Genomic DNA, 72,089 nt, shown 5'->3' with positions numbered 1-72,089 from the left:
GGAATTGAGTCCCACATTGGGCTCCCTGCATGGAGCATGCTTCTCTCTCTGCCTGTGTCTCTGCCTCTCTCTGTGTGTGTGTCTCTCATGAATAAAGAAATAAAAATCTTTAAAAAACAGATTTAATAAAATTATTGATGAATTTATGCTTAAATAATCATTTTTACTGTTTTCTTTTTGTTTTCTTGTGTCCCCATTTTTCCTCTTCTTTATTTAAGATTAAATTATTTTTATTATTCCACTTTCCCCCTCTGTTGGCTAACCCATTTTAATCTTCCTATTTCCTGGTTTATACTAAAGGTTGGTCAGTGTATTTCCTTGATACCTTCTTTGTTTCCCAGGAAAATTGTTGATTGTAGAATATCTTAACTGCTTTTCCAGACTCCCAAATTACATATTATAGATACCATGTGTATGCTTATGTATGACCCTTTAGGTATGTTTATGTGCTTAAATACATATTTTGTTGTTCTCTACAATGTGAATATATCCAATGTTACTGTTCTATAGAATCATTTATTCATTTAAACTCACTGACGTATTTACTATTTCAACTAGTTTGTATTATCTCCTGCACCAGCAATGATCTGAGATCATTTTGTTTCTGACAGAAGCATACTGCTCAATGTATTTGTAATGTCGTCCTGTTGGTGACAATGAGTTTTTTTTTTCTTTTGTCTTCAAACTTCCTTATTCAGACCTTCTTTTAATTTCAAATGTTGACAGATAATTTCAGTAACTATATGATTCTTGGCTGTTAGGTTCCCCAAGACCACCCTGTCACCTGAAGATGCTCTAGAAGGAGTCATGACCTCAGCATATGGTCTACTCCTCACTGAGATTTACCCCCATGGCCTGTGAGGATATGTACCTCCATCATAAGGGCAAAAGACAAGACCAGAGTGTAGAGGAATCCACGTGCAGGCTTCCTTGGCTCTTTCTCTTCTTTGCATTCACAGAGTGCACTCTTCCCTAGCAACAAAATTGCAGCAACATGTGTGTGATTTTGTGTGCAGTGAAGATTGTAAGAGACTTGACACTCAACGTTTTGATTGGGCTGGTTCCATTGACACCTGCTGTCTAGCACATGCCAAATTCTAGACTCCCAGGAGAGCAGTTGTTCCACATAAGCCATAATGTTTTCATAAAAAGACTAGGCATGATAAACACCTTTCCAGTTAACTGATTACTGAGACGTCCTGAAAACCACATTTCAAGATGCCACCCAAGGGCAACGTTAGAAGGAGGCTTTTCTAAACATAGCACTTGCAAGTTTGGTATGTTTTCCTGCACAGTTGGTAATTACTTTTTTAAGTAATCTGCAAATATGAGTCCTATGCCTTCTGCTTACTATTGTTATTGTTTATAAGTCAGCAGGTGGTATATTATTGATGCATTTTTTTAACAATAAATTTTCTATTTAAGATTTGTCTCCAAGATTGGTCACAATGTGCTTAGATTTGGTTTCTTCTACATTTATCTTGTTTTGGTGCCTTTTTAATTTAATGTTATATGATTTTTTTAAGGGAGAACGTGCACACAGGTGCGAGGGGAGGGAGAGTGTTGCAGAGGAAGAGAGAGAGTGAAGCAGAAGCAGACTCCATGTCGAGTGTGGCCACACCCAGGGCTCCATGTCACAACCCTGAGATCGTGACTTGAGCTGAAATCAAGAATGGGAGGCCCAATCTACTGACTCACCAAGTTGCCCCCTGCTTTGGTGCTTTTTAAATGCAGTGCTTTAAATCTGTTGCTAGATATCTTCCATCATTTTTACAAAAAATTCAGGCATATCTCTCCACACATATTTTTGCTCATTTTTTATTTCTCTTTTGCCTCTAAGATTCCACTTATTTATGTTTGACATTTATGCCATATTTCATATATGGTAGCAAGCCCCAAATGGAAGCACACGGTTGCCAACAGCTCAGAAACTCACTGAAAATCCCTCACATCACTGCTGATCTCTCAAAGGTAACCACTGTCCTGACTTACGCGTTGGTTTAGTTGAATAGTTTGTTTTTCATTATCTGTTTAAAGTACTCAAATTTTTTTAACAACCACATTAACCTCCTTCAGTTTAAACCAGTATGTCAAAATAGTGATATTCACAGTAAAAATGATACTGATTTTGTCACTTATTTTTAGATGGAGAAACAGAGGCTCAATTTCTCTTCCCATATCCTGCCCCTTTTTGTTCACCTCCTTCTGGGATGAAGTCCATACCTATGAGATAAATAAAACAGATAGCATTTGTCAGAAATGGTGCTTAACTGTTTAACTTAGTTAAGCATTGGCATGAACTACTTGAAATCTGATATCCAGGCACAGCTGATTCTAATAACCTTCTGTTAAAATCTTTTGACAGCTCCTCATGGGTCTTAGGCCAAACTTCTTATATCTTTACTCACAAGACTCATCTATGCTGCCTCAATAGTCCAGCCTCTGCTTCCATACTGAGTGTGGACTGTCTCTGTTCCCATATCCTGCAACCACATCCCCAGCTTATTAAAATAATAATTAATTATGGTCTTAGATTTTTCGTTGTAGATACGTGAATAGTTTGAATATTAATTTTTGCTATTGTTCATCTGCCAAAATATATTATTCAAAGTTTACAATTGAATTTCAGTTTTATCCCATTGCAAACTACCTTTAATTTCTATTATACTGAGAAATGAAATATATCTGAGCACTATTCATTCTCCTCTATCTATATTGATAGCTATAGTGGTAAAAGTGATGTTTGTATCATATTAAATACTTGATAAAGAACATTTTTATTGTTAAAATAACTATTTCATGGAGTACCCATGTGGCTCATTTGGTTAAGTGTGTCTTGGGCTCAGGTCATGAGCTAGGTGATCCTAGGATCGAGCCACTTTTGCATGGGACTCCCTGCTCAACGGGGAGCTTGCTTCTCACTCTTCCTCTGTCCCTCTCCCTGCTCATACTGTCTCTCTCTCTCTCAAATAAATAAATAAAATATTTTTAAAAAATACAATATTTCATTGTTAATAAGACATATTTATGATAAAAAAGCAAATTCTATTTAATCAATTCATCAAATAAATAGCCAAGAGTAGTTTTTAAAAGATTTTAAAATTTAAATAATTTAAATGCTTTTTAATTTAGCCAATAACTTCTAAATCTATTCTTCTCTGTCATTTTCTATGATCTATCAATATCAAAATAACATAGTGGAGAAGCGCATGGAATCAATTTACAAATTATCTAGCCTACAGGACTTTGATGCTTCCATGGCTTTTTTTAACCCCAGAGTCATATGAATGGAATTACATTGCAGATCAACAGAAGCCATTCTTTGATGATATTTCAGGCAAAAGTCTTCTTCCATTCATTTTTCCTACTTAACCACACAACCTATGAGATCTTCTTGATTCCAGAACAAATAAGATGTAGAACTTAGGTTTGAATGGAAGAGCCAACCAACAACTTACAATAATCTATTGTCATTTTGCAGGAATAAGGGGAGGGATCTATGATAGCTGAAAAGTTAGAATGATACAGTCTGAGTTTCGAAATATACCTTTTTCTTTTTTTTTAAAGATTTTATTTATTTATTATTGAGAGACAGAGAGAGCGAGAGAGTGAGAGAGGCAGAGACACAGGCAGAGGGAGAAGCAGGCTCCATGTAGGGAGCCCGACATGGGACTCGATCCCAGGTCTCCAGGATCACACCCTGGGCTGAAAGCAGGCGCTAAACCACTGAGCCACCCAGGCTGCCCCTGTTTTTCTTTTCTTGGTACATTTGTACCAAATTATAATAATCACACAGAGAAAACCAAACATATTCTAATGAAACTACAGATTCCGTTGATTATAGGCTAATCATGCAGATATTTAGGGTCATGTTGAGAATAAATATGCTTAAAATCACATTAGCATCCACTAGCTAGCTTAATTCAGAATTTTACAAAAAATGTAAATACTTCATAATTCCAATTCCCATTATCAACTACATTAGTTGAAATTCCATTCTGTGGAAGAAATACCTTTCTATTTGCATCCCAGAAAGAATAATTCTACATGTAGTCAAGAAATGAATATCCTTCACAAGAAGTATAAATAGCAGACCTCCTACTGGTGAATGGTTATTTTTAATTTGTTATGATGCCTCACTATTAAATTAAAAAATGATGAGACTATGATTCATACTGAAAATGTATGGGAAAAAGCACCAGAGTTTTTGCCAAAATACAGCAGTCACTGTAGTCAGGAAGTACAATAATGGAAGATTTTCGTTGATGAAACAAGCTGGCAGCTCATTATGAGGAGACTCATGAACCTATTGGCATGGGAAAGCTAAAGGGAATTAGAGGTATAATGAGTCATTCCAAATTAAATTAGAATTATGTGTTTAAAACAGAGTCTTATTTTGCACAAATTAATAAACATAAATTTATGTAGATAATTTTAAAGAGTTTGTAAAAAGATATATTAACCTTAAAATGTGACATCAGATTTTCACTTGAGTGCTGTTTAGTAGAGAGAAGACTGTAGAACAAAACCAACCAAGCAAACAAATGACTTCACTTCCTGGGAGTCAGTCTTTCATTTCAATGAAAGAAATATTAAACACTGTGTGACAGTTACTTCAGTAAGCATAAGGATAGTACAAAAAGGACAAAAGGCTTAAATTCTTGTATTTTTACTGTAGTGTGTTGGGGTTGTTTGTGGGTCTTCATGAGCTAAGTATCCAGAGATCTATAATAGTACAACACCAGAGCTATGCGCTTGGTAAGGGAGAAGGTACACAGGATCTAGAGTATATGAGATGGTACCAAGAATTTCTTTAAGGCTCCTTGTTTACCTCCAAACTCTTTCTTTGGTTGTAGCTATTTTTAAGACATATTTTACCAAGATATGTGATCAATTTTATTTAATATATCTCCTCTAATATCTCCTATATTTGCCTCATCTACAAGACCGTTTTATTAATATTTTGTTTTTTTACTAAAGAGAGAGAAAGCACACAAGTGTGTGAGCAGAGGGGAAGGGTAGGAGAGGGAGAGAAAATCTCAAGTAGATTCTCTACTGAGGGTGGAGCCCTACCTGGAGCTGAATCCCCCACCCCTGAGATCATGACCTGAGCCAAAACTGCATCGGATGCTTAACCAACTGAGCCACCCAGGTGCCCCCTCCAAAACTATTTTTTGATGGAAGTGTGTTTGGCAAACCTTCTGAGGCCTTGTATGCCTGAGTGTATCATTACTATATATCATTAACTAACATGTATGATTAATATTTGAAGACCAATTTGCCTGGATATAAAATTCTAGGTCCTGAGCTTCCTATTCTCAAAATGTTGAAAATTCTATGCCAGTCTGTTTATCTACCTCTGAACTTTTCTTTTTTTTTTTTTTTATTTATTTATTCATGACAGTCACAGAGAGAGAGAGAGGCAGAGACACAGGCAGAGGGAGAAGCAGGCTCCATGCACCGGGAGCCCGACGTGGGATTCGATCCCGGGTCTCCAGGATCGCGCCCTGGGCCAAAGGCAGGCGCCAAACCGCTGCACCACCCAGGGATCCCTCTCTGAACTTTTCAACTGTACTTGTACCTTAAACTTCAATGACCATTTGGCATCGTTAGGGGAGATATCCCAAGAGAACAGGTCACTGTTCTGGGGTCACAGAAACAAAAATTGGGTCACAAATACAATTTTATTCTATTGTCATTTGCATCCACTCTTATCATTGAAAAATATTAATCTTATTTCCTTGTATGTGATCTTCTTTTTTCCCTCTGTAAATAATTAGATTATGTTCTTTTCCTTAACTTGAAATTTTCATCTTTTTAAATTAGGGAGATTTCTCTTTCTTGTTTCAGTAACTGTTTCTCATTATTTATATTTACTTCTTTTTCTGAAATTATATTGTTCTAAGTTTTAGTACTTTTAATTTATTTATTTCTAACCTTTTCTTTTATATTGCCTATGATTTTGTCCCTTCTTCCAATTGGGAAATGTCCTTAATTTAAACTTCTATTTTCGAAAAGAGTTTTTAGTTAGCTATATCTATTCTTCTTTTTTCTAAATGATCCTATGTTTTTAAATTTTTTTCACTTATATATTTTTTTTTTACACCTAATATCTCTGCCTGGTTAAAGATTAGCAGTATAAAGCAAGAATAAGATAACAAAGAGTACCATTTTACAACATGCTTAAAACTCTCGGATTTCCATTTACATAAACTGTCAGAATTTAAAAATGGCTGTCATTTTCACAGTCATCTTTTTTTTTTTTTAAGATTTTGTTTATTTATTCATGAGAGTCATAGAGAGAGATAGAGAGGCAGAGACGTAGGCAGAGGGAGAAGCAGGCTGCATGCAGGAAACCCAATGGGACTCAATCCAGAATTCCAGGATCACACCCTGAGCCAAAGGCAGATAGTCAACTGCTGAGCCACCCAGGTGTCCCTTTCACAGTTATCTTTAATAGCGACTCTACTAAAAAAAAAAAAAAAAAAAAAAAAAAAAATAGCGACTCTACTTTGATAATCCCTACACATGATGAGAACTCATGCTGTCTCACAAGCTGGATGCCTCAGTGAACAAATAGCATCCATTCCATTACTGGGCTTAATTAATAGTATTTTTTTCTGGATGTTTGTAGAAGAGAATGTTCTTCAAGGAAAATATAAATTTAGTTTATGTATATAGTTCTAATTCTGCATAGGTAATTTATTTATTTATTTTTTTACAAAAACAACATACCATCAACTCTATGATATTCTCTTTTTGTTTTTCCAGAACTTTAACCAAACCTTTGGAAATACTATGGTATTGTACAAATGATTCTGAAACATCATGGCAATTACAGCCTCTTTAAGTTAGATAATATCTCATTCAAGTAAAATATAATTCAGCATACTTCCTAAGCCCTGAGAACATGAGGGGATTTTTAAAATGCTGCTCTGAAATGTCATCTAACAGCAATCAAGACATAGATCATATTACTCAACCATTAGAAACGACAAATACCCACCATTTGCTTCGACGTGGTGGATGGAACTAGAGGGTATTATGCTGAATGAAATTAGTCAATCGGAGAAGGACAAACATTATATGGTCTCATTCATTTGGGGAATATAAAAAATAGTGAAAGGGAATAAAGGGGAAAGGAGAAAAATGAGTGGGAAATGTCAGAGAGGGAGACAGAACATGAGAGACTCCTAACTCTGGGAAACGAACAAGGGGTGGTAGAAAGGGAGGTGGGTGGGGAGGTGAGGTGACTGGGTGACGGGCACTGAGGGGGGCACTTGATGGGATGAGCACTGGGTGTTATTCTATATGTTGGCAAATTGAACACCAATAAAAATAAATTCATTAAAAAAATAAAATAAAATGAAATTAAAACCATCCATCAACCTAAAAAAAAAAAAAAAAGACATAGATCATGCAAATAGTCATCACGTTCAATTGAAGCCTGTGATCTCCGCCTGGTGAAGGATTATGCATCTTCATATTCACACCTTAGGGACTGAGAATTCATGGGGTTGAATTGGATTAAAACAGGATGTCACCCAAAAGATAGTATCTTGTAGTGGGGAAGGAGACATAGTTATGTGCCACAAAGTGTATAAATATTAGCGTGCAAAGCTGTGGAATAAAATGGAGGGGACAAATAACAGGAGGAAGCATTTCAGGAGGTCACATGCAAGTGGGATATTTTCATCTGGGTCTAAAAAATGAATAAGGAAATGGGAGTGTGTGGGAAGACTACTCTAGTGTTAAGATGTGGTATCTATATATACTGTATATATGGTAACTATTTCATATTATATTATACACACATTGCATATATAGTCTCATATCACAGAATAAGAATAGAATGGACACTAAGCTCCATTTCAACAAGCAGTTATATACCAAGAAGTTTAGTTTGTTAGCACTATTTCAAGTAGGTAAAAATGAACAAACGTTTGGAGATATTGTGTAGCTGATAATTATTTTTTCTTTATCCCACATAGAAATAACAAAGGCAATGACTAAGTAGAAAATGTGAAATGAATAATTGATAGTAATTATTCAAAGTATTAAAGCAAGAAGATATAATACTGAAGGGGTTTCGGAAACACCGAAGTAATCAATTATGAGCAACAAACTACCTGAATTACACTTTTTGTGTATTTTGCTCATATAGACAGGAGGATGAATATTATTAGCTGAGCCAGATAGAAGATTAGAAAGCAGATTAAAACTGAAATGACACATTAACCAACGTTAAAACAGTAAAGAGGTAGCTAAACATTAACAAAAAAAGAAGAGAACCAGACACTATTGATACCACCAATTAGGTTTTATGTCTTCATTTTCTTAACGCCCTCTCCTTCCCTTCCTTTTATTTTTTTTCTTTCCTTCCCTTCTTCCCTTTGTCTTTGCTGATGGCAATTTTGCGAAAGAGACTTGGTGAGACTTCTGTATTCAGTCTCCACATTTTTTTTTCCCAAATGATTCAAGCTTGTAGTTAGCAAGTCAGATGGAGAGATCAATTATTCACATCTAATTTGTCAAGTGGCATGCTTTTGCTTTGCCTCTCTTTATGCGTACCATTTTTCACCTACTGAATTTGTGTTCTCAGAATGAAGCTGTTTATGAAATTAAAAGTCGGCTTCGAACACTATACTTCAGATAAACTCATATAAAAATAAGTCTAAGACTCTTTCCTAAAGCTTCTAACCAAAAAATGCTTATGCCCACCCAATTTAGCGGCATGATTATTGTCAAATAGGTGTTGTGCTGCAGGTCGAAAATTTCGGCCATGAAGACCTCACTGTCAACATCAAATAGCTGAGAGGTTTTTAGGAACATTGTGAGTAAAGTAACCAATCACCCAATTAAACAACCAAAAAATAAAATTTTTATTCCAATAAAATCCTTATCCAATGTATTAGTATTCTGGGGAAGCCCAAAGAGACATACCTAGATGTATTTGTGGTAAGTAGAAAGCTGCATTGCAATTAGGGCTGGAAGAGGAGGGAACATGTTTTATTGTTCCCATAAACACCTGTAAAACCAATTGCTGTGGGGTGACATTACTCCCTTCAGGAGGCTCGTTGAATTAGTGTTGATCTCAGGGAAAGAGGTTAAGACAGAGACGGATTGAGCCCATTTCTTGGAAGAAGCACGAATGTCAGGACCAGATAATAAAGCAGGACACATACTTGGAGACAGAGCTGTCCCACCACAGCGCCGGCCTCCTCCTGGGGTCCTGAGAGCACTGGGAGCCCCAGGAGGCACAAACACGCTGCTCAAACCATCTGAAATGCCATCAGCAATGCTGGGCACAGTGCACCTGTCTTAAGTGGTGCTGCCTCTATGGGTTTTATAAGAAGGAAATGAAGGCAGGAGATTCAAATAAAACCCCAAAGGGGGATCCCTGGGTGGCGCAGTGGTTTGGCGCCTGCCTTTGGCCCAGGGCGCGATCCTGGAGACCCAGGATCGAATCCCACGTCGGGCTTCCAGTGCATGGAGCCTGCTTCTCCCTCTGCCTCTCTCTCTCTCTCTCTCTCTCTCTCTCTCTCTCTCTGTGACTATCATAAATAAATAAAAATTAAAAAAACAAAAACAAAAACAAAGGAAGACACTGAAAGACAATGAAAACTTGAGCATGTATGAGTGAGCCTGGGAAGAATTGACCCTCTAGATGTAAAGTGTCACACCGAAGGGCTGGGGGGGGTCCCTCATTTGAATGCAGAGGCCTTATGAGGTTGAATCTATTCTGAGTAGTGAATTGTCTGATTGCTATTTGTGGCACAAAAGCTGTTGAAAATGTAAAAATGGGAGCCATTGCAACATTTAGTAAAGACAAGAGTGCAAATCACCTTGCAGACGCTGGAGCACCTGAGTGCTCTTCACTGACTGGTGAGGTTTCAGGGTGTGGTGACCACAAGGGTGAACCAGGAATTCTAGTGGGAAACCCAGCACTGTGCCATGTTATCTGCATCAATGGATGTCTTTCCTGCACATTAAGAAATTAGAAATACAGGGATCTCTGTGTGGCTCAGCGGTTTAGTGCCTGCCTTCGGCCTAGGGAGTGATCCTGGAGCCCTGGGATCGAGTCCCACATCGGGCTCCCTGCATGGAGCCTGCTTCTCCTTCTGCCTGTGTCTCTGCCTCTCTCTCTCTTTCTCTCTCTGTGTTTCTCGTGAATAAATAAATAAAATCTTTAGAAAAAGAGAAAACAATTAGAAATAGAGCCAGATTTTTTTAAAAGTGTACCTTAAAATGTATATTTCTCCTCTTATGGAAAACATGTGTATGAAGTCCTATCAATCAGTGACAGTAGGAGACTATGATTTTTTTTTTAATGCATTCTGCTTTGTCTCACTAACTGGGATGACACAGCAAGTCCATTTCTGAAGATAGACACTCTAAAAGCCTCTAGTATCCATATCAGGATATTTATTGCAGCACTAATTTTACCACCTCTTTCCTACAGAGAGAAGAAAGAAACACTATAATGGTGAATACATATCACTATACATTTGTTCAAACTCAGAACATACAATACTAAAAGGGAACCCTAATGTAAACCATGGATTGGAGTGATAAAGACGTTCCAATATAGGTTCATCAACATAACAAATGTACAAAAATTTTGATGGGCAATGATAACGGGGGTGGCTATGTGTGTGTGTGGCCGGGGTATATGGGAAATCTCTGTACCTTCCTCTCAATTTTGCTATAAACCTGAGACTGCTCTGGAAAGAGAAGGGAGAGGAGAGGAGAGGAGAGGAGAGGAGAGGAGAGGAGAGGAGAGGAGAGGAGAGGAGAGGAGAGGAGAGGAGAGGAGAAGAGAAGAGAAGAGAAGAGAAGAGAAGAGAAGAGAAAGAAGAGAAGGAAAAGAAAGAAGAAAGAAAGAAGAAAAGAAAGAAAGAGAAAGAAAGAAAGAAAGAAAGAAAGAAAGAAAGAAAGAAAGAAAGAAGAAAGAAAGAAAGAAAGAAAGAAAGAAAGAAAGAAAGAAAGAAAGAAAGAAAGAAAATGAGTAAAAGGGGAAAACACCCTGCAGCCTTAATATCCATAAGTCGGGGAAAGGCTTGGTTGAGGGTCTGTAATTTGATTCCAAAGGAAAAGAGGAAATCACAGAGGCATATTAACTCTGTGGCTGCACTTTATGAAGAAAAAGAAAGAAAAGCCATTTGTTTTCTATGTGTATTTTGTGAGCTCGGGGGAAGATGTGAAACAGATGGTCTCGGCTAACTTGGGTTGACAGGCAGAGGGATCTGCTGCACTGAATTTAAAACTTCATAGTTAATTCCAAGATTTTATTTTCTTTAAAGAACTGTTTGTCTCGTTCTTGTCAATTTGTAGGATTCGGCATTGGTTAGCGGTATTTTGTCCATCAGGATTCTTAATTTTAAGCAACGCAGGGTGACTTGGGCTGGATTAGGTGAAAAAGGAGTTTCTGTAAAATACTGGGATGTTGAGTGCGTTGGAGAGGGCTGAAGGCCCGCTCTTGAAAAAAGTAGTATTTCTCTACATCATGATTTTAAAGAATTTCTACCCACAGGGAAGCATAGCTCCCAGGAGGATCAGGGACCCAGCTGTTTTGTTTAATTTTCAAGTGTCTGGTCACAAATTTTACCTCCTGAGACTTTTAATAGGTTGTGCTTTTTAGGGTAGATGAGTTTTTCTTCCTCACAATGACCTTGCTTTCTGGAGGATCGTACCCATTCTGTAAACTTTTGAATTAGTTCTCCGGCCCAGCCCAAACCTGCTGAAGTTCAATTGAAATCCCATTGAGGAGAATTAATATCTTTATCTTCTTAAATTTTCTACTTTATGATATGCCGAATCAGATATGCCAAATATCTGTCCGTTGACTGAGAGGATTTTCACATTCACAAGGTATTGCGAAAACTTTCTCCACCATTACACACTTGCATATTTGGTTCAGTCAGTTCCTGGGTACTTTAAAGTTGTTGTTGCTGATATGAACTGTAAATCTTTTCCATTTCATTTTCTGAAAGGTTTTTCCATGGTGTAGGGGAATTTCCCAAACTAACAGATTTTGCATTTTCCAATGTTACTGACAAGGAAATAACAGTGTTACTGACGATGGTACAATTATACCGTTATATCTCCCCTCCAGATGGTGATCCCGTTGTCTTTCTTCTTTTCCTTATTATTTTGACCATCTCTTAAATGATATAGCGAACAAGACCATCCATAATGGGTGCCGGTATCTTGTTTTTTTATCTTAATGAAACTGTTTCTAAGGGTTGTCTCTGCTGAAAATGATGTTTACTGTAGCTTTGTATTAGCTAGTTTGTACATATCATGGACATTTTCTTAAATTCTTATTTTTGGGGGAGCCTGGGTGGCTCAGTGGTTGAGCACCACCTTCAGCCCAGGGTGTGATCCTGGAGACCCTGGATCAAGTCCCACGTCAGGCTCCATGCATGGATCCTACTTCTCCTTCTGCCTCTCTCTCTCTGTGAATAAATAAAGTCTTGAATAAATAAAGTCTTTTTTAAAAATTCTTATTTTTCTAAAAGTTTTATAAAAAGTGAATATGAAAGTATAGGCAGAATCTTTCTTAATTCATTACACTGACTCCAAAATAAATCATGAAAATTCAGGCAGTGTCTTATGTAATGTATTTCACTTATCATACTGTTTTACTTCTTTGGTTAAATGATTTTGTGAATTATAATAATAAATTTTCTGATGTTAAAATAGTCTTACGTTTGGCGGATAAGCAAGCCTTGGTCAATATATAGATAATAATGGGATGTATGCATAATGCATAATGTATCATGTACATAAATATATATATTTAAAATACACACTTGAAGTTGGCTAACCATGGTTTTGTTTGAGTTTTGTCCCTAATTTATAAATAAAATTAACCTGCTAATGTATCCTCCTATCTTTATCTAGTTTGTTATCAAAGTCATACTAATCTCAAGAAATATATTACCGGAATTTCCATATTCTCAGATTTTAGCAGAATTTTTGTTCTCCACGATTTTTAAATTCTATCTTTACATGTATCTGATTGTTTTGCAAGTCAGGCCAAGAATGTCACACTCAGTAAGGAAGCTTCGTTCCTTATTTAATAGAAAAGATGTAATTTTTACTTAGGATAGGGAATGAGAATCTCTTCAATAAAAGCAACATATGTTGTGGGAAAGAACAGATCTTGTGTTCTTAAATGTGATAGGAATTCTAGCTTGCCCACTTCAATGCTGCACGTCGGGAAGTGGCCAACCAGACCAATTAGAAAAACACATTTCGGCATCTGAGGAGGCTGAAGAGGCATCTCCGGGTGTAGCTGTGTCTGCTCCACCACAGGCAACATTTGACTTCCTAACTTCGACGTCACCTCGCAAAGTGTGACCCACTTTGTGGACACGTGTGAATATCAGCACAAGTTTCTGTGATGAGGGTCTTAGCCGATTGCGACGACATAATGTGTGAGTAAAGGGTCCGACCCGTGTTCAGCAGGGGAGAGGAGAGTTAGGTGGTTTATCTGCTGACATCCAATCATCTGGTGCCTGAAAAGAAACATCTGGGAATGCATTTCAAGAAATGAAGCTAAAAAATCCTGTGCTTGCTCCTGGTCACAAGTCTCCTCCTCCCCATGTCAACACCTTGGAATCATTTGTATTCTAATTCTTTTGTCTCCTGGTAACTAAAGGGAGCTAAGATAATCAGTGCAGCTTTAGTACTTCTCCAGCCTGAAGAAGAAAAAGTTATCAAACAACAAAACTCAATTTAAATTGAGGTTAGTTAACCATGTCTGTGCTATGCTGAGTATAATGCATCTCTCTCTCCCGCCCCCTCCATCTCTGTCTCTGTGTCCCCCTCTCTCTCTCTCTGTCTCTGTCCCTCTTTCTCTCTGAGAAATATTTAATCTAGTGTTCAGACAGTTCTTTGGATCCAAGTTTCTGGGCTAAGATCAATGGTAGAAAAAAACTGATAAAAAATGAACAGCTGAAAGTTTTCAGCATCAGTGATTTTACTGAACAAAAAAAAAGAATCTCAAAGGTAATGATTCTCAAACTTTTATAATGGTTCCAAACTATGTCTGATAATTTTCTGGCAAACTAAGATAATCTCAAAGGACTCCATGGGTTTAGAAAATGTCAAAGTAATGAGAATTTAAATGAGATGGCCCAGTTATTTGCAATTAAATTATACAACAGTTATAATTTTAAGACTATAAGCTCCAAAATGCTATCAAGTAGCTTTATGAATTATAGAAGATGAAAGTGGATAAAATACTACACAGGAGCCAAAACTGATTATTTCTTATCTTACTCTCTTTGTTAGACGCAGACAGCATATGCTCGTTATAATATTTAATGAGTAATGCTGAGCTGTCATAATCCCAGCTTCTATCTTTTCATAAAGCTGTTTATCTCATTCAAAATCTAAACTCCAGTTGTTCTACTGTGGGACTCAGGGCGAAAGAATCGGTCTTGTGTGTATTAATTGAAGCTTATGGTTGAGATTTAGCCTGTAGATTAAGTTTATCACACAGACACTATAAGAACAAGAGATTTTTCGCTTCCGTAGCAAACGTTAGCACATTCGGGAGGCTAACGGGATTTAAGAGGCGATGATATGATGATATTTTAGAATTTCTTTTTACTTTAACGTACGTGATTGAAGATTCAAAGATCTCCTTTCTGTTATATGGAAAATCTAAATGTACCATAAGCAGGGCATGGGAAAGAGGACGGACTTTATATTCAAAGAGTCCTAGTTTCCTTCTTCCGATTCTCTTTCTCTATCATATTTACTCGTTTTATCTAGAATTTATCAAGTATTTGTTGAACAGGCCCTGTGTGCCAGGTTCGGTATAAGTGGCACCTGAGGATCTGCGAACCATCACATAGCTGCTCGGAGTCTCAGTCTCTTCCTTTTAGCTTTTTCTTTTTTTTTTTTTTTTTTTTAAATTTATTTACGATAGTCACAGAGAGAGAGAGAGAGAGAGAGAGGCAGAGACACAGGCAGAGAGAGAAGCAGGCTCCATGCACCGGCAGCCCAATGTGGGATTCGATCCCGCGTCTCCAGGATCGCGTCCTGGGCCAAAGGCAGGCGCCAAACCACTGCACCACCCTTAGCTAAGTGCACTAAGGAATCCCCTTAGCTTTTTCTTAATTGGGATGATATCATAGTCTAGTCAGGCTACTATAGCAAATCCTATAGACTATATCCTATAGGCTATGACTTATAAGTGCAGCCACTCTCAGGATTCTGGAGGCTGGAAGTCCAAGATCAGGTGCCAGAGGAGGGCCAATTTCCTGGATCGTGACCCCAGGCTCTCACAGGAGGAAAGGATGAGGGGGCTCTTCTTGAGAGCAGCCCTGGCTCCCAATGGCTGATTTTTTTCACCTGGTATTCATTTCATTTCATTTCTTTTTTTTTTTTTTTTTAAGAATTTGTTTATTTATTTGAGAAACAGAGAGAGACACAGAGGGAGAGAGTGAGCACACATGAGCAGGACGGTAGGACAGAGGGAGAGAGAGAAGCAGACTCCCCACCTACCAGGGAGCCCGATGTGGGGCTCAGTTGCAGGACCTGGAGGTCATGACCTGAGCTACAGGCAGACGCTTCGCTGACTGAGCCACCCAGGTGCTCCTGCTATTCACTTCTTAAAGTATAAACTATCACTTCACTAAAACTGTTCTATTTTTTCATGACAACTTCCTTTGTGTTAAATCTACTTGTTGCTTCCTGGCCTAATAGCTTTCTAGGGCATCTGATGCACATCCATGCACTGGGTCCTTGAGCAAACAGTCATTCAGTGTGTGCTTGTTGTGGACTCTGAAACCACATCCTGGGACACACAATGGTGTGTGTGTGTGTGTGTGTGTGTGTGTGTGTGTGTTGGGTGTTACACTAGCCTGTGCAGACTTCAGAGTCTGGAGCTTCTGAAAACCTTGGGAAAACTTCTACTGTCTCTTGAGTCAAGAGAAACAGGATAAAAAATGAACAGCTGAAAGTTTCCATTTGGGGGCATTTTTTTTTAAAACAAACTTTTGTTTTTGATAAATAGTATAGATACAAAGAAGTGGAAAGATTGTTAGCACAGAGCTAGATGAAATTCCCCAGTGAATATACCAGTGTAGCCACAACCCAGAAAAGAAGGGGTATTACCACTGACTCAGAATTCCCTTGTTCAGCCTCTTGTTGCCACCACTTCTCCTACGAAGGTAACCGTTGTTATGACCTCTAACACTTGGGGGTCATTTGCGTGTTTTTAAGTTTATGTCAATAGGGCCACAGAATGTCTCATTTTTTATAATTCCAGGCAAAGGGGAGAGAAGAGTAGTGCATGTTTTCTCAGGTAACTGACATATTTTCATCTAATTTTTACACCTTTTTGTCTTAAGTCCTCTATTATGAGTTGCCTTTATGGATAATCAATGTATCTTTCATTGGAATTCCACAGGGGATTTATTCTTTCCATTTCATTTGACCTTTTCTAGATAATGCTTTCTTTTCTGCTATGTAGAAGAGCAATAAAACCTCGGGATCATGAGATAACATCCTTCCCCTTTTCTAAAGCGATGGGCTTGAGGATGGGTTCAAGAATAGCATTTTCCATACTGTTTCATTCTTTTTTTCTAATGGAACAGAGTTAGTCTTAATCAGTAACCATTTTTCTTACTTTTCTCATGTTAATCTCATTTAGATAAACTTAAGTATGCGTTTTAATAATAAATGCAGATATATTTTATTGGCAGTCCATAATGAGTTACATATTTGTCTATCAGGGCAAACTGCAAAGGCAGGGATACTGACTTCAATTTTCTTGAATAATTAAGGACTTGATTTATAACCTCGTACTCTGAGATCTCTAATTAATAGGATATATAATTTTTCAAATTTGCTTTAATCTATCAAAACGATTTATGTAGTATCTCAGAAGGATTTCCATGGTATGTGGTGAAATTTAAACTTATTTTTTAAAGTTTTTTTTTTTTTTAAATAGATACAAGCGGAGGAGTTCTCTGACTGCAATTGGGGCTTTAGTAAACCAGAGCTCACCTGGTTTACATCACTTGTCATTTCACTCTGGGCATTGAATTCTGTCCTGACCCCCACAGAGTAGTTCGTGAACAACTCTTCTGGGTTACTGAAATGCAATGGCATTTTGGAAAGGAGCCTGCACATTTTCAGAACTTTTTTGGAAATACGTTTGTGTTGGTGATCCAGACCACCCACCAAAGCCATGGGGGCTGTCAGGGGACACCTACCTCCAGGGCAAGTCATCCATTTGCTGGTCAGCAACCAGTTGTAACCATCCTTCAGATGGGAATTCTAAGATGACGCTAAAGGGCACTGGACCAGTATGGTCAGCACTGGTAACAGTCCTGGACCAGGTCCACACAGAGGCTGTGAAAACAGAAGATTTAAAGAAGAGATGAGGGAAACGAGGTTGCCGTAGAAAGAGACAAAGAAAGAAAGCAATTGTGTGTAAAATAGAGTTCTTTTCCAGCTCCAGAAAGATTGATGGTCACTCTTGACCAAATCAAGAGCACAGGGGTTTAATTAGTGATTTTTCATCGTGCTATTTAAACCTCAAAAATTTCCTAGAGATTCTCAGATATGTAGCAATGTGTAAATTGATGGCTTGCATATCATGTAACTGGTTACAAACCTGACTTGGGTATGTAACCAATGGGGCCTGAAATGTCCTGTTGGAAACTTATGCCTGATGTCTCCTGAAACCAAGATTTCTTGCACATAACTGCTGTTTCATGATCCACAAAGTGTGTCTCGTGTGACTCAAAACCTACTAAGTCTCTCCTAGCAGGTGCTCGGCCCAGATGTGTGCCTGCCATTCCTTTGCTTTACCACATCCTTCACCTTTATTAAAGTCTCTCAAGGATGTGTTCTGTGGAGTCTGAGTCCTTCTAATTATCTGAACCCATGTAAGCATGAGATGCCACCTTGGATCACAAGAGCATCCCTCTTATCATGACCCATTTCATCACTTGTCCTTGTCACCTGTTTCCAAACACCAAATTCACCTTTACATAATTTGAACAGGCTTCTATTGTTGCAACCAAATGCTTTCCTGGGGCAAAAACAATAAAAATGTGCTTTTGAGCAAGGCTACATAATATGTGTCACCCCGGAGAGATGCAGAGATTGCACAGATGAAAACTTGGATATATACTCTCTGGATTATTTTAACTTGTGTGGAAGGCTCCTGGAAGGAGAGCTCTGGAAACAAACTCAGTGCCACCCCCGCACGTCCCCCAAGGTAAAAAGAGTCATAAGTCAGAACTGAGGAGTGGGCTACAGTATCGTTGACTATGAAACTGGAGTTGGAAATGGCAGCTGAAGTCCACTGGAGCCAAGATCCTTTCCCTTCTTTTCGATAAGACTCTGGCCTTGCTGACAGGAAGCATGACATGAGAAAATCAGGAGGTGTGTAAACTATCCCATTAAATGGAGGAGCGCTCTCATGCGTGTAAGATCTTCTGGAATGGTAACACATGCTTGGAGTGAGAAAAGTGAGAGCTGAGCTCTTCCCCCAGCTGGATAGGGAGAGCAAGACAATAAGAAAAATGCGGTACTGAAGGACATATTTGTGTGCTTGCATGCCTTTCGTTGTTTGGAAATGCCTACCTTATTTGCCAGCTTCCTTGCCTTGAAAGGTTGGTGAGTCCCCAAGGGAGCACGCATTTGGTTTTGTTTCAAGGTGAGATGTCCAGGGCCTGGATGGCGATGTCTGATGCCAGGCTCTGGCAGCCCAGGATAGGCCACGGTGGTCCTAACCAGGTCTCCACCGCCATCCCTACCCTCTCTCGGGGACCTGGGCACCCTGACCCCTGACCCTGCCCATCTCGAGCAGCATACCATGCTCCCTCTCCAGAGCTTTGGATAACAACGCAAGCCTTATCTGTTGAGTTTTGTGAATGCCTTCCAAATACAGCTGGGTGCTCTGTGACTTTCCTGTTAACAATTAGCCAGTCTTTATAAACCAATTCATCATAATTCATTCCTGGAAAAACCATCCAAACTACCATTAGAGTCTAGTGCCTCCTCCCAGGGAACAGGTGGATTTTCCTATCTGCAATTTTAGATAATGCTCCCAGGGCTTACGATCAATCCGATCTAGAATTGTTACAATGAACCAACTACTCAGGGGAGTCAGAAGGGGAAAAACGGTGCCAAGAACAAACAGGATTCCACTTAGCTAACTCCTTCATGAGCTCCTGGGTTACCCCTGTTCCATAAACTTCAGCATTCAGGGAGATCTAGGCTTTCTGCTCCAAAAAATATTAGAATAAATTGAAAAGGAAACACAGAGACTCACATGAGACATTTATGCCAAGGAAGGGAGGCGACAGAAACGGAGACAGTGTGTTCAGTAACAGGCCTCCATTGCTTCTGGATCAAAGGCAGCTGCCATTCACCTTGTTGCTCTTGCCTTCCTCAATGAGTGCTGTTGAACAACAAAATTCAACTGAGTAAATGTTAAAGATCTTATCGGCTTTCCTCAATGATTCATGAGTCGAGCAGCACTCCATCTAGCACATAAAAAGGAGCTCCAAGTTGCTGCACAAAATAAAAGACTTTCACAGCTGAGGGAAGTAGGGACAAGGAAATTACAAAAAAAAAAAAAAAAAAAAAAAAGTGACCTGTGGCCAGGTGACTTTCCTTCAGGAATGGCTGGGATCCACCAGGCCGATGACCACCCAAGTGGCCACCAGGTGACTCCTGGCTGATGGGTTAAAGATTCCATTTCTGGGAGAGGTTGACTCCATAAATTAAATCTTGGTTTAGTGACCTGGGACTTAGCATAAGTGACTCAATTTTGCTCCTGTTGTCTTGATTTTAATAATGTTTTCAGATCCTGTCTTTGAGTTTTCAGTAATTTGTTTCCGAAACAGTAGGTATAGTTTCTTTTTAAAATCGTCCTTTTTAAAAAAAAAAAAAAAAAAAAATCGTCCTTTTTTTTTTTTTTTTTTTTTTTTTTTTACTGTGGTTGTACCCTGGTACTTGAATTCATAGCTGATATTTTTAACCAAATTAGAAACTTATGACAGTTGTTTCTTCAAAATCGCTTGATTTATTTTTACTTTCCTCGTCTGCTGAGCACCAAGTTTGCTATGTTCATACCTTTCTTCTTTGACCTACAGCCTGCGTGTTTTCTATTGCAGGGGCTTCCAGCTGACCAATCTCTCCCTGTAGATCTGCTCTGTAGATCATCATGTGAATTTCGATATCCGATATTGTATATTTCAGTAGAGTTTTTCTGTTTTCTTCTTTTCCCCCGGTTTTTACTTTACTTTCTAATCCTCCTCATATATTCATTCATTACATCTGTATTTTCCTATAGGCTCTTAAACATATTTTATAGTTAATTTATGCTAAGTCCAGAAAGATTTTCTGGGTTTTCTATTAAACCTGGGTCACTTTTTATCTAAGTTCATCTAAATGATTCAGAGCTATCTTAATTGTATATGGAGCACTGTGGATGATACATTGTAGAGACTGTAAAATCTATGCTCTTTCCTGAAACATGTTGTTTTTTATTAGCAGGTACTGAAATGACTCTTGGATCACCACAAAGCTGTAGAGGCTTTTGGTCTAGCTTTTCTGGACAGTGTTTAGACATATCCTTAAGCTCTTTGAGACTTCTCCCATTGATAGATGTGGCCCATGACCTCTCCTTGGAGTCTGGATAGGACTTTGACTTGCTTATATTGGGGAAGGATGTGACAGATTGATTCTGATTGACTTCTGAGGCAAGGTCAGAGAAAGAGATTGAGTGTCTCACTTGTTTTCTGGGAGACTCACCTAAGGACACGTGGGTCTGGTAGGTCAGCTTCCATCTCGTTCATTAGATCACTTGACATCTTCAGCCATTACGTGGGCAATCCAACAACCCTGAGTTCCTCTCTTCTTTTATGAAGCCCAGGACACATGGAAGGGCCACGAGTAAGTGCTCCACCCCCAAATTCCAGCTTAAGTCCAGGAAAGCTAGCAGCAACTACTAGATGTGAAGAGAGATAACCTCAAGTAATTCCAGCTCCTAGCCCCCAAGTCACCTTCACTGCCAATCTTCTCAGCTAAAAGAGTCGCACCTCCTATCCCCTTTCTTATTTTGTCCATGGGTGTTTTGTTTGTTTGTGAGTTTTTTTCTTTGTTCACTTACATCTCCAGCATAGTTCTTAATTCTGGAATACGATCCTTACTACTGGGACACGGGTATCGTGGGATTTCAAAGAAAACCCAAAACATTTATCCAATGTCCCTAACTTGGTGACATTTCAACTAGAATACTTTTTTAACATTTGGATGATCTGGACACCTTGATCAGCTTTTTCTCTGTCCAGGTACTGCCTTGCTCTGACATCCTTAGCTTCTCCCTTCCTACACAGATATTCAGGACTGCCGACCCCATGATTTGAGGCACCTCCCTTTATGGCCTTTTATTTTCTTGGTTTTTCTTATGCTGAAATATTGATTTTGAACTACATTTAACATGAATACTTATGAGTTTTGTTTTTTTTATTTTAAATAAAGACATAGAAACACACACACACATATAGATAGGGATATTAGAACAACAGCACCAGTGAAATTGAAATAATATCACTAGTAACAGTTGAAGGCCTTCCTTCCTCTTTCCTTCCTACGTTTCTTCCTTCCTTCTTTTCTTTCTTTCTCTTTATCTTTTTCTTCTCCTGCTCACTTAGTTATTTACTTATTTATGTAAGCAGTTGAGCTGTCTTTGTGATATATCTTACTGTAAAAGTACAGTTAACTCATGGCTTTTTAAAATCTCTTGAAGAAAATCCTTCTCAACATGGTTAAGCCAACAACTCAATACATAGATGAATGCATTTATTATGTTTTTATTCCAAAATGTCTAGATTTCATTCTTAAATTTTATTTATCTCTGCATTATAATTATGCAACCCATTCACATGGCATTATTTCCACAGCTCTTAATTTAACTTTTTCTATTTATTAACATACTTGCAAAAGTGTAGTTCTCCTATTCCTTTTTAAATAAGCAAGGGCATTTTATATAAACTTGTCTCTCCTTCTTTCTTTTTCCCCAAACAATATACCCTACCTATACTCTCCTTGCAGTATGTAGAAATAATATTAATTACTTTTCACACCATTGTTGGGACATACTATACTTTTTTTTTTTCAAGCAATTCCCTATGGAATACCAGTTTTCCTCCTGTCTTTCACTGTTGTAAATACTGTGGCAATGGATGTCCTGACTTACATGGTTTTTGTACAATTGCTAGTATATTTTTGCACATGGATTCCTGGAAATGGGGTTGCTCATATAAAGGGAAAAGACATAGGGTAATCTTTCTCAATATTGCTAAAGTCCCTGTATAAGATTTGCTCCATTTCACATTCCCACAAGAGCCATGTGTCTCAGTCACAGAAGATATTTTCCAACTTCTGTGTATTTTTGCCATAGGAGCGTGAGAAATGGTAACTTGCTGTCATTTTAAATCCATCACTTTTTGTGATGATTGGCCCATCGCATTCATTTTTCGATAAACCCTCTAATCATGTTTCTGGCCCAGTTTTGTTTTGGTTTTTGGATTTAGGGGTTGGAGTTTTTTTGTTTTTTTGGGGTTTTTTTTGTTTTTTTCTAGTTAGAAGCCATTGTTCTGTCATATAAGTTGCCAATATTTTCTTCAGTTTTTTAATTTGTCTCTTACTCTGCTATAGTCTGTATTTTTTGCCATGGGATAAACTTTAAAGGAATCGTATACGTAAAGCATTAACATTACTGTTCCTGGAATTCCAGTTATAATCAGACTATGTTTTTTTCCTATCATGTTTTTTTTTTCTCCTATCATGTTATATAGATGTTCATAAGTGTTTAACATTAATATTTGCATGGAGTCCGTCTCTTACATTTAAAATTCTGATTTATTTGAAATTTAAGTAGAGTCTACTGTAAAAGAATGAAATAATTTTATTTCTTTTCAGATAGCAATTCAGGTATCTTAACACTGGTTTTTAAGCTTTTTTTCCTCCCTGTTGTTAAGAATTTCTGGTGAGATTTTCACTTTTGTTTCCATGAAGAATTCCATCTGTTACTCAATTTTTTTAAAGGTCCAAATGTTTACAATGTAAACAGAAATTTTCTGTCCCTAAATAGGGATTTATCTTTTAATTTTGAAATAAATGTATTGATTTTTTTCAGTCACTCCATTCTCACTCTTAGTTTCTGCTTTTCTTCCCCCCTTCCAGTAAATATTTCTACCTTCAACATACATCACCTCCTAATACTTTTCTATCAGATTATATCTCTCCTTTAGGCTTAAACTTACACAGATCTTTCCTCAAAGTCTCACTCAAGGAGGTACTGCTTTTGAGAATGTCTTTCTGAAACAAGGTTAGCAAGTCTGATTATCAGGTACTTAAAACTAGCTTCGGGCCCAGAGGATAAAAGAGGTTTTCAAACTGCTAACATATCCATGAGTTGCTGACCCAACAAATGTTAATACTGATTAACTATAGACTGGTTTATGTGTGGCTGCTACCCATGCAATGTGGCCACATATGCTGCTGCTTCCTTTCTCATTCCAGCCACTATCTGTGGTATCACTCACTTCCTTCTTGGAGTACTAAAAATTGACCCCGAATTAGGAGGAAATATGGCATTACTGTAAAATAATGCAACTGATTTACTATTTAAGGAACTCGTGTTTTGTAATTAATTTCACATTTTTACATTAGGAGAAATGACCGGCAAGGTCATGATTTCTCTTTTCTGGAGCAGTTGATGTGAGCTGTATTGCCAGACAAGCCAGATCACAGAAGACAGAAGTTTCTTCCCCCAACATGACTAAGTTGCTATGAATGCCTCCTGGTTGAGCAATGAAGGCTCCACAGTGGAATTTCCCAGGCCAGGAACATAGGAAACCTGTATCTCTATACTCTGATGCTAAGTATCATAGTAGCACAGAGGTGAGTGTCCCTCTACTGGGGTGCTTGCTGACATGTCCAGTTCTACCAATTCAAGCTTGTTACCAAAGGAACAATTATGTGGATCAAGGAATTTTTTTGCTTTCAGATACATCCTGTTTGTAAGTTGTCTTAGTAACTCATCAGATGTCAAAAATGCACCTTGACTCATGCTCATTGTACACCACTGTACTGAATTATGTTCATATTTTATTTTTAAAAATTGTCAATAGGTAATTTTCTGACATGGTTATATTTGAGAGAAGTTTGCATTTTCTTATAAATAAAAAATAATCACTAATGAAATAAATAACTATGTAAAATGGTCTTATAACTAAATGAAATATTTTCTCTGTATTTCAGATTATACTTCTCAAAAGATAATTGGAAAATGTCCCCAAAGTGAGGCTAGGCTTTATACATCAGGGATTTTCAAAGAGATTGTGTGTACCACCCTAACTATAAAACTGTGTCCTCTTCTGACTTAGGGAAATAACTTAGTTATATTATTTTTACATCGGGAATATCTCTATCTGGTTCAAGGAGGAGAGTGACTCAAGTGAATTGAATCTGACATGAAAATGATACATGATATTTTCTTCTGAAATACTTATAGGTCAGACATCTAATGAATAACATATGCTAACAGAAACACTTATCTATTTGGGAACCCCTGAAAGACTTGGCTGTGGAATAGAAATCCTGGCTTTGATTCTTTATCTGCTACTTCCTTTCTATATGACTTTTGGCAATTCACACAGTAACTTTCAGAGCTTATAGCATTTATTTTAGTCATTTTGATTTTACTTTTACTCTATTGAACGTGTGTACGTAAGATCTACTCTAAGGTGGTTGTAACACGTATATGAAATAGCATGTGATTTACTAGGGGCATCGTATTTGGCACAGTAATAGTACTCAGTTAGAGTTAGGTTTTAAATTATTATAGATAAGGGATGCCTGGGTGGTTCAGTGATTGAGGGTCTGCCTTAGGCTCGTCATGATCTCGAGATCAAGTCCCACATCAGGCTTCCTGCAGGGAGCCTGCTTCTCCCTCTGCCTGTGTCTCTGCCTCTCTCTCTCCGTGTCTCTCATGAATAAATAAATAAAATCTTTTTAAAAATTATTATGGATAATTGCTAAAACAAAATTATGATTCTATATGTGGTTCTACAAGCTGTCTATACAAAAGACACAGCTATACTTGATGTAGAAAGACTGTTTGCTGGTTATAGATGGGTTTTAACCTTTCCATTTTAACCAGTTTGCTTCTGGCTGTAAAGCAGTCCCCATTTTACTGTACAACTTAAAAAAATCAGTTATGACTAGATTCACATGAGCTGAAGAGCTCATGGAAAAACAAATTAAGGAAGTAAAAATACTTCAAATGATGCACTTACTACATAATCTTTTTTGCATTCTTCTGATTGAAGCTATCAGGAGAGAAAGCATTAAGAATAGTAGGAGCCACTTAGGAATCAATAACTTCTGATAACTTGTGAAATAACACCTAAAGGAAGCATCCCTAAAATATAAAAATCTCAAATTTTTTGTTGTTATTAAAAAAATGTTTTTTTACCTTTTAAAAGTTTTTTTTTTCTGATTATAAAGTTCTTTACAATGCTTAACCAGTGATTTGTAAAAAATAAACAAAAAACCAAAAGAGTACTTTATAAATAGCAGGGTTGTACCACATGGAGCCAGAGCTGCCATATTACATGCACTAAGTCCGTCATATTGAAGTAATACCTTTTATTGTTTTTTGGTAAAGACAGCCATGTCTAGAGATTGATCATCAAGAAAAAATATTTCAGGACAAATAAACTAATAACTAATGAAACTTGGCCAAAGCATCTTCTTAGAGATGTAACAAGATTTGTGTAATTTCCCTGACAACTCTGCATGATTGTAATTTAAGCAATAGGAGGCTAGTGTGCTTGAGAATTTCTATCATTCCATCCTGGTTAGAATTCATCATAAAAAATACCTTTTCTGCTCTGAAACTAAATATTTTCTAATATTTTGATCAATATTAGATTTAAAAGATTGTTTCACGTTATCCTCTTGGGGTGAAAAATTTGTGAATATTTTTTAATATAGAAGATAGTTGGGCTCCTCCCCCCCCCATTTCTCTCTCTCTTTCCCTCTCCCTCTCTTTTCTTTCTGTCTTCAGTCTTGGTGTCTTGAAACCCATGATTAAAGAACTTCTGGCTTCCTTCCTAGTAATCTACATATTTGCCTGAAGCTCTCAACTTTTTGAAACCCCAGAAGATTATTCCATGGTAAAATGTTGCACAGGTAGTTAGAATTGAGATTTATTGTACGACTTTGCATGTAGAAGTTGGTGTTAAATTTGGTAGTCATTGTGTAACTACACCTAGAAGTTAGTTATAAATTACTTACAAATGCAAAGAAAATAGGCCACCTAATTAAATAAACAGATGTCACAGAAAGCCCTCATTTGATAAATATAAAAACCTCCATGGAAGCTTGCAATTAATACTTGCCAATGGACAAAAAACATAAAATTCTAAAATTTATAAAATTTTTCAAAAGAAACTAAACTTAAATTAGTGCTTAGAAGTCATTGTCCCCTAATAAATTATTATTTATCAGAAATAAAGTTTAAATAGAAAAAAAGAATGATGTAGGGTAATAAAAACATGTGGGAAGAAGAAAAAGAAAGAGAAAAAGAAGAAAGAAAGAAAAGAAGAAAGACAATTACTTTGCAAACTAATTTTCAAAACTTTATCTTAGATAGATAAAATTAGGATACTGTATTATTAGCTTTTGTATTATCTATAATAAGAAATAATATTATTCAATATTAATGCTTTAAATTATATCAATGTTTTTGAGTTATATTTTTAAAAGTATCCCTTGATAAGGATTTCTTAACTAGATACCATAGAACCAGAAATTTTATTTTCTGATTTTACATATACACAGACTAACTACCAAATTCTCTAAGATGTTCAGCTAGCATATAAGAACACTAAGCTCATTGTATTCACACCTGCCCATTTCTACATGCAGCATAACATTTTGGGGCATTGTTTTTGGTTTTAGTTTCCTTGGCCTGTTTGTAATAAATGGATCTGTCCTTAAATATTTAAATCACACTAAAATTTTCATTAAACAGATATATTCTTCTCATGTAATGGTAATTTTCAGTGTTTTTATGGTAGATCTCATTTTAAAATACTGTATAATGGTTCTATCTTTGGTGTACTCAGATTTGTGTTCCAAGTACGGTGTGTCAACTGAATTGAACAGTTGTAGTTTACTATGAACATTAATTAAATCACAATTTGCCCAATTCTAAGACAATTAAGTATATAAACATAAGTTATCTATCACTAGTTTTTCTTCTATACTTTAAAAAAGTATTTGTCCTAAGGACTAATTAGAAACTATTTAGCCTGATTAGAAACTATTATAAAGCAGGAATCCATTTAAGATCACGGTTTTAATTTATTTATTTTTTGTGCATTTTCATGGGATTTGGCAATGTTCCTGAAAGGTAAAAAAAAAAAAAAAGAAGAAGAAGTCTTGAATTCCATAGATTTTGCCATCTGATTAAAAATGTTATTAGTTTTTAAAGAGTTTATTTATTTATCTGACAGAGAAAGAGAGCGCACGAGCAAGAGGAAGAGGTAGAGGAAAAGGGAGAAGCAGACTCCCCACTGAGCAGGGAGCCGGACTTGGGCCTTGATCCCAGGACCCTGAGACCATGACCTAAGCTGAAGGCAGATGCTTTACCAACTCTGCCACCCAGGAGCCCTGATTAAAAATATTGTTATGATAACAAATAGGATTCATTTGAATGTCAAGAAAGTAATAGTACCAGTACTAAGAAGAGAAATATCACAAGTAAAACTAGAATTCAGGAGAATGTGTACAAATCAAAAATTTATGGCAAGACAGCAGTATCAGAAAGGAGAAACCAAATAATTTTTGTACATTTATAAGTGCAAGAACATAGGGCACCAAGACTGTGGAGTTGGAGGTTGAACAAAAGAAGGATAGCACACCAGTGAGAGGAAGAAGGTGCTATAAAGGGCGTAGTTCTCACATGAGGCTTTGGAAGCAAAACCTTCATTTTTTTTTAAGACTTTTAGTGAGGGGAGGGAGGCCTGAAATTTGAACAACAGGAACTAACCCAGAAGCCACGTGTGGTCTGACTGGAAGTTAGAGAGTTGTTTGTGCCGTAGCAAAATCCAAGCAAATACAAGGAAGAAATTGGTTATATAAGAGAGGGTCAGGTGAACCAGAATGTTGAAAGATCATCTGAATTCTGCTGAACCCTGTTACCTCCATTATTTCAGGTCAAATTAGCATAGGTAATAAATCATAATGTTGCATAGCCACATCGTCTTGCCTGTTATGCTTTTGGGCATCATTGTCCAAGAGGCACCGAAGCCTGAGCAGAGGTGAAAGCCCTGTCTCCTAATTCCTTATGAAAGTTGGGGCCTAAATTCTCATCCACCGAGACCGACCAGCTGCTACTGAGATCACCCTCTTGTTTGTTCCTATTGAAAGAAGAGTAAAAACAATAAAAATAATTAAAGGTACCCTGTAATAAAACGACCAATCTCTTCTCTAAAAATGTTGAACCAGATGTAATTGGGGATTTAGTAATTGAGATTTTTAGAAGTATTACATATAAAGTTTAGCTCTAACCTATTACCTATAACACAGCAACGTAGTGAGTTTAATGTTCAGTCTAGGACAGAACTTCACACATAAATACATTATATATGTAAATGTCCTTCCTAGAAATGCCGTATTTGACATATATTTATTAGTGTCTTGTCATTTCATGTTTGACTTTGATGTCAAATACATCTTTCTGAACTTTCACTTTTCAAAATTTTCTAGAATTTTCAAGTCGAAGTAAGTGATTTTGGTCTTAGAATATCATCGTATTAGTATTATAATTATCGTTAAATCTCAAAAATAAAAAAAAACAAGTGAGTTACTTATTATTCTTTCATAGATGTGAGAATAACACTAAGAGTTTACGAAACTTGCCTATGGGCTCTAGCTGATAAACAGTATGCGGGAGAGAAACTGAAAATGAGCAGTAAAACACACCATTGGGAGTGTGACTTAAACAGGCATGGAAGTTGTGGTTAGCCAGATGAATCACTCTGTGCACTTTTACAGAGACATTTCTGAAATCGTTTGTTCTCCTGGTTAAATAGTTTCAGAGCCGGGGAGGTTCCACACCTACCACTCGTGTAAAGATTCTATTAACTTTTCCAAAAGGCACTACTTACAAATGTTATGCTTGAATAATTGCAATTTTTTCTACTTAAAAAAAAATATCTTCACAGTCTATGTATTGCTCAATCCAGAGTAGGTCAATAGATATGATCTATCTTCATGTTATACTCTTAGACTACATGGAGAGTTAAACAAAACCAAGCTTTCAACTCTCTCTAGCCCCACCCTCTTTAAATCCTGATGCTCATTTAGGAATCCGTATTTCAGTAAACAATACTACCATTCTTTCTGTTGCTCTCTCCAGAAACTGAGGCATTCTTTAAAAAGCCACCCCTGGGAGATTTTGTGTAAAAGGGGAGTATGAGAGTATCAACCCTTTCTCAAAGCTGATAGCCTGCATTTCAACCAGGGAGAATGGCACATTTCTTCCTATGCCTTGCACATCTTGGCACTTGGCTACCCTTCTGACTGATAGGCTATGGTGAAGGTGATGTCCTGAGACTCACAAGTCGAGGTCATATAAGGCCTTAACACTTCCACCCGGGGCTCTCTTGATGCTTCCCATTGGAACCAAGCTCCTACGGTGTGAGAAGACCAGACCATAAGCATAGATTACAGGGGTGGGGGTTGGAGGGGAGGAAGGGAAGGAGAGGGGGCACAGCTCATGGCCAGCATCAACTGGCCACCACAGTATTGAGCCATTCCAGACGTGCAGCTCACTCAGTCCTTCAGACATCTTCATCTCCTGTGGAAAATGACAGCACTTACACCTGAGACCCAAGCAAGATCTACCAAGACATGCTCAGTAAACCCACAGGATCAAGAGAGATAATAACATTTTGTTTCATGCCAGTATGTTGTCAAGTGTGTTTTTGTGTAGTGACAGAGAAAAATACCCTGCACCAAAAATTCAGATCGCACAGTATTTTTCCTTATATTTATTTAAATATTTTCAAGGGATAATTATATTTTTTACTTGTATGCAAACTTCTGTAAACTCCGTTAGCTACACTGAAAAAAAAAAAAAAAAGGTACATTGTGCTGGTGTGCAGACATGTCCTTGTTTGTGTGGCCAGGCTTGTCCCCAACACAAGTTTTTTGAGCCGTGGGCCACCTGCCCTGAGAGATCAAAGTTACAGATGATAAGACACTGAGTGGCTTGAATCTGAGGATTCCCCCAAAGGCTTCATCTGAAACACAGGAGGTTTTTCATGTAAAAATTCAGATGTTGTAAGCGTTATATAACTTTATATTAAGGCCAAGAGACGTGGTCCTGGAAAGCAGACCTGGACTGCCTTCAAGTCCATGAAGTTAGAAAAAGCTGAAATACAAAAGCATTTTTCAGATGCTTGAAACAAGAAATCATATGTGGAACATCAGTGTGGGTGGTGGATTAAGAACTTCTAAATCGTTGTTTCTCCATAAGAACAGTGAGAAAATTGTGTGTGGGGGGGGATGGTCAAAATAAACTTTCTCAAAACTCAGACAATAACCAAAGGTTTGTAATGATCAGAAAGATGTCTATGAAATAAAATAGTTTACTCTTGGTGAAAACACTGACCCTCTTTCCATCCCCTTGTCCAAGCTTTGTGGCATTCATAAAAACCAATGCCTGCTAAGTCGTGGTGAACACCAGCAGCCTAGCAGCCACCGGAGGTAGCAAAATAGGTTTGGAGCTCCTTAAAAGCATTATTTTCAGAGAACTGTCATTATTCAGGGAACTGTCTGGCAGGTCCCTGGAAATCTTCATCTTATGGCTTATATTTATTTGACTTAATTGAGAGATCAGTCAGTGCAAAGGCCTTTTCTCTGAGGGCATTTGTCAAAACCAGTAGGAAGCAATTGCTTAATATTGCAGCAGCCTGTGGCAGTGATAACACTTGGAGCAAACAGAAAGCTGCCCCCACCCCCGAAAAAAAAATATATAGAAAACTTTGGGATTGAGATGTCCCTTAAGGGCTTTGAAAAGCTCCAATATGTCCTGGGGACTCTAGAAGGCCACACACATACATAAGACTTTGCACATGCTCACGGCTTTTTCTATTCTCGAGGAAGGAGTGAGAACATCCTTCCTCGAGAATAGGTTGATCTCTTCTTGGTTGATCTTGAGGCTCTGTGCAAGTGGGAAGTGAAGACTGAAGCAGAATTACAAAGTATCTGCTTTAAGGTAAATACACACACACACACACACACACACATACACACAGTCCCATGACAAGGAACGGGAAGCTTATTGGTTCCAAGGAAAATGTGATAACAGGGCGATCGATATACCGTAAATTAAAATTTCTGCTCCTAAGAGACTCCTGAGCCACAGACCAAGAGAAAATATTTGCAGATCACATACATGATAAAGGACTTGCATCCTGAATATTTAAAAAACATTCAAAAACTCAATAAGAAAGCCAAGCATCCAATAATAAATGGACACGAATCTTGACTGCTTTACCAAAGAAGACACGTGGAGTCAAGTAAGCGATTGAGAAGAAAACAAAAAGTGGTCTCTCACCTAGGGGCATACTAGGAGCAACTGAAAGAATGAACTACCACGGTCATGTGCAGCCACATGAGTAAATCTCACATGGGCTGTGCTGTGATGATGGCAAAGTTAACAGGTTGTGGGATTGCACTCATAGAACATTCTTGCAAAGGCAAAACTATAGCCACAGAAACCAGGTAGGTAGTTGCCACTGCCAGGGATCGAGGGAGGTCAACTACCTAGAGCCATGTCACCATTCTGTCTCTTGGATGCACATTCATCAAAACCCAATGGCCCATAAAGTTAAAAAGATGAATTTTATTGTCCTTATGTGATACTGTAATAAAAAATAGAAGGGAAAAAAACATCCCACTTTACCAGCATCACTTAAATAAACGCCATATACAACATCACGGGTATGGCTGGAAGGAGGCTGGAAAATCATTGTGTTCAGTGGTTGTACCATGATATTGAAAGATACGATTTTAGTGTAGTATACAAATTCAAAAAGTCTGAATCGCTTTTTAGAGATCAGCGGGTGCATCCCGCAGCCATAGATAACTTTAATACGTGATTTCACGCACTCCCCGAAGAGACATCTGTTTTTCTGCAAGGCAGTACTTTCCAAAGTCAGCCAAATTAAACAGAATAGTACACACTTGAATCATTATTACAGCAGTGAGCGAGAACACCTAACCACATTTCCCACAGCAAGGACAATGATTCTTTTTTTTTCTTTGTTTTCTTTTTCTTTCTTTTTTTTTTTTTTTTTGCTAGATAATTCTTTTTTTTTTTTTTTTTTTTTGCTAGATAATTCTTAAATGTATTCCTTCTGCACTATGGGCATACTTCATAATGATTTTTTGAAAGTGGTTCTAGTTTCCTAAGTGCTCAGAGCTCAGTGGTGCTTCAACCCACGAGGGTCATTCTTCAAGTTCAAGAGCCACGGACACAAATAGGTGTAATTGTTACAGCTAAAATATCCATTTCAAAGTAAAAACTGTTTATATTCTTTTTACATTGTTGTCATTGAAGCAGAAACACTTCCATCTTTTTCTTTCTTTTTTTTTTTTTTTTTTAATGACATTAGCACCGAGGAGGATCCTGTCCATCAAGGAGAAAAATGTACACAGACTACTTGTCATTTGCCTGAAAGTAGGACAATGTGTTATGTTGTCTTTTCTTCTGCTTTGGTCTGTCTGTTCCCCTTCCCCCCACCTTAATTACTTAATTTGTGGTTTAATAACAGCCCCAGATTCAGAGATCATTTGATAGTGCCTTGGTGGGCCACTCCTCGAGGGTGTGTTAGCAGATCTATTACTTCCCTTTGCTTACCCATGGGGGCACATAGGACCAAAAAAAAAAAAAAAAAGACATTTTAAAGCATGTGCCAGCACTTAAGCACCTCACTTATAGGATTATTTTACTTAATCCTCACAAAAGTTCATTCAAGAGTATACCATCAGTGTCCACAATTTAGCGATATGGAAAACAAGATAGAGAAATGAAGGATTTTGCCCAAGGTCGGGCATCTGGTAGGCAGCTGTGGAAATAAAACTTATATCTTATTTCTCTTAGGAGAGATGTAAACCCAATTATGCTCCTTCCCCTTTGATCAAGGAAATTACAAAACAGAAGCGTCAAGCGTTCTTACTGCACGTGCACAGACACACAGAAATCCCAGGAAGGCAGAGGAAGGTTTGGAGGTGATGGCTCTGTTGGTTGCCTTGACTGGGGGGAAGGGGGTCGTGGGTCATCACAGATGCATGCGTTATCTCCAAACTCTTAAACTCATACTCACACTAACTACACCCGTTTTTTTTTTTTTTCTCTCTCAGCTATTCCTCAATAGATCTGTTTTGAAAATAAGAGCTGTAGATACCCCTGTAAGCATGCAATCAGCTTCAATTAAGGAGAAACAATAAAACCAATCAGGGGGGCCCTGTGAAAGCTTTGTTTATCAGGCTCTTGATTATAAAACACTTCTGTGCCAGTAAGAGGAGATGGGGATATAAAAAGCTCCAGATTCGGGTGTTTTAACAACGAATTCACCTGGTAGCTAATCAGCACAGACATGAAAGCAAAACTGAAGTGTGTTTCTTTGCGCTCGTGTATGATAAATCTCCTTGATTGCTTGTTTTTTTTTTACCATTGAGTTGAAAAAATATATATATACTACGTATTTCTCATCAATATTTTGCAAAAAGGGCTGCAGCTTCGATATAATCATTACTATTTAAAATCAAGATAGTAATTTAAGTTGCTGGGTTTGTTCAGGCCACTCTGGCAAAAATGCCATAGGTTGGGTGGCTTAGGAAGAGAAACACGTTTCCCAAAGCTCTGGAGCCTGGGAAGTTCAAGGTCAGGTGCAGACTCATTTAATTTCTAGTAAAGCCCCATCTTCTGGTTTGCTGATGGATGACTCCTCACTATGTCCTCACAAAAAGGTGGAAGAGCATCTTTCTCAGGATTCTTGCAAGGACGCGAATCCCATTCATGAGGGCTCCAAAGGTCCTGCCTCCAAATAGCACCACAAATGGGTTTGTGCTTTAAAACCCATTTGTATGGATTTGGGGGCACAGAAAAGTCCACAGCAGTCATCAGAAGGATTTTCACAGAAACAGTGTGGGGTCTTACTATATTTTTTAACAATGCACAAATGATTTCTTCCATCCTTTCTTTTTTCTTCAAAAATAGAGAAAGAAGACTTATTTTTCTCAGAAAACTGCTCTTGCTTATTATGTGCTTCTTATAAAAGTTTAAAAAGACATTATTTATAAGTTGTCAGAGAATATTTACGTCCTCTGAATTTCTAACTACCTCAATAAATGCAAAACTTTGTCTTTATGCCAACCGTCAACAGGTAGGAATCTGAGTATGAATCTTTCTGACCCAGGACCCAGGACCATCATCAAGAAGCGTGGAGTGTGTGTCTATTTTGCTTCATTGTTTCCATGGAAAATACACTCAAAGTCATTGTGTAGTGACTGGTTCACACTCTCTCTGCCCTGGGGTCATGTGACCCTAGTTTGGGGACTTCAACTTTTTTGAGAGAAGTAGACAATTTTTTTTTTATCTGACATTCTTGCCATAGATACAGAGTAAAACCACAGACTTTTCAACATGCTTGACAATGTTCGTAATGAGCGTGTCATTTAGCAATAGCCAAGCATAAAGTGTGACTTAAGTGATCAAATTACAGCAACATTTTTACACAACAAAACCCTTCTTTTTGCAAAGCTCTAGTTACAAATCATCTGAAATTATCTTGGCATGAGATAGAGAAATTCATCATTTTCCCCCAGAATTAACTATTTGCTGAAAATGTCATTGCTTTATAGGTGCATTTGATTCAAGGTAAATTATCTCCTGGTTAGAATTTAAATTTCAACACTAGTAGAAAAGTCATAAAAGCATCAATTTTGAGTCTAATATTTAGCATAAAACCCTTTCTAAGCATCTATTTTAAGCTGCTTTTTTACACACGATTCACTGCTTGGCTTCCGCAGCTCTTTAGCTAGAAGTGCCTACTGTATACTGCTGTATATCCTACTGCATACTTTAGCACTGCAAACCCTTGACTGTAGTTAGGTCTTGTCATTTAAGGGGAAAATATTACTTTTCTCTGACATTTACTTTAAGGTGTTACTTGATATGGAAAAAAATGGATAAAAGATAGGACAATTTTTAAAAAATATATTGTCTTCATCGAGTAAGTACAAAATATGAGAAGATAAGACGGACATTTTACATATTTGTGGATTCTACATTGCTAAAAAAAAGCAAATAATAATAAAGGTTTTGAAGCAGGGAATTCAATTCATTTTTCTTTCTCCCCCACCCCCTGAAAAAATAGGATTTTTATTATGGAGAATGCATGTATTTCCAGCTATTTATTATTCCTTAGTTAAATAAGTTAATATTTTTTCTAAAGTCACAATACTTTTTTGCAAAAAGAAGCATTTAGTCATTTTGAATGCTTTAAAAATATTGGTTAGTTCTCTAATAACCATTAAGGTAAATATTTATGGCGTGGGTTAACCTCTGAAAAACCGGTTATAGCATGGTGTTCAGAGAGGTCTTTATAATATTTTATAGAGTGTGTAACACATTTAACAACAGACTTAATTCAGTGTAACTAAATTCTCATTAACTTTTTACTAATAGTTTAATGCCTAGCACTGATACAATAGAAAAACCCATGACAAATGTACTAATAAAACTCTCATTTTCAAGAGTGAGTAATTTCTTATTCTGCTTAATTTTTTCTGTGCCAGATTTTATTTTTTATTATTCAACAGTGGAAAAAATCCAAGCATAATTGATGATATTGTAATGTTCATAATGTACTCGGTACCTACAGTCTCAATTTTAATCAGTTTTATCTCAGAATCATGCTACTGTACATGTAAGTTATAAGAGAAAGCTCTGAATCTTCCTGCCACAAAAACATCTTAATGTGAGTTGGTGGTAAGTTCTTTTACAGGAAAAAATGAAAGTGTCCCCAAATACTCTGACAAGCTAATTCACCGAGGTAATTATATTGTGGCTCCAATATCTGGCTGAACAACTACAACAACAAATCACTTTTTCACATTTAGAAAATATTATAGGAAAAAAGAATAAATAAAATAAATTTAAAAAAATTTTTTAAAAAGAAAATATTATAGGGGCTCCTGGTGGGCTCAGTTGGTGAAGCATCTGCCTTCAGCTCAGGCCACGATCCCGGGGTCCTAGGATCAAGTCCCACATGGGTTCCCTGCTCAGTGGGACCCTGTTTCTTCCTCTCAATCTTCCTGCTGCTCCCTCTGCTTGTGATCTCTCTCTCTCTTTCTCTCTCTCTCTTAAATAAATAAATAAAATCTTTTAAAAAAAAGCTACACAGCAGTATTCATTATAATAAGCATATAGTTTATTTTCAGATATGTTCATGTTGAAAGATTCCTTGTATTAAGATGATTCTGTTATTAGTGACGTCATACAGGTCGAGTTTGGATATTGCCTCTGTTGATCCCTTTACCCAGCCCTGTCCTCCTATTAGCCTCCAAGGACTTTTTGAATTCTACGTTGCTTGAACACAGATGGGGAATCATTGCAAAGAGATGATGTCCAGTTCCAGAAAACCCTGTGAAGCAAACAAATACACTGCTAGCATCTTTAATTTTGGTTTCTAGGGATCCCTGGGTGGCGCAGCGGTTTGGCGCCTGCCTTTGGCCCAGGGCGCGATCCTGGAGACCCGGGATTGAATCCCACGTCGGGCTCCCGGTGCATGGAGCCTGCTTCTCCCTCTGCCTATGTCTCTGCTTCTCTCTCTCTCTCTGTGCGACTATCATAAATAAAAAAAAAAAAAAAAAAAAAAAAAAAAAAAAAAAAAAAAAATTTTGGTTTCTAAACTGTTTTAAGCAAACCTTTTAAAATAAGCACACTCTGACTGCAGAGCTAATTAATAACCCATAAATGTAAATTATATTTGCCAGTTTAATTTCCATTGAGAACTCTACTACAGGAAAGGTTTACATGTGATGAATATTTTCTCATTTGAAGAGTCACATATGGAACCAAGAGATAACCATAAGAATCTTAGGGAGATAGTCTCGCCAAGGCTGGGAGTCAATCCTGAGGATGGAATTGCACACAGACTCATGGAAATCACTTGCACAAGATTTGCTTTTGGCCTGCTTAACTTAATCTTGTCTTTAAAGAGAGGGATTTTATTTGCTTTTACTCTGCTCCACAAATACTATTATTAGATTTTAAAAGGGTTTTAGAAATTAAACTGTACACTTTGATACATTTTGACACATTTGTAAAGCTCTCACAGTCATTGTATGGCTATTACCCCCAAATTGTGCCCCGTGGTAACCCGTCTTCCACCGCCATGCCTCATCCCCAAGTAACCAGAGACTGGTTTGTATTTTCTAGACTTCCTGTTCTCTTTGGTCTGACTTCTTGTACTCAGCATTATTATTTGAGAATAACACAAGTTACTCTTATGTCAATATCTCATTCTTTTCTTATTGCCGAGTGTTTCATTATATGGATATAGCACGGTTTGTTCTTCTGTTACCCTGAGAGTGAACCCCAGACTGCTTCCTGTTCTCCTGATAATGGACATACAGGCCACTTCCCATTCTCCAGATAATGAAGACTCAGGCCACTTCCTGTTCACCAGAGTGTGAACATCCAGGCCATTTCCTGTTCACCTGACAATGAACACCCAGGCCACTTCCTGTTTACCTGTTAATGAACATTCAGACCACTTCCTGTTCACCTGACAATGAACATCCAGGTCACTTCCTGTTCACCTGACAGGGAGCACCCAGGTCACTTCCTGTTCCTGACAGTGAACACCTAAGCTACTTCCTGTTCACCTGTTAATGAACATTCAGGCCACTTCCTGCTCACCTGACAATGAACATCCAGGCCGCTTCCTGTTCACCTGACGGGAAACACCGAGGTCACTTCCTGATTTAGGTTGTTACGGATGCACCTGCCATGAGCTTTGATGTTAAGTCTTTTTATGGGCACTTACCTTCTGGCATCTGGGTAAATAAGCACTTGGGAGTGGAATGGCTGGAGCATAGGGCAGGTGTTAAGTTTTCTGTATGACCATCGCAAGTTGATGATAGTTCCAGCTGCCCCACATCCTCCCCAATACTTGGTGGAGTCAAACTCAGCCTTCCTGGGATGTGTGCAAAGGTTACACACCTCAGTGTGCTTTTAGTGTGCCTGCCCCTGTGACCAACGGCATCAAGCATCCCTTTATGTGCTCATTTGTCACCACTGTATCTTCACTGCTAAAGTGTGGTGCTTCTGTGAATGGTATTTTTAAATTTCAATTTCTGATTATTGCTAGCATATAAATTAATGTTTGTGTATCGATTTGGCATTCTGCAACCTTACTAAACTCCTAGATTAGTTTAAGTAGCTTTTTTGTTACATTTCTTTATAGGTTCCATAAGGCCTTTTATAAAAATAAAAACAATGTCACTTTTTGTTTCCAATATGGAAATGTGCCAGATTTTCTTTTTCTTGCTGTACTTTGCTGATTAGAGGTTTATAGGTGAAGGAAGTTCTTTTGTAGTCTTGATTTAATGATGGGTTTTAATCAAGAATGTGTGTTGAATTCATTGTGTCTAATGAGATAGTCATAGAATTTTTTCCTTACTGCTTAATGTGAATTGTATATAATGATTTTTTGGTAACAGACTATTTTTTAGAACAATTTTAGAGGTACAGAAAAATTGAGATGATACTGCAGAGTTCACCTATATCTCTGCGTTCAATTCCTCTTTTAATAACACATATATGTGATATATTTGCTAAAATTAATGAACTAATAGTGATGCATCGTTAACTCCATAGTTTATTCAGATTTCCTAAGTTCTGACTAAGCAATGTACTTTATCTCTTCCAGAATCCCATCCAGGATATCATTCTATATTTAGTTGTCATTTCTCCCTTGGGTCCTTTTGGCTGTGATAGTTTCTCAGAGTTCCCCTCTTTCTGATGACCTCCACAGTTTGAGGAGTCCCCCTCAGGGGTATTGTAGGATATCCTTCAATATAAATTTATCTAATGTTCCCACATGATTTTGCTGAATTTATGGGTTATTAGAGGGAGACCACAGAGGTAAAGAGCCATTATCATCATACATATCAAGGAGACACACTATGGAAATGATTTATTACTTCTGGGGTTGCCCTTGCTAACCTAGTGGAAGGAGCATCCATTAGGTTTCTTCATAGTAAGATGGTTTTTCTACCCCTCTTTGCACTCTTTGCTCTTTGAGAAGTCGCAGGCACAGCTCACCTTTAAAAGTGGGAGTTATGAACAAGATGACAGAACAAGAATTTCTATCATCATCTCCCTATTGGAGCATCCATTTTGACAGCCACCCACAGACTTTGTGGAAGTCTGGGAATACAGCAAAGAAGTGCCAGCACACCACTGGAGAATAAAAAAAAAAAAAAAAAAAAAACAGACATTGAAGTACGTAAGAAGTATCACCTTATCCAAGATGACCCCTCCCTTGTGCAGCTCAGGTCAGATCCACAAGAGGAGCCCTCAGGCCATGATTTCTCTGGCTGGGGAAAATGGGACCATAATGAATGTAGCCAACTCCCCAGCTGTGTAAGGTGCTGCCCACAAAGGGAATTTCTTTCTTGCATCACCCAGAATACTGAGGTGATAGGCATGGCTGAGCAACAGGGAGAGGGACAAGACCTGGGAACGGGATGAGAGCAGGGAGCCAGGACTTGGAAATCAAGAAGCGGCCATGGATGCTTCTAAGTACTGTGTGGATGCCATCTGGGGGCCCTGCCTCCGCCTCACTGCAGACACCTACAAATGTCCCACAGGTGTCCCTGAGGCTCAAGGTGTCACCTGAGATGCCCCACTCCCTTGGCTTCTATGGCCCGCTCCCTGCACATGCTCATGCAGGTGGCCAGCATGAGCATTTGCTGATAGCTCACAAATGTGCACAGAGAGCTGGCTCCAGCTGCCAATCTGCAGGATGGGGAGTGGGCACAAGAACTTGGGCATTTCAGAGCACCACCCCAGGGAAAGCACAATGGAGGCTCTCAGCCCCTGGCTTGGCTTTGCAGAATTGGGAGAGATTCTTAAGGATTACCCCCCCCCACTCCACCCCCTGCGCACAGCCACAAGAGGGCACAAGACGTGTGGTGTAGACAAATCCACGTAAGATGTCTAAGAGAGCCTTAGGATCCCAGATTAGGTTGACTGTTGAAAGTGGAGAAAGTGACCGGTTCTACAAATGTGAAGAAAGCAAAACAAGACTTCAAGTAACATGAAAGATCGAGGAAAATGACACCACCAAAGGAACACAGTGATTTTCCAGTAACCAATGCCAAAGAAATGGAGAAATGGAGGTGTACGCATTGCCTGACAAAGAATTCAAAATAAGTTATGGGGAAAGGGGGTGCATTTCCTAAACTTATGGCTAATTCTCTTTCAGTGGGGCTGAGCCACTGGCCTGAAATCTCACAAACCAGTTGTGTCAAATGCTGCTGCTAGATGAGTAAGATAAAATATGAATGTTTCCATGGTTTTGTGGAAACCTTGAGAACAGCCATCTCAATGGAATGGTTGAAACAGAAGCCTGAGGAGAGAGCACTCGAAGGAAGAAATGCAAGGAAACAACGTGGAGACAGTGAATACAGAGAATTTCTTTGGAGACCTTAGCTCTGAAATGTTACAGAAAAATAGGGCATTTGCTGGCAGTGTACTTGGGGGTGGTCAATGGAGAATTAAAGAAAACTTCAATATGAGAAATTACGACGTATTTCCATGATGATGGAAAAGAGGAGTCAAAGTGGGAATAGCATAATTTAGGAAATGCAGGCAAACTTTTTGGCAGAAGAGCATCCCGAATCAGTGAGAATGGATGGCTTCCTACATACAGGCTTTATAATCCAAGCAAGGACAGTTCATGATCTCAGTAGGAAGAGAGGTGACGTGTATAGACACAGATAGAGAAAACCAGTTTAAGCACGAAAACAGGAGCCTGTGCTTAAGACTCTTAACGATTTTCTTCTCATATATAGGTGTATGTGTAGCAAGGTCATATGCTGATACCACAGAAAACAATGGATGTCCTTGTGGCAAAAGTCCCTTTGCTTGCTTTACTGGATTTATTACATTGGAGTAGGGAGAGTAAATAGGTTTATTATCATAAGGATAATTTAACTCCTCTCAGACTTCACTGGAAGACATAACATTGTCTATTACCCTAAGTAAAGAAAATTGCCTCTGTCCAATAGAACGGTAAATGGCAGGTTCACATTGAAAGGCCTTTGCATCCCTGGTGACCTGAGTTATCTATGGCTTCTCTCGATGGCCTCTTCCCACACACGCCTGAACCCTTGTTTGAGGCTTGAAACTATTTTATGAAAATCAAGGCATGAAAGGTTTATTCAAAGCTGTGATTTTCTAAATGCTACTTTCGGTAAAGGGCAAACCTGGCATTTCAAGCGGTAGTCATTGTGCAACTTCAACACACACTTTGCTATTTGGGGTGCCGATTTTCACCTTTTGCACATCAACTTATTGATGCGACGTCCAAAAGACACCGACAGATAGGTTGCTTGGGAAAACTATATCCCGTCTGTTTGTCACATAAGCTCCCTCCCCATTGATGTCCTGACTGTAATGTCAAACTACAGGATGATGATTTTAGAACAGATTGAGGATGTGTTGATTTTTCCCCAAAATATACAGACAGAAGTTGATACTTATCATTAGGCCTATACAATTTCATAGCGTAACTGTTTCAATCAGTAACCTCTGTGAAATATTTCCTTTCATAGCTATTTTTTTTCTTTAAAGATTTTATTTGTTAGAGAGAGAGAGAGAGATTGAGAGAGAGAGAGAGAGAAGTCAGAGAGCAGGGGGAGAGGCAGAGGGAGAAGCAGACTCCCCACTGAGCAGGGAGCCCGATGTGCTCAGGACCCTGAGATCATGACCTGAGCCAAAGGTTGATGCTTCACCGACTGAGCCACCCAGGTGCCCCTCTATAGCTGATTCTAATACAGTTTTACTCCAGCTTTTCCTACTGTTTGTTATCTTTTCTCCATTCTGGCCAGAAATCAACATGCAGCTGATTCTGCACAGCCACTTCCTCTTGCGTTCCCTGCTGTAAGGTAATTACCACCAGCATAGACGAGGCCGTCTTTTCCAGAAAGTACTGTACTTCCTGTCTGTACTATTTAACTCTTCATAATAGACTCTCTTGAAATGATACATGTCTCAAAGAAACTTTCTTTTTGGATTAGACAAGTTCCTTGGATATAGGAATATTTTTATATCCCTCACAGAGTCTCTCACACTTAAAAGAATGTAGAAAACCTCAACATACATTTGAATTTAGAAACTGAAACACATCAGTGTGTGTGTGTGTGTGTGTGTGTGTGTAAGAGTAATGACCATGCTCTGAATTTTTTTTTTTTTTGAAATTTAAAAATAATTTCCTCAAAGAAATTTTTGTTCTACATGGGTCTTGGACTTTCTTTTACAGACTTTCATTGGACTCTCAGGTAGGTCCCTATTATCACTCGCTATAAGAGCAGTTGAATAATTACTTGACCTTTATCTGTCTTTGTGCTTTACCTCTCCATTACTATGAAAGCACTACAAGAATTTTAAGAACTGTAGTATTTTAGTCCCAGGAACACAATATGCACTAAACAAATAAATATCTAAATTAAAAATGTAAGTGGAAGATTGATAATTTGTTGGTGTTATCCCAGATTGATCCAACTCTATGGTGTACACGTTTAATATTTGTGGTGTATATGTTCAGTTTGAATAAATAGCATTTCATATTTTGTCTATTGTCAATTTGAAGATTATCTTATTTCATCATCTGACTAGATGCACAAACTGTCAAATTGAAAGGAACCACTATAAAATACTTCAGTGATTTTGATGAGAGCAATAGGAAATACCGATCAAGTAGGCGAAGCGTAGCAGAAGAGTAATAAGAGATGGATAGCCAGCCAAGTTTTCTGAGGCATAGAAACCAACACACCTCAAACTTTTGGGAATAGACAATGTGATTCTTATAAAATAATATAGGCCAGAGTAAGAAGGGAGAATCAAAGGACATTTTGTGTGACTGAATTTTATGAATTATTTAAAATAAAAAAATTAAAAAAAGATTTGCTTTTGAACATGGCTCTGCATCTAACCTTTGAGAAGATGTGAGTGTCCCCTACAGAGACAGAATCAAAGCTGCAAGATAATAGTCACATACCATTTATTGCAATCCAATTACATTGCAAAGGAGGACTGAAATAGCACATTTTTTGTTTTGTTTTGTTTTGTTTTAGAGAGAGAGAAAGAATGTGAGTGGAGAAGGGCAGAAGCAGAGACAGAAGCAGATTCCACGCTGACCAGGGAGCCCCACACAGGGCTCGATCCCAGGACCCTGAGATCATGACCTGAGCTGAAATCAAGAGTTGGATGCTTAACTGACTGAGCCACCCGGGTGCAAGATCGAGAGCAGTTACATGACTTGTCCACATGCACATGAATGGGGAGTGACGGAGGTGCTCGCACAAGTTGCCCATGACCTGTGCACCAGGGCTTCCTCGTGGACATCTCCAAGCGTCATTACAACTAAAAATACAACTAGATTTTCAGTCACTTTCCATTTCTGGAGCCATGTATTTCAATGGGGCAGGGCCTTAAATAGCCAGCAAATCATTTATGGTTGATGAGATGAGGCATTTTGTACACAGGAACAGGCAATTAACTTCAAGTGACAGGGCCTCATGTTGGAGAAGAGAAGGTTTCGCTGCTCCCCACTGGGAGCAATGGTGCCAACTCAGACAACACCTAGCCTTATGTGTTCTCTGTGTCTGATCATGCCTTATTCCTCTTCCTCCACCAATACCACCCAGATTTGACTCCAAGGACCCACATGCTTGCCCCCACATGCTAAGGCAGGCTTGTGAGCAGTGTGTGAGTGACGCCAAATCATGAGAGCATGAATGGAAACCACTTTGTCCTCCCCATGACCCTGGAACGTAATTCCGACTATCTTTACTTCTCCCCTCATTTTGCTGAAGGAGGGTTAGAGATCTGGAACACGTTGCTTGGTTCCTCGCTGCTAGGAAGTGATACAACGTGTGTGGCCTCCAGGTAGTGAAAGTATGAATTGCACCAGACAAGTTAAGCCGGTGAGGAAGACTGTTCCAGACAGTTGCAACAGGGCAGAGGTTGAACTCAACTCCAGTGAAACAAAGAGCAGGAGGGTTTTCAGGCCTGAGGGAGCCTGGGGAGGGACACTGAAGATGCCAGGGGGCAGCAGGAGCTCCCACTGGGACATAAGGAACACAGGAGTCATTGTTGAGTTTGTAGATGCTTTTCTCTGTGATTGGGCCAGCTGTGCCTGTTAATTGTAATTTATTACCCCACTGGGCTCCTGGGACCCCCCTGGAGATTGGAAGATCAGGCTTATATCACCTTCAGTGCTCGCATTTCAAAGACAGAGTCCTCAGGTCTTTGAGAAAGCCATCTCTAGGGTTGTAAGACTGGCCAGTCCGGGGAGCATGTACTGCTTCCAAAGGGACAATTGCAAGTGTCCTTAGTAGATGTTCTTAGAAAGGAGGGAAGGCTGTCAGAGGCAAAAATGTCTACAATTTAGGGAAACAGAGGGGAAGGCGGAGACCATCCAGGTCAGAGTACACCGCACACCAAAGCCCATGTTGCTACTCACATTTCCGAGTTCCTCTGTTTGGTGGTCCTCTGCATGGTCCTCCTTTCTTTTGGTGATCCTCCCCCAAATCTCTGCCATGTGTGAAGTGAGTTAGAGGAAGCAGGGTTCTCAAGACATGTGGGAGGGCAAGCAGGTACCTTTGCCTCTCAAAGATACAGAAACCCTTTGTCTTGAATCGAGAGGAGGCAACCTCTTTTAAACTCCTATGAGGGGGACTAGTCTACATTTATTTTTAAGAGCTAACCCCACATATGTATGAAATATTTGTGTGCTACTTTTAGGATAAGATGCAAAACCATCTTTTAAAAACTCCTTGGACACAGGGCTGAGAAGTTCTAAATAACTGTCAATTGAAGAAGTCCTCATACTCTCAGGAGTGGTTTTCAGATCTGGATGCACATGGGATTCATCAAGGAGCTCTAAAAAAGACTGATGCTTTGGTCCTCTGTACAGAGATTCTGATCCGCCCCATCTGGGGGGAGGGCTGAGCATTCCAGTTAAAGCCTCTCCATGGGATTTTAACATGCAGCCTAAGTTGAGAACTACCATCATAAAGGGATAACCTCTGGAATCCTAAAAAAATTTTTTTTTTTTTTACTTAGTAAGAGAAAGAACGAGGAATATTTGCTGTTGCACAAAAACATTTGGCAAAGTCAACTAACCCTGAACAGTACAGTAACTTGCATACTTTTTCTAATTCCCGTGTGCCTCCAAACGCTCTTCAAAAGAAGCAAACCCACTGACAGGCAAGCGATGCATCTGACCCAATCTTTTTTTTTTTTTTTTTTTCTGACCCAATCTTGTATCAACTCAAGTGGGGCTCTTACAACCTACTTTTAGATACCACCTGATTTCTTATGACTCATGACAAGTGGCACTTTTTTTATGCCACTTGATCCACAATGATTACTTTTTATGAAACGAATGAAAATATTTTTCCCTAATAGAAATAACTGATGCATCAGGGATAGACGCACAGTATCATGTTATAATCCAGAAACTTAGATTGCACTTTTATATCTACTTTTCACTAGATGAAACTTTAGAGGATGAGATTTCTCCATGGGGGGGTGGGGGTGCATGGGTTGCCTCAGTTCATCAAGCATCTAACTCTTGATTTCAGTTCAGGTCATGGGTTCAGAGTCGTGAGATTGAGCCCTGCATGGGGCTCTGCACTGGACTTGGAACTGGCATGAGCTTCTCACTCTCCTATTGCCCCTCCCTCTTCCTCACCCCTACTCTTGCACACTCTCTCTCTCTTAAAAAAAAAAAAATCCCCCTCGATAAATTGCTTAGAAATCTCACAGCACAATGAACATTCTCTTAGACCACTCTATATTACTTAAACTAAGTTTGAGCTAGTTCATGATTCATCAGTGGTATTTAATTGAAGACTTTGAATGCATTCAAGTGTAGAGGAGTAGATTTCTTGACATGAACTTCAGGCATTTTCCCCAAGGAGTCAATTAAATATCAGCCAATTAAAAAATGTTAATAATATTTCATGTATGTCTTTTTGAGATCATATCTTACATAGTTACAATATTTCAAGACCAGCCAAACTTTCATTTGCAGGGGCTAGATTTGCATTTTAAATGGAAGTCAAGCCAGTTTCCTCAACCCAATTGTCCTCTTACATGAGACCATTTTTTTCCAAGGCTCAGTAGAAATTCCACTTTGGAGAAAAACTCCCTTAAATCCAGCTGGGCATTCGCCGGCATGTTCTTCTGTTGTTCTGTAGGTAGATGCCTGGGATTAAAAACCTCAGCTTCCGGATTATGCTTTGATAATCTCATTAACTCCATTATTCACAATAAGGGGTGAATTTGTATTTTGTGTGTGATTGATTGTGCAGTTCCTCTCTCCCAAATTAATGAGTATACTTCTTTTATCACATCACATTAGACATCAAGGGCCTAAGCCTTACGCATCCTTCCTTCCTGAGTTCTGTCACAAAACAAAAACAAAAACATATTCACAGCCTTGAAACTATGTAAGAGATAGAGCCACTCAATAAATCTCAGTGCAGATTCTGGCTGGAAAAAAAACTGACTAGTGGGACCCGGCTTAGCCCTGAAGCTGAACTTGGAATTTTTACTTCTTGTGACCTTAACAAGAGAACAATTTGCAGCAAAGAATGCCTTGATTTCTTGCTTTTAGGCAAAGAAGCTGGGGTAGTGGTAGGGGGGTTGTATGGAGGAGTGGGGGGGACATAGGGAGAGAGAGAAGTGCTGGATGTGTAGCTGTTGACAGGAACCAAGGATGGTCCCAGAGCTTTGGCAGGTGTGAGAGGAAGCGAGTTCTCTGCCCCTGAGGCCCAACACCCATGAACAAATAGGACAAGTCTCAATGGGCGCCAGGATGTTACCCAATTGGCTCTACCTCTTCCTTCTAGATAAGAGGAAGACTAAGTGTTCAATCGTCTGCCCTGATCCAAAGGCTATGCAGAGGCCCGTTACCTAAAATACGTTAGTCCCTTTAAAATTATGGTCTTACAAGAGAAGTATTTATGGACGTCCTCAAAGGACTAACTTCCAAATTTCTTAGGAAAAAGACTGTACGGAGCAATTATTTTAAGTACAAATAACAAGTGCCTATTATCAAACTCATGAGGGAGAGATTAGACTCATATGTGGTGTGGATTAATTTTTTTTCACAGAAAATGACTACTTTGTAAAAGTAGAGAAGTTATTATAAACAAGGAAACAGAAAAATGGAGAAGAGACTGTTTATAAGCAATTCAATGTAGGGGAAATTAATGTGATTTCTTAAAACTTCACATCATGTTCTGACAGTCTTTTTTTTTATTATTTTTTAATTGGTGTTTGATTTGCCAACATATAGAATAACACCCAGTGCTCATCACATCAAGTGCTGAGTGAAGTAAGTCAATCGGAGGACAAACATTGTATGGTCTCATACATTTGGGGAATATAAAAAATAGTGAAAGGCAATAAAGGGGAAAGGATAAAAAATGGGTTGACAGTCTTTTTTAAGCATAATCCTCCTTGAAATAAAATGTTAGACGTTCACCGAGAAAGTAATTAAGCCAAGAAAAATAAGTAAAGGATTAGAGAAACATCAACTCCCCAAGAATTCAATAGGCCAAATCTTATCTCTCCTACTGGGCTCTGATTTACATGTGAAATCTGACGTGATGGTTCTTAGAACCCTTGAGAATTTTAATTCGGTACAATTAAGTACCCAAGCTAATTGCCTTATCTGGGAGTATATTAAAACTTAATAAGAAGACATTTATCTAGCTTATTGTGTCAATGCCTTTTTTTTAAACATTAATCTCATCAGAATTTTTGCCTCTCACTTTAGAGACTAAGGATCCCCTGAAATAATCCTCAGGCCACCCAATCCCATTTAGTTTCTCTTCCCATCATTCCGGAGTCTTATTTACTTGCCTGTCACTCCGCAGTACCACGTTTCTCGAGGACACTTGTCAGCGCCATACTCACCATTGAATTCTCAATATCCAGCACAACACCTGCTACAAAATACGTTTGAGTCACTGTGATGTAAATAGATTGTCTCATAATCTAAAGCATCATAGTTGTTGTCATGCTACCTATTGCACTTCTTTCTCCTGTCGTTAAGAACAGATAAATAGCTCTTAAAGACAAATGTAAACAATCAAGATAAAAGTGGTTGGAGAAGAGAGTAAACATTTAATTAAGGGTATATAACCTTCATGAACTTGGGTTTTCTAGAAGAACCTCCATCCGAAGAACACAAGATATGATAGCCTCTTCATTACCTCGTACTTGTTACCATCGTTACTATTCTACTCAGGACCAAAACTAAACTGCTATAAAACTTCATCATTTCTATCTGCATGAATTTCTCAACAAGCTACTTTTAAAAATTAGGTTTATTTTAATATAGAAGGAGATTATTTTGATTTTTTTAAAGTGGATTTATTTATTTAAGAGAATGAGAGTCTGAGCAGGGGGTGGGCCAGAGGGAGAAGGAGAAGCAGGCTCCCCACTGAGCAGGGAACCCAATGTGGGACTCAATCCCAGGACCCCGGGATCATGACCTGAGCTGAAGGCAGATGCTCAACCACTGAGCCACCCAGGTGCCCCGGAAGCAGATGATTTTAAAATAACAACAATTTATTTCACGAACCAGATAAAAAGATAGCATTTGTTTTAGCCTGGGTTTTCAAAACCCTGAGACACGGGTTTATTCTTCAGAAATCTGGGAATTTGATGCTTGGAAGCGTGAGTGAAACCAGGGCAATGAAACAGCCAATAGGAAAAAAAAAAAAAAACAAAAAAACAGCCAATAGAGGATCGTGTTGTTAAGTTGGCCATAGCTGTAGTTATAGTTAGTTATAGTCATAGTTAGTTACAGTTATAGTAGTTATAGTTGATCTGTTGCGTGAAAGGCCTCCCTAAGGCTCATCATAAGTTTCTCAGAAATATCTGCTCAAGGGAAGGGAAAGGTATGGGTTTTCTGAATTGATTCCTGTTCCCCATTGTCCAGGGCGGTCCCCCAGGACATTCCTTGTCCAACAATTGCAGCTTGCTCCTGAGTGGCCACCGAGCACACTCCCAGGGGCACATACCCGCTGGAACACGGGAGCCCCTGGCCTAGCCTCTGTGAGCTAGTTGCCAGAGCAGAGCACAGAATCAGGTGAGGCCACAAAGATGTGAAGTGATGGGGAAGGGATAACGAGGATACTTTGGGTTCATTTGCTTTTTTCTTCCTCTATTTAAATTTCTCATTACTGGAAACCATCACTTATTTTCACTTCCTCTTTGTATTTCTCGGTTGCCTCTCTTTTTTCAAGCTATCTTTCCCATCTCGCTTCTTCTAGGACGTGTTATGTTTAGTTTTATTATTGCCGAGATTGAAGTTACCCCTTTGCCATGGCTATGGCCATATTATTTCCTGCTCATATTCTCTCTTTTATTTAAAAAAAAAAAGGTTGAGTAAAGACCTCTTGAGAGATGCTTTTGCACAATTAAAGAATAATTATACTAGCAAATTTAAAGATGCACATATGCCAAACAAGAAAACAAAATGAACCAAACCACGCTTTTCTTGAAGATCATGTCTAAACACATTTGACGAGACTCGGAAGCACTTGTATCCTACTGTGGAAGTCCCAAGTAGTTGTAGCGTATTGATAAAAATGATCGCTTAGCCCCTCGATGAAAGTTTTTTTCCCCCTAATATTTTCGAAAAAGATGTTGAAAGGAAATCACCTAAGGCCCATATATCAGTTATACTGTTATTACCCTGCAAATTGTAGTGCATTTGATGCTATCTCTCAAAGAAGAGTCATCCAAGTCCTAACCCCCCAGGACCATGAATGTGACCTTATCTGGAAACAGAGCCTTTGCAGGTGTAACTAAGGATCTCAAGGTGAGACCTTCCTGGATTAGTTGGTTGGGTCCTGAATCCAATGCCAATGTCCTTTTAGGCAAAGGAGAGACACGGACAGAAGAGAGGAAAATAGGAAGGCTCCGCAGCAGTGGGCATAGACTGGCCCCACGGGGCAACAAGCTTGGGCACAGAGGTTGAAGGCAGCACCAAAGCAGGAGGCAAGCATGGAGCAGATGCTTCTCAGAGCTCCAGAAGGAACTACCATGCTGACACAGCGATTTCAGACGACTGCTCTCAAAAACCGTGAAAGAATAAATTTCTGTTGTTCTAAGCCACCATTTGTGTAATTTGTCACAGTGGTCCCAGGAATCCAAGAGACTGATGCAGAGAAAATGGGTCCTAAGCGTTCCAAAGTAATTCCAAGTTGCTATCAAATGCATTAACAAATTTCCACTTCAATATGCACTGCGGTCGATACGGAGCTTCAAAACAAATTTGAGGGGGGCCAGTGTAGAAACGTACCCGGATTTTGTAGTATGATTTGATGAATGGCCACACTGACGCCCGAGATGGTGAAGAAGGTACTCACGTGGAATGAAATGATGTTAGACGGCCCAGCATGATGACTACCACCCTACAAGTGACAGGCTTGATGGCTTTTGGCAGAGCTGAACACCCACAGGCCTAGGCGGCCTTGTGTGCTTGAACTCAAGACCGACTTTGCAGAGCCGCCTTTGTGCCAAGACCTGACATCTGGTCCTGCCAATGGGGTTGGAAAGGTGACCCAGTGTCTTCCTACCTGGGATGCTGATTTTCAAGATACCAGCATCAATATTGACTCAGCATCCTTATGGGTCGCCACGGCTCCCGTCCTCTGGAGAAAGAAGCTGGAGCAGAGACACAGAGAAGCCAGCGGCGGGTGCACCGCGCATCCAGCAACGGCAGCAGGTGGGAGTTAGCGCAGCAAAGGCAGCCAGCCGACGTGAGCATGTAGGAAACCCTGTGCCCTTGGCAAAAGACAGTTCATTTAAGTTTCAATTAACATTTCTAGGTTTGTAGTTGCTAATCTCAGGTCCCCAGGGCCCGTGTGCTCATTAAACCCGCTGAAGAGTTGTACAAATCTCTTATCCTAGAATATCTTTAATTCGCGAGCTTGAACACTCATACAGAGCAGTTACCCATGGTTAATGTACTTAAAACAATCATACTTCAGGTTAATTATTATTTTTTTTTTTTTTGGTGCTGGTAGTAAGAAAGAGAGCCCACATTTGCATTGAACCTTCCCACGTCTATCAGCTTTATATGGCTAGCACTCATAGTGAAGAGCTCAAAAGTATTCCCACTTTTCTCTGATTATTAGCACGGATAATCTTTCACATTTCATAAAAGGTTCAGGCACAGTTTATTCAGCTACAGCTATCGGCACGCGTGCTTATGTTGTCCTCTATACAGGCTCTATTCTGAGAGGTTGAGCACTGTGATTTGGGTTTCTAACGGAGGCCATAGGCAGAGCTCACGTGTCACAAGTTGGGTTGGCGATGCTCTAAGGGTGAGGGTGAGATGGGGTCATTGATTTTTTTTTTTTTTTAAGATTTTACTTATTTATTCATGAGAGCCACAGAGAGAGAGGCAGAGACACAGGCAGAGGGAGAAGCAGGCTCCCTGCAGGGAGCCCAGTGCAGGACGCGATCCCAAGACCCTGAGCCGAAGGCACTCAACTGCGGAGCCATCCAGGCGTCCCATCCATGGATCGTTGGTTCTGATCCGCACCCTCACTCGACCGTGCAAATAAACACGCGGTGCTCACTCCACCTGTCAGCAACCGAGTGACAACACAGTTTCTGTTTATTGTGACTTGACAGTCAGGGGAAAAGTGCTACAGGCCAGGCTACCTAGCGTGGGGACAAGCTGTGGGGATGAGTGCTCCTAGAAGTGCCAGGTCTTTAACTCGGAAGCCACGGTGTCCTGTCAGTGCTGCTGTATTAAGTCGTTGAAGATCTCACAGAGGCTCCACCGGAATGAAGACAACTTGGACCTTTTGCTCATTGAATATTCACCGCAGTTCTTTCCTTACCATAAACGTGCTTAGCTGTACTGGGATATTTACTTTTGTTGATTGACGTGTGTGAGATTGCAGGGGCTATTCCTCAGCCTACAGGGCTCTGAACAGTTGTCAGCGGTTGACTTTGGCATCAGGGAGGCCAGGTTTCAGATCCCGCCTTGGCCAGTCATCATCCATGCAGGTGCGGAGGGAGTTCTTCACCCAGAGGATAAACACACACCCTAGGCCCCAGTGCCTTGGCAGGGATTAAATTAGATACTCCGTGTGGAGTGCTTAGGCTACAGCCAAACACTCTAAGCACTCATGATGTAGTTGTGGCCTTGCGTCTTCATTTTTAGTACTTGAGAATCAGAAAGGGTTATTGCAGTCAGAAAAAAAAAATTTTTTTAGATTTTATTTATTTATTCATGAGAGACACAGAGAGGCAGAGACAAAAAAGTATTTTCAAAATGTAAAGTCAGATCATGCATCGGCATCCCTCCTTCAACTCTCCAAGGATATTCTTCATATTTTGTATGTTCCAAGGGCTTTGGAGGGGGTGCAAGAGCCCGGCCCACCTGGCCAGGCCCTGGCCTTGCTTCCTGCATTCTCCAACTTGCTCAGAGTTCCAGCAAGACGATGTGCTGCTGCCTCTGACGCTCATCAAGCGTGCTTCTCTCCCAGCTCCCTGGCCTGGATGAAATACCCATAAGATCAGGGATATGGTCTTGACTGCTGCTTTATCCTCAGCATCTAGAGCAGTGCATTTCACTTAGGAGACCCAGTTTTTGGTGAATGAGTGAATGAGTGAATGAATGAATGCATTCCAAATCCGTCTCACTTTCCTTCCACCTTGCTGTGTGATATGCATTTGTCAGCCACAGACGTCGGCATGATTAATGGAACACCACAGGACTGTGACGTGGTGTAATGGAGACAATCCTAGTCCTAGAGCTAGAAGTTCTGAGTTCAAATCTCATGGCTCTAAGGCTATGGACATATCTCAGTTTCCCCATTTATATACATGCAACGTTTTGAAGCTTAAGTGGACTAAAGTGCTTAAAAATAACTCTCCTGCTGCATAGGATGCTTAGAAGCTTAGTCACGGAACATGAATATATGGATGTATGATACAAAAGATAAAGAAACGTTGGTGGTGCGTATCACTGCAAGAGCGCAGTGGAGCGTGTTTCATCCCATCCCCACATTTCAGATGATGAAACTGGGATGTACAGAAGTTTAGTAACCGAAGATATCATTCAATACTTTCCTTTAAGTTTATATTCCTAATAAGGTAAGTAGTTATCTGTGGATACCTTAGAACTTATTTTTTAATCATTCATTTATTTACGTACTCATTCAGCAAAGTTTTATTGAATGTTGGCTTTATTTTCCACTAGACTAGTTGATACATACAAACAACATGTAACACAGATTTAAGTTGGAAAATTATTTCACTTTTCAGAGCGCTGGAAGGTTGGGCTGGAGCCATATGGCATCTGATACTTCTTTCCTGATTTCCTGGATACTGTCCTTTTCTGTCCAGACTACAGTTGGAAAGTTGAATTTAGGGGAAAACACCATGTCTGAATCGAGGTCCTAGGGCAAATGTCCCTGTTTTTAAGTGTCAAAGCAGAAGTTACAGCTGAATTAACCTGTTCTGACAATAGTGGTTAATTGATAACTTGAGCATTAACTGGATGAATGATTCGGATGGATTGCAAGCCTCCCGGAATACGTCGTCATCCCAAAGACTTGATTTAGAATCTGACTTACACAGTTAGCACCGACTCATCAAATGAGCACTAGCGAAAAGGTCTCACGAAATAACTATTAGTATGTTAAGAAAGGCCTTGGAAGTTTGGAGATAATCTTCTGGCTGGATTGATCGTGCGTTTGTTGGATTCTTACACAGACCCAAGCTCAAGACTGATTCCATTTCTTTAACCTTTTCAATATCAGGAAAGTGAGGATCTCTGGAAGTTTGAATAAATTCCAAGAATAAATTCCATGCCCGCAGAACTCGGGAGCCCCGTCTCAGGATAAGTTGCCTGTGGTCCCCTGTGGTGTACGAAGCAGGCACGAAAACTGACTGGGCCAGTCTTTGTCATCTCTAATAGCTAGAGATGTGACCTAGCTGATGTGACTTAGCACTGTGACCTCGGAAGAGAATCCTTCACCAACAAGACAATGTCAACATCAGAGGACATTTCAGACAATGAGCCAGGAGTTCCAGGTCCTGCTCTGTTCCAAGTTCCGTGGGGAGGACTCATACTGTGTCCCTGGCCTTCTGACACCAACTCAGTATTCTCTAAATGATCCACTATGGTCCCATCTTGCTGGAACTTTGCATTCACTTAATGGAGAACAGCGTGTTCACTGAGTAACCTATATTTGGCTTTTCATGTCAATAAGAGCACACAGGTCTTACACAACATTTGCTATAAAATTTGTCTTTGGGATTCCCTCCTAAGCTTAAATTAGAAGTCCCATTGCAGCATTTTCTAAGCAGGCTGACACCTCAGTATAGACATGCATGAAGCTTAAGTCAACATTTTAATAAGACAGTCCATTCTTTCCACTTTCTTCTCTGAGGGAGGCACTGATTTGGGAAGACAACTTACCATTGTTGGGTGGTTTTACTCGTGTCAGATGGTCATGTCAGCCCACATGCATGCCACAAAGTCAACTCCAGACTCAAGGTTTCCATCCTACTTGACTTGCCACTGACTCCTCTGGTCTACCTCTCAGGCACAAGGGGCTCTGGGATACCACATTGGCTTTTTCCCATCGTTATTTTAAAACCTTCCTAGGTCAGTGGTTTCTAGACTTCTTCAACTGTGATCCACAATAAGGAACATACTTTAGATTGTGATCCATTATATGTGTAAATATGAATATGACACATAAAATATATATGAGACAAAAACATATATGGTACAGAAAGTTCACAAAATTACTCTTTATTGCATGTGATAAGATCATGTATTTCTTATCCTATCCTATATAATTGATTTATTTTTTTCTGTTTTCTTTTTTTTGTGTATTTTTTTATTGGAGTTCTATATAGCTAACACCCAGTGCTCATCCCATCAAGTGCCCCCGCTCAGTGCCCATCACCCAGTCATCCCCACCCTCCACCCACCTCCCTTTCCACTACGCCTAGTTCGTTTCCCAGAGTTCAGAGTCTCTCATGTTCCATCACCCTCTCTGATATTTCCCACTCATTTTCTCTCCTTTCCCCCTCTATCCCCCCCCACTATTTCTTATATTCCCCAAATGAATGAGACCGTATAATGTTTGTCCTTCTCTAATTGACTCACTTCACTCAGCATAATACCCTCCAGTTCCATCCACGTTGAAGCAAATGGTGGGTATTCGTCGTTTCTAATGGCTGAGGAATATTCCATTGTATACAGAGACCACATCTTCTTTATCCATCATCTTTCGATGGACACTGAGGCTCCTTCCACAGTTGGGCTATTGTGGCCATTGCTGTTATAAACCTCAGGGTGCAGGTGTCCCGGCGTTTCACTGCATCTGTATCTTTGGGGTAAATTCCCAGCAGTGCAATTGCTGGGTCGTAGGGCAGGTCTATTTTTAACTCTTTGAGGAACCTCCACACAGTTTTCCAGAATGGCTGCCCCAGTTCCCATTCCCACCAACAGTGCAGGAGGGTTCCCCTTTCTCCACATCCTCTCCAACATTTGTGGTTTCCTTCCTTGTTAATTTTCCCCATTCTCACTGGTGTGAGGTGGTATCTCATTGTGGTTTTGATTTGTATTTCCCTGATGGCAAGTGATGCGGAGCATTCTCTCATGTGCTTGTTGGCCATGTCTGTGTCTTCCTCTGTGAGATTTCTGCTCCTGTCTTTTGCCCATTTCAGGATTGGATTGTTTGTTTCCTTGCTGTTGAGTTTAATAAGTTCTTTATAGATCTTGGATACTAGCCCTTTATCTGATACGTCATTTGCAAATATCTTCTCCCATTCTGTAGGTTGTCTTTGAGTTTTGTTGACTATTTCTTTTGCTGTGCAGAAGCTTTTTATCCTAATTAAGACCCAATAGTTCTTTTTTGCTTTTGTTTCTCTTGTCTTCGTGGATGTATCTTGCAAGAAGTTGCTGTGGCCAAGTTCAAAAAGGGTGTTGCCTGTGTTCTCCTCTAGGATTTGGATGGATTCTTGTCTCACATTTAGATCTTTCATCCATTTCGAGTTTATCTTTGTGTATGGTGCAAGAGAGTGGTCCAGTTTCATTCTTCTGCATGTGGATGCCCAATTTTCCCAGCACCATTTATCGAAGAGAGTGTCCTTTTTCCAGTGGATAGTCTTTCCTGTTTTGTCGAGTTAATACTCACCATAGAGTTGAAGGCCCATTTCTGGATTCTCTATTCTGTTCCATTGATCTATGTGTCTGTTTTTGTGCCAGGACCACACTGTCTTGATGATCACAGCTTTGTAGCACAACTTGAAATCCGGCACTGTGATTGATTTAAAAGGCCCTGGTCACATCCCACTAAACTGAGTTCACAATGCTTGGACTATCCACAATAAGCATTAGTATACCCCCCAGGTAAATGAATTATATTTGTATGAAATGTAACCTATCCACCACCCTTCCCCACAATCCCCTACCATGCTGGTTCCTTTTCTTCCCATTCCAGCTAATGGCATCATCATTCTTCCAGAAATTCCCATCTAGAGAATTCAATGCAATCCCACCTCCCTCTGCTTTTTGTGTTTTCCTATCCCCCTTAGAGGGGCCTTCTACTCACCTCTCCATCGTAAGGTCTTAATATTTTCTCCCTTGATTAACATTCAACAGACCTATTAGCTTGTTTCTTGAATGGACCAAACTGACTTTTGCCTCTTGAATGGACCAAACTGACTTTTGCCTCAGGGCCTTTGCTCTCACTGCCATGCTTTGTGAGGAGGCTTCTAACTTGAGGCATAGCGGGGCTGACTCTTTACCAGACCATTTAAGAGTCTCCTCCTCAGAAAAATCTTCTTGACTATATAAACCCTACATATCATTATTCCATTGTGAATATTTTTCTTCATATATTTTACCAATATTTGAAATTCTGTTATCTAATTGTTTTACTTATTTTATGTGCTTATATTGTGATGCTCAGTGATCAGATGAAAATTCTGAAAGAACAGGAATTTGTTCTGTTCATAGCTGTCCTCATCTTCCAGAATCATAACAGGAAATCAATTAAAATGTGTGAAATTATTAAATGAATATTATTTTTAGGCATAGAATACCAAAAAAAATAGCTTCTCATGTATTTATATCTATGTCAAGTGCAGAAGATTTGTCGCATTCTTAGGAACACACTGGAGAATTATGAATCACATAAGCAGTTTGTATAAGCAGTGGTCTCCAAGGTCTAGAAAGGCAAGAACCACTTTTGATTTTGAGTATCTCAGTATATTTAAAAACTTAGCAATGGATAATGTTGACAATAACATGTGTGCCATATGTGCTATATTAAGGAATCAACAAATTTTACACACAAAAAATTTACAGTCACATCACCTGGAAATAATGTCAAAGTTTAAACTTAATATTGGGTGTTAAAGTGGTCTCATGATCAACTTGCTCTCCCAGATTTCCTTGTTATAAAAAGTAAAGCACAGTGGAGGCATTATAGAAATGAATAATTTGGAGGAATTTGTCTTCACTACAGAAGGGGACCAAGATACATTTTCCTCTCAATAAAACTAAAACTTTGCCATAAATTAGAGGTGTCCAAAGATGGATCTGCCTTAAGAGGAATGAATTTCCAAGTTTCTGAGGCATTCAAATCAAATCTGACAGCTCTGTGTTACAGATGTAATGGCAGGGAAAAAAAAAAAAAAGGAGGAGTGCTTGACTAGGATGACTTTTAAATTTACTTCCTGTCGGGAGAGTCTATGAATCTAAAATTAGCTTACCTCTTGAACAAATGTCAAATTTACCACATAATTTTTAGCACCTTAACATTTGCTTAATGTCAAACTTTCTACATATATGACCCCTTGATTCTATTAGTGGATTCATTTCAAATTGTGAGTCTGCTCTTTCTAGAGCTCGTAGACTTCTGGGACTTTTTTATCTAATAGTTTTGAAAGGAGCATCTTTACAGTTTACAGTTTAACCCTCCACAGGAACAGTTCACACACTGTCAGTGCTCTTTTGGTTTCACTCACTCTTCACAAAGACCAGAACTTTGGGAATGTGTTTATCAGTCTTTTGTTTTTTAGAGAAGTTCAAGGTTCAAAGCAAAAATGAAGACCAGGTGCAGAGATCTTTCTGGATGCTCCTTGCTCCCCCATCATCAGCTACCTACCCCCACCCCCCCCCACCATCACCAGAAGGCTCATGGTGAATGTTGACAGGCCTCCGTTGACACATCAAAATCAGCCAGAGTCCATGGTGTGCATCCCAGTTCACTGGGATGTCGTACATCCTAGGGGCTGGGGCAGATAGAACGTTAGGGATTAGAGGTTATACTTCATCACCCGTATGGACAGGTAGGTATTCATCATAAAGTGTCTTGCAGAGACAATGTTAATGCTCTAAAAACCCTCTGTGCCCTGCCTTCCCATCCATACCTCCCTCCCAACCCCCACAACCCCTAACCCATCCTTTTCCTGTGCCCACAGCTGTGCCTTTTCTAGAATGCCACATGGCTGGACTCCCATGGTACATAGTCTTTCAGAAGGCTTCTTCCCTCAGCAATAGGAGTTTGTTTCTTCCACATCCTGTCATCGGTTTGTAGCCTATCTCCTTTTAGGGCTGGCTAAAATCCCACTGTCCATTTACCCATTCACCTGCTGAAGGTCCCCTCAGTGCCTCCAAGTCCCAAGTTGTGGCAAGCAGAGGAAGACAGCACCTTTCTTGAGGAACTACAGTAGCCAAAAGGACCTGAGCAACCGGCCAGTGGCGTAGATTATTTTGAAAGTCTTTGAGATCAAGGTGGAAAGCAGAATTCTGAACATAAAAATGAGAACACAACACCTTATGGTTCTGTTGCTGTTGGTATTCAAAGGGAGAAAGTCATGACCTAATATACCTGGTGAACAATGTGCTTATGTCTTTGAAGTCGAATGTTCCATGTGGCAGAGAAGGGAATAAATAATCCCATATTCTCCCAAAAAGGAGAAATGATGAGAAGACCGCCAATTATTTTTTAATTCTACATCCGGAGAGGGAATCAATGCTACTCTATTGAGAAGAATTTCTAGCTAGATTTGCACCCTGCATTCTTTGTTTGTTTATTTTGCACTGACTTGAACCACACTTTATTTTCAATCTAGCAGCTCTTGGGTCTAAAGGAGAATTTCTTCACCATGACAAGGAGCAGCAGCAACTTAGTGGAGGAGATGGTAGGCCTACATCATTCAGGGTGAAGAAGATGTTTTTCTCCCTGGAAAGGCTGTTTCCTTTGGAGGGTCGGTGGAGTGGGAGGTGGATTGCCTTGAGCTTTAAGCTGATTTCAGTGTAATAAGATACTCAGATCTGACCCCTCCATCTCCATCTGATGCCGACCACCGGAGGGATGGATGATCTCCAGCAGCCCCATGGTGATGCTATGAGGCATTGGTGCAGAATTTTGGGGTTAGAATCCCCACTGTCACTAATTATCTCTGTCTTTGGGGGAAGACGTGAAATTGTTTTCTTCCATGAAATGGAATGAATGGATCAATGAGGCACCTGCCATGTAGGTCTGCCATGAGAAGGGAGTTAAGAGGTATTTCTTGGGATGCAAACATTGTGTACGTGTGAGCTGTCATTATCATCTTGAGGAAGCTCCTTTTGTGTTTCCCTCGCCTGCAGGACAGCATAGAGCTCTTCCCTGTGATGACACTCAGCTCTGTGAGGACATCCACAGTGGGTACACCTCATCAATCTCGAGTCACTTTTTCTCTCTAGAGGCCCTTGGGCCCCTGCCCCTGGTGTCTCACTACCTCCATTCCTCAAGAACCTTTCCAGAATACTATTCCTGATTCCCCTCTTCTTCCCCCAGTGCATACTTCTGCCCTGAGGACAGCCTTAAAAATAACCTGGTTCTCAAGAAAGAATTTCTTGGTTCCACCTGACTTAGAGGCTCTCCCAGCCTCAGAGCTGTATCTATTGATGCAGGATGGTACACATGTATTAATTTCCTTTTCTTCTGTTTATATTCTCAAAATAAACTTCCACCTATTGAAAGAAATTCCACCCCCCATTCACCAAGGAACTTTTGCTTGCCATTAAAAAGAGAGATCACACATGGGTGACTAATGGATTTCTCCTCTAAAATAACGTAGCGCTGCATGTAGTGAGTTATATTCATCGCTTTTGTTTTCCTTTTAGATATTACGATTGATGTTAGAACCTGAAGTGTTTTCCATCGACATCCCTAAATGTCTTCTTCTAGTAACCGTGCAAGTCCATCATTGCGCATGTCACAGGATTGTTCTACGTTTGGTTTTGCAGGGAAGGTAAAAAGCCCCAAGAGTACATCTATCTTAACCCTGGGATGGTTTTTGCTCCAGTCTTCTCATAGCTGTGAGAAGGACTTTGTTTTCTTCCCCACCGAGTCTACTTTCCTTTCTCACCCATTGACTTACACTCTTCAAATAAGTGGATGCCAAGTCAGAAATCACCATGGTCGCAGTTAACTGTTTTTGTCATGGCTGATTGATAGCACTCCACAGGTTGCTGGTAAATATTAATTTTATTGCAGAAAGTGGCCATGATGAAACTTGCCCTCTAGGCGCATCCCGGATGGCTTTCCCGTTGAAACCTCCTTCCCCTGACGTCTCATTGCAGTTGTAAGCAGTCCTGCAGCTGATCTCAAATCTAGCCCTAAAATGGGGAAGCTGGTCCCTGAAGTATTTATCAGAGCCCTGGAGGGTAAAGAGGCTCCATTTCTAAAGAGGAGATTATTTGTATTTGTCAGGCTGGCCCCAGAGAATAGTGGAATTGTTACCTGCAGAAACTGCTCCAATGAAAGGTGGGTAGCTCTGCTGCCTTATTAGTTTACTGTACATAAAATTAGCACCACAAGAGAGCATCTTACAATTTATTGACCTGCTCATCATAAAGCCAGACATTACAAAAGACTGATATAATTGAGCATGTTACAGCCCCGGGATTTGGTAGCCTTGAGACCTCTCAGTTGCAAGTGCAAGGCAAGTGTTGGTATTTGTGTTTGGATGCACTGTGTGTGCACCTGCAGCTACCACGTGTGGGACAAGGCAATGGGGACATAAAGTGGAAGTCACATGCCATCGAAGATGTGGAGGGAGATAAATAGTGAAAACACAATAACACCGAGGAACCAGGGGTCATGATAATGGTTCAAATGTGATGCTTCAGAGGCCTAGAGGACAACCTCAGTAAAGACTCAGTTTCTCCCATTATTGACACCAGGGCAGATCTGAATGACGGGATCTCATTATCATGACCCCTGGTCCATTTTCCAACTGAGGCAGAACAGTGTGGCTCGATTCCCCAGAAGCGATGTCCTGCCACTTCCACTCCTGATGCTCGGGTCTGCGTCGTCATCTCTCATGGCCACAAAGACAAGCTGAGGGATCCCTGGGTGATGTTGCATCAGGTCTTCACAGTAGAGCCCAGGTCACACCCCTGAAGACCGCCAAGGACGGGGTATGACAGGTGCGGCCCCTGTCGGCCTCTCTCCACGTCACAACGGTCACTGTAAGGAGCAGGAAACAACAGTGCTGTTTCCAAAGTGATGATTTAGGAAGAAAACACAGCAGATGGCCCCAAAAGGGGTCACCCCCAACATTCAGTTGTGACCTACAGCTGCTCTGGTGTCAATAATGCGAGAAAAGCTTTTTTTTTCTGCTCAAAACCCAGAAAGTCTTCCTTTGTTTCTACAAGGAGAAGGGAGGAACACTAATCATTTCAATTGGCCTTGATTTTTTTTTTAGCAAAATGGATTCAAGGGAGCCATCAAACTGCCAATAAACAGAGGAAGCCCTCGGAGTAATCACTAGCAGGTTAAAGTTTGACCTGCCTCTCGCCGGCCTGCTCCTTCCATACACCAGCTCACCTTACTCCCCCTCACTTCAAATCCCTCACTTTGGGGCACTTTTTAATCTCTTTTCCAGATTTCCACTTCGGTTATTCAGATGATAACTAATGCCACCGAGTTGTGTTTGACTGGTAGTCTATTGTCTTATTTGAAGATGTACCAGAAATGTGGCCGTACTCAAATTTTGAAATATATAGGTTTATTGTTTTTAAGAAAACAGGTCCGATGCCACCGAGACCTAAACTATGGAATTCATAAGTCAGTAATCTGCTGACTAGCCCTTTGAGTACTAGGACCCAGGATGTAGCGACCAGGCTAGAAGGAGGGTTCTGAGTTTGGAAAACTGGGTTGAGTTTCATTCTCCCAGGGTGTGTAGAGGAAGGGATCGGGGGTGATGATGATTAGCAGATGATAATCATCTGTCCCCTTGGGAAGACAGGGACTGTGACATGACCAGTCAGTAAGGTTTTCAAAGGCTCTTGCCAGGAAAAGTTACTCCCCAGCAACGGAAAACTAAGAAGGGCCTTGGGACTTTACGTTTCCTTCAGTTTCGCAAGTAGGAGCCCTGTGAGTTCAAGGCATTAAAGAGGTAGCCTAGGTCATGGGGGCTCACAAGGGGGACTCTGCTTCCCCAAAACCCCGGCTGGACGCCCCACATTCCAATGGGCCCCGTGACCCACAGGAAGCACCAAGACTGAGCAGAGGAACCAGAACTGGGTCCAAAATGGACAGCCAGGGGCTGCTGAGTGTGAGCCCCACAGAGCTGCAGGGATGGACCTGTGTCTTGGGGGGATGCAGGGCGCACCTTCGGATTCCTGGGTGCACCTGCATCCTGGGGGGATGTGGGGCGCACCTTTGGATTCCCGGGTGCACCTGCGTCCTGGGGGGATGTGTGATGCTCCTGTGAATTCCCAGGTGTGCATCTGAGCCCTCCCGGGTGCACCTGTGCCCTGCCTTGTGGAGTCACTGGGACCTGCCTCTGACCAAACAAACCATCTTCCATTGTAAGAGGGGGAGGGGGGTGTTGGGGAAAGAACTAATCCCCACAGAGTTTAAAGCATGTTTTATTCTATTCAAGAGAATAGAGAATTGCTGCGGCCCAGGATGAATCAAAACAAGAATGAAGGCAGAGAGGAGCTTTAGAAAAAGAGCCAATGGTTTGGGAATTTGAGAACAATGGTAAATACTGGAAGCTGCAGCTCTGGAGAAAGGGAAACCTTCACCTATAAATCAACAAACACATCTTAGGAAGTCAAGATGGAAGAGTCATTTTTTTTTTTAAACATGGGTGAGAATGCTTCAGATCTCTGCCAGCAACTTTCAAGGACACGATACGATATTGGTAACCAGTGTCACCACGCTGCCCCTCGCATCCCCAGAAGTCAGTCCCCTAGCTGGAAGTGTGTGCCCTTGGACCAGCGTCTCCCGGGTGTGCTCCCCCGTGTAAATAAACCCACTTAGCAAAAAGATCCAACTTTCTCCTGAAATGTTTGGTGGGGTAAAGAAACAGCAAAGATGAGACAGGAAGACAACGGGTTGGGATAGCTGGATGCAGAGCTGTGAGGAGACTATGGAAGTCCTGAGGGACCGGATTCAGAACCAGTTCAAATGCAAAATTTATTTTTTTAAGATTTTATTTATTATTTGAGAGCATGAATGAGAGAGAGAAAGAGAGAGAGAGAACAAGCAGGGGGAGGAGCAGAGGGAGAGGGAGAAGCAGACTCCCCACTGAGCAGCTGGACCATGTGGGGCTCGATCCCAGGACCCTGGGACCGTGACCTGAGCTGAAGGCAGAAGCTCAACCACTTGAGCCACCCAGGTGCCCTCACGTACAAATTCAGTAAAGAAAGAGTAGACAGGGAGTTGAGGTACTGATCCACGGACTTACTGTTCCTACCACTAAAACAGAGGACTCTTACCTTGAATCTGTTTCTTTTGGAGATTGCATGGAAAAGTTTATCACTCCTTCTTGTTCTTTTGTAAACTCAGGTACTGGGGAGGGGGCCTCAAATCCCTGTCTTTATTCCCTGCCCCCCCCATAATGGGATTTATGTAAAACTCAAAATTTACTCACATGAACAGTCAGCATAGCAGCTATTTCCCACAGAAGTATAAGAGGGGAAACACCCAGTGTTTCCCTCAAAGCTGTAGCTAAAGCTTCATGCCCTTGAACGACCTCATTAGGCCCTCAACACAGAGCTGCAGGGAAGATGCAGATGATGCATGGCTACGGGCTCAATATGTCACGTTATGTGACTCACTCAGGGTAGCATTACCTCACCACCTTACAGTTCATAGGGATCCCTATGTCCTTGGTAGGGTGATCGTCTCTTCCACAATGACTTATTAGTAAATCAGAAAATGGAACCTAGAACTGTTCTCAGGGACTCGTAGATTGTTTCCCACAGAGGAAGAATATGGAGAACATGAGAAAGAAAAATAAAATAATTAGGGACGCCCGGGTGGCTCAGCCTGCCTTTGGCTCAGGGTGTGATCCTGGAGTTCTGAGATCGAGTCTTGCATCAGGCTCCCTGCATGGAGCCTGCTTCTCCCTGTGTTTGTCTTTGCCTCTCTCTCTCTCTTTGTGTTTCTCATGAATAAATAAATAAAATCTGAAGACAGAAAAAAAAAAAAAAAGAAAAGAAAAAGAAAATAGAATAAAATAAAAGACCAGTGGGAAGGAACTAGTGTGGAGTCTAGACACCCATGTAATTGGCCACTCTCAGGTTGGTCACTGAGCCCTTTTCTCAAACATAAACTGGCCTTGGTTTAGAGCAGGACGAGACTGTGACTTTGATACATGATTCAATATTACCCCTGATTCTGTATCTGGGATCTCACACACACTCTACGCTACTTCTTAAGATGATGGGAGCTATGCCAAACTCCTAATGAGCTGAACAAGCAAACAAACAGAGCCTGCACTGTTTTGTCACTGCAGAGTTGAAATCATTTTCAGTTTTACAGGGAAATTACAAAATGATTTTGTAAAAGTGTCTTTAACTTTTTCTAAAAATCTATTTTTATTTATTTGAGAGAGAGAGAGAATAGAGGAGGCAGGAGCTGGGGGGGGGAGGGAGAGACAATCCCTAGCAGACTCCCCTGCTGAGCATGGAGCCCGATGTGGGGTTGGATCTCACAACCCTGACATCATGGCCTGAGCTGAAATCAAGAGTCAGATGCTTAACCGACTGAGCCACCCAGGTGTCCCAAATGTCTTTAACTTTGAAAATAATCTATGTCGTCATCCAAAACTATGACCAAAACCACTCACAAAATGTATAAATCATTATTAAAAAAATATAAACGAATGGCAAAACAAACTGTTGAATTTGGGGGAGATATTGTATTCTTTGAGGCTAAGCCCTACCAAGTTCTACCGACCACAGGAACCTGAAAGTATCTCATGGTGGGATCAAGTGCGAAAGTTATAAAGAAAATTCACAAAATGAAGAGGACAGTAGTGTGCATATAATAGTCGCAATAATTAATTTGAATAGCAAAGGCATTCCAGAAACAACGAGGATTTTATGTGCTCCCGTGCTGTGGTAATGAGATAGCCCTCCAGCTCTGTGCTGGTGAGACACACCTAGACCACAGTGGTTAGCTGCGAGAACACTCGTAAAATACAGTCTGTCAGTTCAGCAGTTTCAACCAGAAAGGTGAAGAAACTCTAAATGTATATGAAATCATTAAAATAAGAAAAAACTTAGGCACTATCGTGGGGGCAGAAATGTGATAACTTTCTTTAGTAGAAAAAATGTAAGCATACTAGAGTTTAAGAGAAACACACAGGGAGCCTGCTTCTCCCTCTGCCTGTGTCTCTGCGTCTCTCTCTCTCTCTCTGTCTCTCATGAATAAATAAATAGATAAAAACTAAAAAAAAAAAAGAGAGAGAGAGAGAAAGAAACAAAATAAATACATATGAGTAATTGAGGCTATATTTTAGCAAAAACAATGCAAAACAAACAAACAAACAAAAAAAACCAAAAAAACCCACCCCACTTTCTACCACCAACTGTCCAGACATGGGAAGAGTTGGCCAAAATAGTAAGAAGCACAGAACCTGTAAGGTAGTCCAGGCATAAATCTACCTGTCACTTCTCAGGGATGCTGCGGCTGAATGCAAGCATTGAATGAGAAACTGTATTTGAGCAGGTGGCAAGGGGGTGGTTTGGGGGCTCAGTGGAGCCCCGAGTGTAACATAGTATTTAAAAAGACAAATTTGTCTCCATATAACATTTAGAATATTTTGCCTGAAAATCTTAATTTCTTGCATGTCGTAGTATATCTCTTGGTACTTGAATATCAGAAAATCTGGCAAAATTGAACTATGTTGTTTGCAGCAAGAAGAAATAAGAGCCAAGGAGTTACTGGCTCCTTTAGACAAATTTTCTTGTCTGCAGGTAACCACAGATAAAAGTGCTTTCTCCTCCGTACCCAGCCTTAACTACTAATTGCCATTTCCCCTGTTATTCGAGCTATTGTTATAGTTTCTCCTTCACCTTAATAACCCACATGGCTCTATAGGCATTCCGGTTTTCTATCTTTGGACTAGATAAAGTAAGATCCCTTCTGATCTGGAGTTTTTTGAATTCTTTAGTCTGATTTGATAGCAGAAACTGCCAGGACCCCAGCAGTTCATTTAAGCTGGTGTACATCTAGCAAAACGATCTCACATTACTAATGAAGAGTTAATCTAATAAGCAATACACCCAGGAGTACACAGGTAGTTAGTGACAGACCTTAAAATGGGGGCATTTTGACTCTTTTGATAAGTCACATCCTTCTGCAGTTAAGTTCCAAACAACCTAGACACTTTCTTTTTCATTAAGGATATGTCGTTTTAAATAAAATAGTCTGTTATCCCATAGGATAGCCTTTGAAAGGCACAAAACTGTCTAAGCCAGAAATTCTCCAGTGTCATTTGTGATCGTGTCATTCCAGGGATGAGTTAATAATACAAGAGTATGAAGAAGTCCAAGAAATCAAAACCATATTGGAACATATATTATTCAATTCTATTATTTAGAAGGGAAAAATATAAAGCCATGTACAATGCCTACTGAGTTCATCCTTCCTATCTGACAGAGAACTAAGGCTTCTCAGATTCAGTATCTATTTTAATCATCACAGACATACTATGAATTCGATAACTTTCTTATCCCTGTTCTGAAAATCAGAAAACAGAGACCAAGGAATATTCTGGTCACAGGTAAGTCAGAGCCAAGCAGTCTAATTCCAAAGCCAATGGACTACACCTGTGTGCAGTTTTATCACTGGACAACCCTTCTTCTCACTCACCTGTCTTTGATATCATCTACTGAGTGGAAGTTAAGTAAGGGGATTGCAAGTTGGTATATGCAGAGCTTGGATGTGATAACACCAATCATTGATTTCCACATCTTTGTGGAAAGTAAGTTAGGACCTGGTTACATGGCGGTCCCATCCTGTGGTGGCATTTCAGAATTATTTATCTGTGAGATGATCATCCTGATGTTAGAACTTACCTAGTTTGGCCCTTGGAAACTCACATAAAATCTGTCAGAAACATTTTTCCATTGCCTCCTAAGTGTTCAGAAAGGAATGGAGAGGACATTTGCTTCCAGCCGTGGTGGAGCACAGAGCACCTTCCTTGCCCTAGAGGCTCATAAGTTAATGAGAGCAACCAACCCACCCTACAGTGATGAAGCTAAAACTGAAGTAGTCAGTGCAGATTCAGAATAAGAGAAATATAGTATCATAAACCACGTCGTCCCAGACCTAACTGCTAGTTTATTTGACCTAAAATAGAAGAGTTATGGATGGATAAACTAAAGCAGTAAAAAAGAAAACTAATTACAGAAAAAAAATACTACCCGTGATGAGTGTTTCCAAAAGCCGTTAATTTCAACACATAAAAGCTGTGAATAAGCTTACGTGAGAAATTGAAGCTGGAACAAGGGCAGCCTCTGTGTGTGCCTGCCTGTGTGTATGTGCGTGTGCGGGGGTGGGGGTATGGTGTATGGGTCCTGTGAATCAGCTCAAACGAAACTTATTCAAACAAACCACACAATGCTATTGTCACCAGTAGGCAAAGACATCGAATAACAAAAAGAGAAAAAGGCATTTAAATAAGTCTTGACAGAAATGGTGAAAATAAATTCATCTAATTGTATTTAAAGGGACAATACCTTTGTGCCTTGTGGGACTGGAAAAATAATTGAAGGGAAATTATTCTCAGAGCAAGAGAGGCTTTAAAGTGTCATCACTAGGGCTGTGTTGGATGTCGCTAAGGCATCCTGGAGCACGGCTTCCGTTTTGGACACTGCTGGACAGAGACATTTTCCCCATTAACATCATTCCCCAATTCTTGTGGGTGTTGATTCAATCCATGGCTCTGCCCTGCCCAAAGTAGAAACCTACGCTCAGGAAATAGATCAAGACCTTATGGATTATAGATGATGTCAACTACATGGAGCAACCCGGTTTAAGAAGAAGAAGAAGAAGAAGAAGAAGAAGAAGAAGAAGAAGAAGAAGGAGAAGGAGAAGGAGAAGGAGAAAGAAGGAGGAGGAGGAGGAGGAGGAGGAGAGGAAAAAGCATGGAGAGTTCATTCTGCTATAGTTCTATTTACCTGATGGCTTGCAGGGTATTTGTTTGGCTCCTTCATTTGATTGGAAAAAAATACAAAACAAGAAGAAAGAACTCTTGATTTTCCCACATATCCTTACAGAGTTTTCTTAGTGTCCACCCTCCTGAAGCCAGTGAACTTTCTCTACTGAAATTTATGACCATATAAAAGTCTTACTGGCAGAGAGCGGTGTTTTAAACACAGACTCCAGGGCCACGGCTTGAATTACGGTTCCGCCAGTAGTTGACCTTTCAATACTGTAGTGTCCTCATCTACATATGGGCCAAAATAGGAGACCTCCCTTTGTCATGGGTCAATATGCACAGAACCTTAACCAAGGAACCAAACAGAGACTTGTGCTGTGCTAAACTAAGCTCAGCCCTATCAGCCCGACTGTTGGAGAAGGGGGCTCATTGGCAGGTGATGGCATGGCCCTTCTGACTTCCTTCCAGAAACTTACTGCCAGGTCAGCAGCAGGAAGAGTGCCAGCCACTTACGATCTCCATTAACTACAGGCGGCCCTGTCAACAATGGGATGCCAGCAAGGGAAGGGAACATTTCACACATATATCGATCACCTGCCTCTGGAATAGGATGCCTGCAAGCTAAGGATGAAGCTCCTCAGGACATGAGCCTGAGAATGAGCTCTGACCACTCCCCATCATCGTTTCTTAGACCTACCAGCCACGGACAAACGTCCATCCCTCAGTCATAAAACATCATTCGTCTCAGCATCGTCCTCTTAAAAATATATATTTTCTTAAATCAAGGTAATATCTTAAAACACACTTCAATGCATAAATTGCTATTAGCTTTCTTAGGGGTGTCAAAGGAAGAGGGAAGTTGTCAGTGTCCTTTTGCCCAGAAACTTAGTGGTTTCAATCCCGTGATTTTTATTTACTAACGAGATAAGAAGTTCTCTTCTGTTACAGATGTGATCATGAAACATTTCTGAGTCATAAAAATTCACCTTCAGTTTTCTATAAATTAGCTCGCTTGTGAAATGGAGGGACATCACTGTGTGTCTCTTATTCGTTTTTGTTCACATTACCCAGCTCTTCTGGATTTGATGTTTTTTTCTTTTTCTTTTTGTATTTTTTTATAAATTTATTTTTTATTGGTGTTCAATTTGCCAACATATAGAATAACACCCAGTGCTCATCCCATCAAGTGCCCACCTCAGTGCCCGTCACCCAGTCACCCCCACCCCCCGCCCACCTCCCCTTCCACCACCCCTAGTTCGTTTCCCAGAGTTAGGAGTCTCTCATGTTCTGTCTCCCTCCCTAATATTTCCCACTCATTTTTTCTCCTTTGCCCTTTATTCCCTTTCACTATTTTTTATATTCCCCAAATGAATGGGACCATATAATGTTTGTCCTGGATTTGATTTTGATGGAAGAGACTTTGATGGAAGAGACTAAAAATGCCGAACACTAATTATTTTTATATTACACTTTTCTAGCTCCAGCTAAGTTAATGAAGTAATCGCGAAAGATCACTCATTTCAAAACTTATATTCCAGAGAACACTACTTTTAGTGGTGAGAAAATATCTAGCTCTGCGAAAACCTGAACTGAGACTCTCTTTCTCTTTTTTTTTACCTCTTTCATGAGGTAAAAAGAGGAATATGACTGGATTTAGAAATCTGAATCCACTGCCTCATTGGCTCCCTTAGTATTTTTTGTTTTGTTTTGTATTTTTTTAAGATTTTATTTATGCTTAATGAGAGACACAGAGGGAGAGAGGGAGGGACATAGGCAGAAAGAGAAGCAAGCTCCCTGTGGGGAGCCCAATGCAGGACTCGATTCCAGGCCCCTGGCATCACAACCTGAGCCAAAGGCAGGTGTTCAACCACTGAGCCGCCCAGGTGTCCCTCCCTTGGGTTTAAAACTTAGTCTTTAAGGTGAGTAGGCTATAAAGTTGTCCTTGTCATTCTGAAGGTAGGTAGTAGGAGGCAATCCTGAGCTATTAGCCTGCATATGTGCAGTAAGATGATCTCCATAATGGAGACTGCATATCGGTGAGCTCATGTCTGCCCTGTTAATTTCCAACAACAACCCTTTTCACTTGGTTACCTAAAACTTGAACCCATTAATGGTTGCTGCTTGCCAAATGCATATATATCAGAAATTGGGAGAGGTGAGGAAGTGTTCGTTCTTTCACTGACTGATGATCGCAGAGGTGGTGCCAGGTATTCCAAGTGAGGCCAATTGACTTAAATCATGCCAAGACACCTCTCTGCCTTGGATACTAAGCATCTAGTGGGTGACAGAGACCGGTAAATAGGCCATTACAATCCACTGCACAATATTTCACTCTAAATTTTGGTAGAGTCTGTCCACGAAAGGGGCCACAGGAGCCAGAAAGCTTTTGCAATTCAGGAGAGTCACTACCACAGCTGAAAAAAGAAAGGAAAATGCATATTGCATTGAGAGAGTCATGTTCTTATCTACCACCTTATAGCACAGGTATCCGGTTTCTATTGTCGGCCTTGCATTTCTAAGATGAGACAACTATGCCAGCAAAGTATAGAATAAATCCGGGACTCCTGACCTACCATGAATGCTTCCTTTCAGTAATAGTGACAATTAGACATGGAAACTTTTAACAACACTTTTACTCATTTTTTTTTATTATATACTTATTGATAGATAGCTAGAAACTTCTCACCCTTTCCATGAAAACTGCCCAACAACCATCTAAAGATAGGTATGGGAAAATTAATCAAATGGATGTCTTGCAGAAGAAAAATTATTTCCCTTGAGTTGTTATAAAAATTCCTTGATGATCCTGGAAGTTACAGCCATTTTAATAGAAACTCTATGTGGAGGCCTTGTTGACAAATTATTCTATCTTTGGTGGGTGTAGGGAGAAATGTAATTCCATAGTAGGCAAATTCTATGGTATTTTATGGTGTTATAAGATTTATTATAACCCAAAATGATGTATTGTATATCTTCAGAAAATCGTTTCCCTAGTGATTTAGTGGAAAAACACTCTCCCCCTAATCTGTGCTACTGTAAGAAAGTGACTCATTATTGTGACAAGTAGATCTATCAGAGCTACCTGCAGGCCTAGGCTGCCCAGATTAGTAATGACCTGGAAAATAAATTGGCCATTCCAGAACTTTCTACTGAGCTGGAGGAGACGTGGTGGCATCACGGG

The 72,089-nt window shown here is 39.9% G+C and overlaps 4 long non-coding RNA genes across 10 annotated transcripts; 2 read left to right on the top strand and 2 right to left on the bottom strand.

The window, feature by feature from the left end:
• Positions 1-1,838: 1,838 nt before the first annotated feature.
• LOC144299349 (uncharacterized) lies at positions 1,839-19,445 on the bottom strand. The gene is made up of 3 exons (XR_013366074.1): positions 19,310-19,445; positions 17,238-17,376; positions 1,839-2,223 (listed from the first exon to the last, which is right to left on the bottom strand). It is a non-coding gene; the product is annotated as an uncharacterized LOC144299349 (long non-coding RNA).
• On the top strand, positions 13,196-18,450 carry LOC144299348 (uncharacterized). The gene is made up of 2 exons (XR_013366072.1): positions 13,196-13,753; positions 16,973-18,450. It is a non-coding gene; the product is annotated as an uncharacterized LOC144299348 (long non-coding RNA).
• Positions 19,446-36,547: 17,102 nt separating the features above from the next.
• On the bottom strand, positions 36,548-49,106 carry LOC144299346 (uncharacterized). 6 transcript variants are annotated; one of them, XR_013366068.1, is made up of 4 exons: positions 48,311-48,433; positions 46,535-46,844; positions 39,470-39,607; positions 36,548-36,782 (listed from the first exon to the last, which is right to left on the bottom strand). It is a non-coding gene; the product is annotated as an uncharacterized LOC144299346 (long non-coding RNA). The 6 variants fall into 6 exon arrangements; XR_013366065.1 differs by lacking the exons at positions 39,470-39,607; positions 46,535-46,844 and adding an exon at positions 49,035-49,079 and having other exon boundaries at positions 48,311-48,393; XR_013366066.1 differs by lacking the exons at positions 39,470-39,607; positions 46,535-46,844 and adding an exon at positions 49,035-49,049 and having other exon boundaries at positions 48,311-48,396.
• Positions 37,954-63,782, top strand: LOC144299347 (uncharacterized). 2 transcript variants are annotated; one of them, XR_013366070.1, is made up of 3 exons: positions 37,954-38,203; positions 60,624-60,751; positions 63,392-63,782. It is a non-coding gene; the product is annotated as an uncharacterized LOC144299347 (long non-coding RNA). The 2 variants fall into 2 exon arrangements; XR_013366071.1 differs by having other exon boundaries at positions 37,958-38,131.
• Positions 63,783-72,089: the final 8,307 nt, after the last annotated feature.

The sequence above is a fragment of the Canis aureus genome, chromosome 27, assembly GCF_053574225.1.
Source record: "Canis aureus isolate CA01 chromosome 27, VMU_Caureus_v.1.0, whole genome shotgun sequence".
Lineage (NCBI taxonomy): Eukaryota > Metazoa > Chordata > Mammalia > Carnivora > Canidae > Canis > Canis aureus.
This window is presented reverse-complemented; position numbering and strand designations above follow the sequence as displayed.